General features: G+C 38.2%; 7 protein-coding genes, 1 long non-coding RNA gene and 1 pseudogene across 9 annotated transcripts in view; 3 read left to right on the top strand and 6 right to left on the bottom strand.

The window, feature by feature from the left end:
* Window positions 1-3523, bottom strand: part of LOC112202102 — a 3973-nt gene extending 450 nt beyond the window's left edge. The window contains exons 1-3 of the mRNA XM_024343013.2: window positions 3161-3523; window positions 893-1088; window positions 130-807 (exon numbers count right to left, since the gene is read on the bottom strand). Of these exons, the coding sequence (XP_024198781.1) occupies window positions 130-807; window positions 893-1088; window positions 3161-3318 (1032 nt within the window). The 5' untranslated portion in view covers window positions 3319-3523. The remainder of the gene's footprint in view (window positions 1-129; window positions 808-892; window positions 1089-3160) is intronic.
* A 14442-nt stretch (window positions 3524-17965) lies between these two features.
* LOC112163701 lies at window positions 17966-25811 on the top strand (annotated as a pseudogene).
* Window positions 25812-26633: 822 nt separating this feature from the next.
* On the top strand, window positions 26634-29047 carry LOC112168167 (peroxidase A2). The gene is made up of 5 exons (XM_024305290.2): window positions 26634-26683; window positions 27631-27793; window positions 27914-28114; window positions 28289-28454; window positions 28541-29047. The coding sequence occupies exons 1-5, from the start codon at window positions 26634-26636 to the stop codon at window positions 28993-28995; spliced, it is 1035 nt and encodes a 344-aa protein (XP_024161058.2). The 3' UTR covers window positions 28996-29047.
* Window positions 29048-29234: 187 nt separating this feature from the next.
* LOC112168168 lies at window positions 29235-30842 on the bottom strand. The gene is made up of 6 exons (XR_002924120.2): window positions 30740-30842; window positions 30569-30650; window positions 30354-30482; window positions 30053-30162; window positions 29687-29772; window positions 29235-29612 (listed from the first exon to the last, which is right to left on the bottom strand). It is a non-coding gene; the product is annotated as an uncharacterized LOC112168168 (long non-coding RNA).
* Window positions 30843-39427: 8585 nt separating this feature from the next.
* LOC112168166 (disease resistance protein LAZ5) lies at window positions 39428-45186 on the bottom strand. Its single transcript, XM_024305289.2, has 6 exons — window positions 44606-45186; window positions 43310-44393; window positions 42700-42981; window positions 42390-42449; window positions 40303-41725; window positions 39428-40207 (listed from the first exon to the last, which is right to left on the bottom strand). The coding sequence occupies exons 1-5, from the start codon at window positions 45136-45138 to the stop codon at window positions 40439-40441; spliced, it is 3246 nt and encodes a 1081-aa protein (XP_024161057.1). The 5' UTR covers window positions 45139-45186; the 3' UTR covers window positions 39428-40207; window positions 40303-40438.
* Window positions 45187-45758: 572 nt separating this feature from the next.
* LOC112167217 lies at window positions 45759-47756 on the bottom strand. 2 transcript variants are annotated; one of them, XM_040507013.1, is made up of 4 exons: window positions 47090-47756; window positions 46769-47007; window positions 46197-46686; window positions 45759-45942 (listed from the first exon to the last, which is right to left on the bottom strand). In XM_040507013.1, exons 2-4 carry the CDS (start codon window positions 46817-46819, stop codon window positions 45914-45916), a joined length of 570 nt encoding a protein of 189 aa, XP_040362947.1. In that variant the 5' UTR covers window positions 46820-47007; window positions 47090-47756; the 3' UTR covers window positions 45759-45913. The 2 variants fall into 2 exon arrangements, with proteins under 2 accessions (XP_040362947.1, XP_024159963.2); XM_024304195.2 differs by having other exon boundaries at window positions 46769-47756.
* A 1395-nt stretch (window positions 47757-49151) lies between these two features.
* LOC112202025 (protein ALP1-like) lies at window positions 49152-50488 on the bottom strand. Its single transcript, XM_024342930.2, has 3 exons — window positions 50249-50488; window positions 49713-49938; window positions 49152-49627 (listed from the first exon to the last, which is right to left on the bottom strand). Exons 1-3 carry the CDS (start codon window positions 50486-50488, stop codon window positions 49152-49154), a joined length of 942 nt encoding a protein of 313 aa, XP_024198698.2.
* A 1372-nt stretch (window positions 50489-51860) lies between these two features.
* LOC112168421 lies at window positions 51861-55204 on the top strand. Its single transcript, XM_024305546.2, has 6 exons — window positions 51861-52276; window positions 52730-53072; window positions 54044-54128; window positions 54304-54390; window positions 54506-54748; window positions 54846-55204. The coding sequence occupies exons 1-6, from the start codon at window positions 52116-52118 to the stop codon at window positions 54920-54922; spliced, it is 996 nt and encodes a 331-aa protein (XP_024161314.1). The 5' UTR covers window positions 51861-52115; the 3' UTR covers window positions 54923-55204.
* A 209-nt stretch (window positions 55205-55413) lies between these two features.
* Window positions 55414-56613, bottom strand: LOC112167158 (zinc transporter 11). Its single transcript, XM_024304129.2, has 3 exons — window positions 56511-56613; window positions 56408-56427; window positions 55414-56000 (listed from the first exon to the last, which is right to left on the bottom strand). The coding sequence occupies exons 1-3, from the start codon at window positions 56611-56613 to the stop codon at window positions 55497-55499; spliced, it is 627 nt and encodes a 208-aa protein (XP_024159897.2). The 3' UTR covers window positions 55414-55496.
* Window positions 56614-70193: the final 13580 nt, after the last annotated feature.

Genomic DNA, 70193 nt, shown 5'->3' with positions numbered 1-70193 from the left:
TTTCAGAAATATAATGCATTACATAAAAAGTGTATCCAAAAGGAAGTAAAACCCTTGCAAATGAACTTCATATAAATTGAGGTCCACTATAGTAGCTATAAGGAGTCAGCTAGGAGTAGATACACTTACCGGATTTAACAAAGTGCATGTTCCACACTGCCACATAGCAGATTCTCCAAGATTATGTGTTCCATCATTATTAGGTTCAGACCCAGAGGTTGAAATACCCAACAAATCCACAAAACTAGATTCTAGATGACAATTGGATAGAGGGAATGAACTGGTTTCTGATTCACGACTTCTTTTCTGAGATCTCATGGCAGAACCAGATACAGAGTCGTCGTTGGATAGATCTACAAACTCAGATCCTAAATGGACTTTGGATGATCGAGAAGAAGTGTTCTTATTAGGTATGCGACTTCTTTTTTGTGGTAATGTATCTGAGGATTGTCCACTTGCACCTATGTTTTCACAGTCCTCTGATGTACCAGAGTTGCATTCTCCATCCTCAGAAGCTCCAGCAAATGCTGAACCACACCAGATATCATCCTGCAATCTTCTCTCGGCAGCCATTGCAGCGGCTTGCACCGGACTAAGTGCAGCCATCATAGAGCTATCACCACCAAGACGCCTAGGTCCAGATGGCATCAAAGATCCCAAAACCGCTCTCTTTTCTGCAGCAGCAAGTGCAGTTTTGCGGAGAGATGAAAGAGGGGGTTGACGTGTAACACTTCCCAAACGCCTCCCTGGAAGATCAAACCCCTCCGCAGTGCCAGTTACACCCTTAGTCATCAGCTCCTCGCATTCCTGTTAACAGAAAAGTTTAATAAATCCAACACTCCAATGTAAACACTAAACACAAGCTAATGAAGAGTAGTGAACTCAAAAACACCTTCCTAAGTTCATCCCATAGCTTGTAGAATTTGGCATCGTGAGGACCGTGAACATTGTGGCAAAGCTCGTGAAGCATTGTATCAAGAACTTGATCAAAGGGATAGAAATCCAAATCCCTATTCGGCCTACGCAGCCTCAGCTTCACATGCACACCGCGGTTCACATTCAACCCGAGAAGAGAAGGATTGGTTGGGCTGCAATATCATCAATGGGTTTCATCTCTTATAGCCAAAGCAAAGAAGACAACATTCCCAAAAATAAAAGACACTATTGGTGAAAGATTCATACAAAGTTAACTTAATGGTCCATATCATTATCTGGCAAATCAACACATTGCATACAAGGAATAATATTCTGAAGATGGCACAAGAGCAGCAGAAGTTAACATTTCAACGGGAAAAAGACATTACTAGCATAAGATTCTGATGACTGATCAAATTAAACACAGCTATAAGTAACTACATACAGATTAAGCTATTAAACCAACAACCTCAAAATAAATTGGACCAAATTAAGACCAATGTGGGCAATTGACATAGTCGATTGTATTCCATCATTTCAATCATGTTAAGAATACCACAAATCCAAGTCCAAGAAGAGAAAGGATTGCTTGGACTGCAATATGAACAAACAATTTCCAGCCTTAGAAGCCAAAAAGAAAGAACACTACCAAAAACAGAATACATTATTGACGACACATTCATATACAGTTTCATATCATTCTCTCCAAAATAAAAAAATAAAAAAATTGCAGTAACCTAGAAGGACTTGTTTGATGACAATACTGTTGCTGCAATTACTAAAATCCCTGCTGGTATGGCTGGTAGTGGGAGTAATCAGCTATCTGGGTCGGTACCGCTAATGGGAGGTTCTCAGTGTCTTCTGCTTAACCAATGTTATTCAATTTCAAGATTTTTCCACGGTTGCTTGGAAATTCATATTGAAGTTGCCTATCCCTCCGAATAAAAAACTTTATTTTTTTTGGGCTTTTATATAATGGGGAGATTCTTATGATATACAGAGAGAGTGAAATGCAGGCTCTCCAGTGATGATTTTTGCCCTGTTTGCAGGCAACATCAGGAACCTACATTGCATCTACTAAGAGGTTGTCCCAGAGCCTTGCTTATTTGGAAGCAAGTATTAGCTCCAACTCCAATCTTACGTTCCTTACTCTTAATTGGGCTGGTTAGACAAATGCCAAAGCTCACTGCATGGAGAGCTGTTATGGAGGCTTAAAGTGGAGTTCCATCATCGTATTCACATGTTGGTACTCATGGAAATGGAGGAATAATACTGTTTTTGATGATAGCCTTCAGTTCCCTTTCAGCCTGTCAAAATGATCATTGATAATCCAACTGCTTGGCATGTTGCTCAGAGTTCTAGAAAGAATGAAATAGGGTTCTAAGCCTGATGTGGCGTGGTTCAAGCTATATGTCAATGGGATCAGGAATTAGCAAAATGGCAGAATCGGAGCCAGTGGATTGGTCAGAGACTATTCTGGTGTGTGGATTGAGGGATTCTCTAACTACATGGGCATTGGGGGAAATGGTTGAAGCTGAAGACCGGGGTCTTCTATTGGGTTTTAAAATGGCTGCTAAACTTAAAATTCATAGGTTGGCTATTGAATGTGATTCTGATTATGGTCAATATTCTTAAGCAGGGTCTTGATGAGTTTCACCCCTCGAAGTCCATTATGAGTTCTTAAGCTTCCTTCTCTGCGTGCAGCGGTGTGCGTGTATACAGAAAGATGCAATCTTGATGGTGATTTGGGTATGCGGCTAACCGCCTCCCAACATATTACTCAACCCTTCCCGATACTCCTAGTTATAGGAAGGATTATAAGATGTAATTCTTGTTTGTTGTGTTGAGCTTTTTAATCCCTCATCCATCCAAAAAAAAATTAAAAAATTAAAAAACTCTCAAGACAGCAGAGAAGAAAAGGAGCAGCAAAATTTAACATTTCCACTGGAAAAGAAAGGCATGAGATTCTTCAACAGAAAAAGGTTACTGGCATTAAGGCCTCTCTATGACTGATCAAATTAACGCGAAAATAAAGCAACTACACCTCAAGATTAAGCTACTATGTAAACAAACAAACAAACAAGCAAGCAAACCCAAGAGGAATTGGATTAAATTGAGACCAATGTGAGCAATGGACATACTTGATTGATTTTAAGTGTGGTATTCAACTCCAAAATCCGATACGAAAAAACAGATGACATGGGCAACCAAAGAGAGCAAGAAAACAAAGAGAAGATGAAAGTACCACATCTCAGAGAGAAGCTTGACACGCCATTTGTGTTTGCGCATAATGGGCTGGACCTGTTTGGCGATTTTGTCTAGCATCTTGCTGGCTTCTTCTTGCCGATCCTTTCTTTTCAGCGCTCTGATCTCCCACACCTTGTTCAAGTCGCCCAAATTCATTGTTGGTTTTCTATGCAACAATGAAAACTGGACTCGACGGTCCCCTCTGGTAATCGAATCCCTAATTTTAGTTTTCCAAGTTTGGGAATTTGAATTTGAAGAAAGATTAGGAAAGGGCTTTGGGTTTGGATTCTGTCATGTTGGAGGTTGGCGGGCTTTCGCACGTGTGGGGCTTGTGCTCTGGTCGATCAGTCATCGGTACTTCTCCTTTGAGATTTGAAGAACCCGCTTTTTGAAACCCTATGTGATTAACGAATTATTACTTCTTCTTTTTTTTTTCTGAAAAATATGAATAATATCTAGATTGGATAATTACATCAGAAATAAGTACACTGGAAAACGCATTTTTAGTTAAAGTATGGGTTGCCTGATTACATCTTCTAGAGCTATATGTACATATAGCTTTGCACTTCCTTAACTAAAGCATCTTCAACCGACCAATTTATATCTGCTGCATTCAAATCATTAATCACTCCTAAAGCATCCATTTCTAGAATCATTTGTGTCGATTGAAAACCTGCTTGGATAATAGTCTGAATGCCTAATATTGCTGCATATAGTTCTGTAGCTTTTACAGAAAAACCACCCTTCATCCCTTTTGAAACCGCAATCATTAAATCACCATTTTCATTATGGAGGATTGCTCATAATCCTCTTAAACCAAGTAAATCATTTACAGCACCATCTGCATTCAGTTTCAAGAAAAAAAAAAGAAGGACGTGTCCATCTAACCTAAGCTGTAGGTCTATTAGCAGGGTAGCCAGATTGTACGTAGCTATTTCTCCAGAAAATCATGCTGCAAATGAAGAGCTTGAGCATAAAGAAAGTAAGGGCTGACTGCTAGTTTGTGGTTGAAAATTGCATCATTGCGAGCCTGCCAAATCTTTTACATATTAGAATCGTCAAACCCAATTCATTCAAAGTAAGAACTGATGTTGTAAATCTGAACAGGTCTGTAAAAGTCCCAAAATGTCCGCTGCCCATTATACTCTTGAAAGAAGTAAGCTTCCAAACCTCCTTAGCCTTTGGACAAGACCAAAAGGCATGTAGAATAGTCTCTCCTCTCCTTGGCACCTAGAACAAACTGAAGAAACAAGAAGATGCCTATGGTGTAGCAACAAAGCTGTTGGCAAGATTTCATGAATCACTCTCCAAAGAAAAACTTTTGCTCCCTCTGGAATTTTTAATTTCCACATAACCTGCCTAACCAAATCTACATGATTAGAAGAGCTTCCCTCTTGTCCTTCACCTTGACCCTCAAAGTTTGAGCAAGCTAGTAACCACTCTTCACAGTATAAGTTCCTTCTCTTGTATAGTGCCAGATTAGTTTATCTGAACAAGGTGTAATAGGCAATGGAATGGAACAGATAGCGGCCACCTTTGACTCCCAAAAAGACGCTGAAATTAGTCCTAAGTGCCAAGAACCATTTGAAATTAAATCAGAGACATGGCAATTAAAAAGCAGATTTGGAGGAGACATGATTTTGAAAAAGTATGGGATTGGCACCTATGCATCATAGTTTATCATAAGAGAAGTACCATCACCGACCCTCCACATCAAGCCAGAAAACAACAATTATCTCCCCCATAGTAGTGACTCCATATCAATGAACAAGAAGATTGGGGATAATATCTGCACTTATAAATCTGAGAAACCAGTAAATCCGGTGAATAAAGCAATCTCCAGCATTGCTTGGCAAGCAAAGCCTGACTAAACTCCATAAAGTCACAAAAACCCAGACCTCCATTCTTTTTATTTTGGCAAAGAGAACTCCACTTCAACCAGTGCATACCCTTTTTACCTCTCTTGCGGTCCCACCAACACCGAGCTGACAATCCTGATAGATCATGACATAAATACAATGGCAGTCTGAATACACTCATAGAGAAATAGTTTGGATAAAAATAAATAGATAGTATTGAGTGCACTGACGTGCAGTTACACCAACATAATTGGGCCGTTGAATAAACATTAAGTATATTTTTTTGTTATTAAAAAAAAGTTGCATGTAAATATCAATGACTGAGATTTGCTGGTTCATTTGCACCGCCAGTGCATAGAAGAATTTTTCAAAAATCAAACATAATGACTCACCCTCCAAAAGTGTGACAGAAATAGAAATAGTAATTTTTTTTTTAACCAAATACTTTTATTGAAACTTAACGAGTACGTACACTCGTTTAAAATGGCATCCTTTATAAACTCGAGAGCAATTATGAGCCATGTTTGGCTATCACTATTACCAAAGAATGGCTGGCTATTCTATGTGCCATCATGTTAGCATCTCTAGGAACAAAGCTGATCATGTAATGCACATGTCCTCTCAATAATTCTTTCACTTCCTCAAGCATGAAGCCCAAGTTTGAACAATCTGTAGCTTATTGTTTCAAGGTATGCACAAGTAGTAGGCAATCTGTTTCGAATTCTACCTTATCATATTGCAAAGCTTGAGCCAGCTTCACACCTTCATATAAAGCTATAAGTTCAGCATGGAAAGGGGAAACCACTTGATCAAGTTGCTTCATGGTAGCTGCCTTGAACGTACCAGCATGGTCACGAATCACGGCTCCCACGCCGCCTCTATTAGCAACAGCAAGAAAAGAACCATCGCTATTACACTTCAGCCAACCATTCTTTGGAGCCTCCCATACCCTTTGCTGCACCCGTGAAGACTGGTCAACTGTATTTGCTTTAGCAAATTCATTAAACCAACACATAGCTACCATAGAAGCTTCACTTGGGTGTTGTCTACTCCCTTCCCATAGCTGTGCATTCCTATTTTTCCAAATAGCGCACATAATCATTAAGGCCTTGTTAAACTGCTCCTTACTGAGAAAATTAACTAACATTAATAGCCAATCTTTCAAGTCCGATACTGCCACCGTAGATATTGGCAGCGCAGCTGCTACCCAAGCTTCTAATGCATAACAGCACTGAGTAAATAAATGAACACCATTCTCTAATCCATTGTTACATAGCAAACAACTATTGTCACCCAAATAGCCCTTTGAACTAAGGCAAGTTCGATTAGGCAGGATATTCACACACGATCTCCAAGCATGGAGAGCAACTTTTGGTGGCACTTTAGCATGCCAAATGGGTGTCCATAACTTTCTATAGGGGTCAATCATGCAGGAGGAGCCAACATGAGCCCTAAAGCAATATCACCAGCAACAAAATATGCACTATTTGTGGTAAAAATACCCTTCTTATGAAAGTGCCAGACTAACCTGTCATTTGAAGCTTGACGACTAAGAGGAATACTCAAAATCAAATCCCTATCCGCCGGTGTGAACCACTGATTAAGTATGCCAACATCCCACTTTCTTGTAGATTGATCGATCAACTCCGCTACATACTTTGGAGCATCCCTCGGAGGAGGAGAAGAAGGACATCTAGGAAAAGAATCAAGAAGCCAACAATCACGCCAAATATCAACAGACTCCCTATTACCAATTTGCCATCTAATGCCAAGTAGTAGAACATTTCGAGCTTCGCAGATACTACGAAAAGGAAAAGAAGGCCTCCCAGCTCTGCAGTACTAAAATCACCTTAAGGGTAGTAGACAGCCTTGTATAATCTAGCTATAAGTGATTCTGGATTTTTTAAAATTCTCCAGCCTTACTTTGCAAGCATGGCAAGATTGAACCAGTGGAGGTTCTTAAAACCCATACCACCCTCCATTTTAGGGACACATAATCTATCCCATGAATGCCAATGAATTTTTTGCTTTTCTCCTGAATCTCCCCACCAGAAGCCGGCACATAATCATCACACAAACCCACCGGTAGCATATAACAATTCATAGCATAATTTGGGATTGTTTGAGCAACCGCCTTTATTAGAATCTCTTTCCCTGCACCACTAAGTAGCTTTGCACGCCAACTCACAACCTTTTTTGTAAGCCGCTCCTTTAAGTAACTGAAAGCAACAGTTTTCAATCTTTCCACAAAAGTAGGCAACCCTAGGTACCTTTCATGCTTGTCTACTCGCTCAACTCCAAGCAAGTTAGCTAAGAAGAGTTGCCTCTCCATGCTCACATTTTTGCTAAAAGCCACATTACTCTTCTGTAAATTCACACGCTGTCCAGAAGCTATTTCATAAGTATGCAAAACATCACGATACTGCTGACATTCCTCATCAGTTGCTGCTCCAAATAAGAAGCTATCATCAGCAAACAACAAGTGGTGAATTCTTGGAGCAGTAGGGGCTATAACTATCCCTTGAATCCACTGTTGTTGAACAAAATATTCAATCAGAGAAGATAGACCCTCTGCACATAAAATAAAGAGATATGGCGATAGTGGATCCCCCTGTTTGATCCCTCTAGAGGGTCTAACATATCCACGTACCTCTCCATTCACAAGAAAAGAATAGCTAACAGTATTAATACTAGCCATAATTAACTCTACCCACTTAGCATCAAAACCAAGTTTCAGTAACATAGCTTGAATAAAAGGCGACTCCAATCTGTCATGTGCCTTACTGATGTCCAATTTTAAAGAAAAATGACCATCACCTCCCCCACGATTTGTATGCAAATAATGAGCCAGTTCAGTTGCCACAAGTGTATTATCTGCAATCAACCGGCCCGGGACAAATGCACTATGCAAAGGTGAAATGACATCTCCCAGTATTTTCTTCAACCTATTGGCAAGAACCTTAAAGCAAATTCTGTACAACACGTTGCATAAAGCAATGGGCCGTAGATCAGTCATATGCTTAGGATCCTTAACCTTAGGTATCAATGTCACATGAGTGTAATTAATCTCTTTCAGTCTTACCCCCGATGAAAGAAAATGCCTTACTGCTGTACAAACATCCAGTCCAACCTTAGTCCAATACTTTTGAAAAAGAAAGAAGACAAACCGTTCGGACCGGGAGATTTAGAAGGATGCATTTGAAAAATAGCTACGCACATCTCCTCATCAGAGTAAGGAGACATCAATTCCTGGTTCATTACCATAGACACCTTAGGCTGCACGGTATTAAGAATCAGCTCTCTAACCATTGGGTTTGAACCCTCAGTGCGAAACAAATTTTGATAATAAGTAGTAACTACCCTCTCAATCTCTTGGGGCTCATTAACCCAACAACCTGTATCATCAAAGAGTCCCAAGATTTGGTTACGCTACCTCCTGTTAGAGGAATGACGATGAAAATAAGCAGTATTACGGTCTCCACTCTTTAACCATAGAGCCCTAGCACTACTACAAAAATTGAATCAGACGACGCCTCTCAGACGACGCATTACAGTTTTCCGTCGTCTGATTGATTTTTATTTTTTTAGACGTCGTTTTTATAAAATCCGTCATCTGATATGGAATTATGAATTAGTTCAGAAGACGTTTAATGACAGAACCATTGTATGATCCTAAAAAATTTGAACAGAAAGTTTCCCACCATGTAAGTGGTGCCAAACCGCATCTCATACCCCAAATTTCCCCCCACGTAGCAGTTGTTCATACGACAAAAAATAACAAAACTGTGGTCTGATCAATATGTTTGACAAAAAGGAGGGAGATTTCCCACCACCAGTTTTCTCCAACTCCCCTAATAGAGAAGTCAAATTGATAGGAGACAAAAATGGCTGCATTCAGACCACATTTTTATGAAATTCTGTTGTGTGAGTCCTTGTCCGAATTGATAGGATGTATCCAAATTAATATAGGCTGGGCTTGAAACATTAACGCTTGAGGAAAAAACATAACAAAAAACCCAAAGTTCCTCACTCTCTCGACAGCGCCTCACTCTCTCTCTACACAGATCCAAAACCAAAACCAAAAACCCAAACTCTCTCACACACAGACATACACACACACACACACACACACACTCTCTCTCTCTCTCTCTCTCTCTATCTCTCTGCGTCCTCCAAAACCAGAACCTACAACCAGGACCGCCCCGCTTCAACCACATATCTCTGTTCTCCATCAGATCCCAAACCTGGACCTCTCTCCTCTCTCCCTCTATCTTCTACACCTATTCCCCAAATCCATCATATTGAAACCCTAGACCTCTCTCTAACAACCAAACCAGTTTCCACATCTGCAAGGAGCTTCTCCGGCCCCAAAGATTACTCTCTTGGCTCAAATTGAGCCTTCACTTTCCAGCATCGATGGGTAAACAGTTTATCCAATTTCTCTTCCTTTCGATTTTGACCTAACTTTTTGATCTTCTGAATTTTGGGGATTTTGATTTCTGATGCGATTGTTTTCTTTGTTGTAGTAAGGGGACCAAGAGGGATTTCAGCACTACAAGCACTCCACAAACACGCCGGAGCAACCCCTCTCCTCCCTCCATCCTCCTTCTTCGAAATCCCGTGTCATCTCAATCGAAAGGGCTCGATCTACGGCGGACAAATTCAAAGACTAATTGTTAGGGTTTTTGGAGGTCTGTCAAGGCTGGCGGTATTGGGGCCAAGTAAATGGCGGTATCCGCCTCAGAGTTGTTTGTGAATTCGACGATGTTCCGAAGTCAGCCCCTCTTGATGGCCACTTCCTAAGATACAAGTGGTGAGTGAGATTTTTAGAATCAATTTGAGTCTATTTCTTTATTGGTTTGTACGCTTTTCGATTTGGGTGTTTGTGGGTGGTTTGATTTCAGGGTTTTGAGCTTGGTTTCTGTTTGTCAATGATTTTGGAATTGTTGTTGTTACATACATTTTGGTGTTGGAAGGACTGTGTATAAGAGCATTAGCAACTCTTTGTCATCATGTCTGTTACATTTGTTTCTTTTTGTTTATTGTTTGTGTAGAGCTCCAGGGAGAAGCCTTTTCTGTATGAAATTGTGGCAAATGGGTGTAATGGTATGGAAGCCTTTTCATCATCAGTATTGCTCATCTGAACTCTAGTTTATTGTTTGGCTAATATGATTAACTGAAATGGGAATTGAATTGAAGTTTTGTAATATGGTAGTTTCCTTTCCTTTGGATTTGATGTAAGGTTTTTAATTTTGATGGTAGATCGTTGAGGTAGAGAAAGAAGACGAGAGATTGAAGAATTTGGTTGAACAGGTTGCTGGGTTTTCAAAGAGGTACTATCCCTACAAGGTCAAATTTGCACAATTGGTACTACCCACTATTGATTCATTAATCCCTACTTTGGCTTTTCAATTCATTGTCTATATTTTGTATTCTTCCATTTTAATTGTCTATCTTCTTTGTTCATCGCTTAATGTATCCTAACAGTGAATACATAATAGTACCAGTATGCCATTAAAAATCCATTCTTTGTTCATCACTTCATGTATTTTAACAGCAAATACATAATAGTAGCTACTTTTGCCATTCTTAATGAATAATTGCAGAATCTGCTGGCAGTTGATTCTTTAATCCAAATGTATCAAAGCATATTGATTGTTGATTTTCTTGCAATCCAACCTGCTAACATCATAGTGTTGCATAAGATTAACAATAATCTCTATTAAATTTTATTATAATCTAACTTACCTCTAAATTGACCAGACTAATTCTTTTACATAGTGAGAGGAGTATCTGATTTAGCTTTTTGTTGCATGGAAATTTCACTTTCAGATTATGCAATTAGTTGTTTACAGTTTCTATCCCATTGAGAGAGATTTAGATTTGAGATTGTAGATTATATGTGCACTAACCCCTAATAAAAAAGATTAGTGATCTTTGGGGAGAATAAAGGCAAAGATCTTATCTTTTAAAATAGTTGATCAAATGAATTGGAATGTAGGCCAATGGATAGCTACATAGGTACTGCAAATGATAACATGTTTAGTTTACATAATTAAAATGATTTTACTTATTATTTTCATTTGATATGATAATTCAAATGATTATTCATGATTAGTCCATGTTGAATTTCTGTGTGACTTTGAAGGTCAAAATTTTCTCAACTCTAAATATTTAGTGTTCAAAAAGATAGAATTTGGTTTTATTGTTTTGGACTTTCGTTTGTTTTTTTTTTCAGTTTAGGTTACTTAAAAAAGGAAGATATTTCTGTAATTTTGGTTATAGTTTGAGTTTAGTTTGTATGTTTTGAACTTGCATCTAATTATAAATTTTTACATCCTCATCTCTGATGTAATATAGTTACTAAATTGTTTGTCTCCTTATTGGTATGTACATGATTTTAGGCGTGGCACTAGCATAAGTATATATATAATTATCATTGTTGTAAACTCAGTCCTTTTGGTGTTTATTGATGATACCTGCAAATTGTGATTATTATTATCAGGGATAAATATCTAAAATTTAAACTAGATTATATATTTGAATGCATGGATAAATGACTTTCACACTACAGTTCACACAAAAAGTCTACAATATTTGCCTCATTACATTTTCTCAATTCAGCTTCCACGAATTATACAAATATATACTGCAAATTTTCATCATATGCATCTGATCTTTACAACTGACCGCTTCTATCAAATATTTACAGGTCTTCATTACATGTTTACTGTCCTCCATTGGAGCTGCACTGCCTTCAATTTTTGTGCAACCAAACCAAACCATCTATACCGTACATTACAACACCAATAATATTGTCATCATGTACGAAAACAATCACAATAGCAAATCCCGCAGCAAGGCGCGGGCAAATCTTCCTAGTTGGTTCTATAGCATGGTGGTATTGCCTTCTGTTTATAGGTTGTTGGTGACTTCCTAATAGATTAAAGTTTCAGGACTCTTGGGCACTCAATAATATATGTTACTAGATTGCATTTTACTCCTTTCTCACTTGGTATATTTGTGCTCTTAGGTATGATCATGTTCTGTTTGTTTGGCTTGAAATAGCATATTATGTTTTGAACATATGAAGGCACAAATCTTACCTTAGAAGGAAGAACATAAAATAGCAGTTATCATCATTACAGTACTAGAACCTCTTTTGTTTGGTTGGCAGGTGGTAGTCAATGTTAGCTGTGGCATAGGAATTTTTTCTATCTTTTGTGTTCAAGCTGTTGCAAAATGTGTAAGCACTTTACTTGATCATTATCTTTTGCATTCATGATATTCAACAAGTTTATGTCTTGTTATGTTCTCTATCCTATACTAAGAGATAACATTTCGCCACCATAGTTTCCTATTTCTTTTATGTCTTGTTATGTTCTCTATCCTATACTAAGAGATAACATTTCACCACCATAGTTTCCTCTTTCTTTTATCTGATACTTGATGATTATGATTGGTTCTATTTTATCTAAATATTCTTTCTATATAGGCTTCTTAGATAAAACAATTGGTGAACTTCCTGATCTATCACCAGCGTTCAAAACTGACTGAAATTTTGTTTACTACGGTTTATAGGAAAGAAAGCTGCCTATGCCTTGAACGAGGGTCTGGGAGTAATTGAAGAGAGGTCATGTACAACGACTTATTGTATTCTTGTAAGTACTTTGCTTTCCCTTGCACCGACTTATTAATCTGACTTACACATGTATAAGCCTCGAGCAGGACATACGGTTATTGTGATTGCTGAGGGAGCAGGACATGATCTTCTTTTAGAGAGCTTGTAATCCATGAACCAGCAAGATATATGCTTCAAGAAACAAGCAACTTAAAGACGTTGGGTTATGGATATCTCAGAGGATCAGGGTATTACTCGCAATCCTAAAGAGTTAGTGCTTGGAAACTTCCAAAGCTAGACTCCAATGAGGCCATGAGAGCAGCAAAGCTAGACACAAGTAAATTTCTGGATGTATTTTGCTAGGAGAGTACTATTAGATGTACTCCTTTTGGGGATAAAAGATTAACTTTGCACAATCCATTTTGGTGCATGATGTGAATTATAACAATTTCTTCTATATATATATATATATATAGTGATCAGTTAATTTGGCCTTTTTTGATTCCACATCCAGCAAATATAATGCATTGAATCATTGTATTATGACAACAATAAACACAAAAAACTGTCGTATGTGCACAATAGTCACAATGACCCAAAAATAAAAACTGTCGTCTTAATGTAAAATAGATAATGGATACTTTGAAAAACTATCGTCTGAATGAAAGTCACACAACAGGCATAAAATAAAGTGACCTCTGAATTGCCTTCACACGACAGTTTCTAAAGTCGCCCGTCGTCTGAAGAATAGTCACGCAACAGTTAATTCTGTCGACAGGCTGGCGGCATGCTGCCCGACATGCTGCGCGCCATGCTGCTGAGCCATTCACACGACGGTTCCCTACAATCGGTCTTCATCAGACGGTGCCTCGATAGACGATGTTTTGCCTCCATATCAGACGACGGTTTTTAGCCGTCGTCTGATTCAATTTTTGTAGTAGTGTAGACCTTTGTATCCACACGGTTTCTTCCTGTGTAAGCAACTCTTGGAACTTGATCTGAAGTGCTTGCTTTTCTGCAATGTCAGACGCATCAAAAGGTGTCTTCAACAACTCATCCAATCGAGCTCTGATTGCCCGTAACTCTACCTGCCGAAACTTGAAAGTATGCCTCTGCCATTTGTACAACTCCTGCCTAGTTCGTTTAATACGCTAACACACACTGCTCATAGGATCACCAGCAGTAACTGTTTTCCAGCCTCTCTGAATCACCTCCTCACATTCTCGGTGAGTAGCCCAAAATTGCTCAAATCAGAACCTAGCTTTCTTTCTCCCAAAGTGAGGGACGGGGGCATCACTGACCTCAACAAGGAGAGGACTATGATCTGAAACGCTGGGAGGCATGTGTGTAGTACGGGAACAAGGGAAAAGATTGCGCAGTCCCACATTCCATAAACTCCGATCTAACTTCTCCTTAGTTTGGTGATCAGACCATGCGTACGAACTACCAAAATATCCCATATCAATCAAGTCACAATCTGCCATTGCTTGTTTGAAGGCTTGCATTTGTGGGAGCCTATGAGGCACACCTCCCGTTTTCTCAGTGTTATCTGCTATTTCATTAAAGTCCCCAACCATAATCCAAGGTAGACTCGACTGTGCAGCCAATTGTCTCATCAAAGTCCAAGTTGCCAAGAAATCAGCAGCCTGAGCAAAACCATAAATACCTGTCAGCCTCCACTCCGCCGCTGAGTCCCTATCTCCGATCGAAACATCCACATGACGAGCAGAGTAGTTTCGAATATGGACGGGTACGTCATTCATCCACAGAAACGCTATACCTTGTGAACCATCTCCCTTTGGCTCCCCCAAACAATTGTCAAACCCCACCTTGATCCTTAGGGTTTCAAGTTGTTGCATGTCGCATAAAGTTTCAGAGAGAAACAAGATCTTTGGTTTCTCTTGCCTGATAATATCAATCAGGGCCTGTCGTCTAGAGCTACCCACTATAGCTCTGCAATTCCACGCCAATAAGCGGAACGTCATACTATCACTGCCGCTGAAACAACTATACCACCGCTGGGACGAACGATACAGCCGTCGCGCTTTGCCGGAGATTTCTCTCCCTTAGGGTTTTCGGTAGCGACTGAAAAATTCTGGTCTGTGCTGCCTAGTCATCATTGTCTACTACTTCATTAGAAATAGAAATAGTAATGTGTAAGTTTGAATTTGTATAATACATAACTGAAGTCATAATGGAAACCTTATTCGAATCCAAAACTTACCTCTTTTAGGTTTGAGAAAATCCAAACCCTACTTGAATATTCAAATTCCCGAAAAAGATGTCAATATTTTTGAATTAATATTTTACGATATATCTTGAATTACAACAACTCCAAATAAGTAAAAAGATGAATTCTTCAATTTAAAGGCATAAATACATAGTCCAAAGTTCAATTGTTATCCTTGTATTTGTGATAAAGTTGTTCGGGTTGGATTTTGATTAGGGTGTGCGGCTCTGGTGTGCTGTATTTATACTTTATCCAACTTAGTATTCCTTTTTGGCATTTGAATTCATCTGATTGGTTCAACTATGAACAAGTATTATTATTGTCATCTCTTTTTTTTTTTTTTTTTGAAGGGGTTTGGAACCCAGCCAAACTGGGAGGCTCAGCCCCACGCATGACTTATTGTATTAAAATTCGACATATCATCAAGGGGGACGTAAAGCCCTAACTTCTAGCAATATCACAAGCATCCTCATAGAGTACATCCTGACAAAAAGAGTTATCACTTAAGTTATTTAACATTTTTATTTTGTTACAACTAGGCCCAGAGCTTAAAACAAAAGAAAACTAGTCTAGATGGTTAACTCTAGATCTTCAACTGAGCTTATTCCTCTGAGCTTATTCTTCAAATGCAGAAAAAATTATCTAGTTGGAAGGCTAATACTATTTCCAAAGGAGGTAAGCTAAGTTTATTAAAATCTAATCTTTTGTGTTTAGTACCTAACCATGTTCTTTCTTACTTTAAGTGTCCTGCTAAGAAGGTAACGTCTAGAATTGACACTGAATGCCGTAATTTTTTCTGGGGGTCCTCTGCCAATCATTACCCTATTGCTTGGAAACATGTTTACACTCCTAAAGATACTTTTGATTTTTTTTTCTTCTTAAGAGTATTAAGTCGAGCTCTTCTCCCACTCGTATCTAATAGAACATTCTACTTTTAATATGGCTGCCCTTACCAAGTTAGCTTGGAAACTTGTTAAACATAAATACTTAAGACGAGATAACTTTTTCAATGCTAAGGAAAAAGCTCACCATTCTCTTACTTGGAAAAGTATTCTGGATGCTCATCCTCTTCTTACTTAGGGTATGCATTGGTTGGTAGGCAGTGACCATTCTATAAATTTTTGGACCTTTAATTGGTGCTACCCTTTTCCCTTTATTTAATCTAGTCTCTGATCTTCTTAAACATCTTCTTGATTTATCTCTCACTATTAATAAGGTTAGTGTTAACGGTACTTGGAACTTAGCCTCAGTTCAAGCCTTCTTGGACGCTGAGGTGTTATCTTGCATCTCTTTAATTCCTATTCCTTTCTTTGATAATCCTGATGAGTTTGTTTAGAGGCCTCCTGGGAATGGCAAGTTTATGATTAAATTAGCTACTGATCTTCAATATTCTCATATTGCTGTTCATACTAGATCAAAGTTGCTCACTGCTATGTGGAAGTTAAAATTACCTCCTAAAGTTAAATTATTTAATTGGTTACTTATTTGTGACAGGTTAAAACTCGGGCTAGATTACATCAGTTTTCAATGGATATTCCTTCTACTTGTGTTTTTTGTAACCAGCATGAATAATCTTTAGATCGTCTTTTTATTACTTGTTTCTTTACTCAAAATGCTCGGTCTTTCTCTGGCCTCCCAACTAGGCCTCATGTTGATACTCCTAATTTTTGAATTGGCTTGATGCTCTCAAGTTACAACCTCATGCTATATATGGACTCTCTTGCTAAATGTTTAATGCTTGCTCAGTCCCTTTGGAGGACTCATAATCAGCTTATTTTCCAAAATCATCTATCCTCCACTGCTGAAGTTGTCGTCCGAGCGGTAAAAGCATATCAACTATATCTCAAGGCCAACCTCTAGATGTCTGCTCCTAGACCTTCTACCAATGATTCTATCAAATGGCAGTCACCTCCTTCATCAAGTTTGAAGCTTAACTTTAATGGCTATGTTTGCCCTGTTAATCGTGCTGCTGCTGGTTTTGTTGTCTGTAATTCAGTGGATATCCTTTGCTTGCTTTCAGCAAAAATCTTGGTAGCATGGACATCCCTGTGGCTGAAGCCATGGCCCTTTGTAAGATATTACTTCATCTATCTCAAATTTCTCTCAATCCATCATTGTTGAAGGGGACTCGAAGATTTTGATAGATGCCCTCAATTAAAGCAGCTCCCCCTTGGCATCTTAAATTTTTACTGCATGATATTAAGGAGCTCTCTCACCGTGTTGCTTATGTTTCCTTTTTTCATGTGTGGCGAAGCCAACTTCCTCGCTGATACACTGCAAATTGAGAAGCAAGACCTTAGGGGAAGTCATCTCCAGCAAAAACCCGACCTTCGACGGAATCGCCGGAAATTGGCAAAAATCGCAAACTGAAACCATTACCTTCCCGGCGCGAAATCAAGCTTCTCCGGCCAAATCTTCACAAAACACCACCGCCAATGTGTCAAGGGGGAGGAGACGAGCCTGGGGGTAGCCGGATTCCGTCGTGGGTCGGCCGGAGGAGGGAGAAATCGGAGGTAAACCAGTTCGGGCTTAGGGAAAAAAGATTATTCATGATCACTAATAATAATTCTTGATAATTAAGGTAATGGTAAAAATCATATCTAGCAAAATATACACATATATACTCAGCCTTGCTCATAATGAATTAATACACACTATTATATAAATAAGAGAGTAGAGGTGCGCTACTAACAGTAAACTTTGCCGAGGAAAGTGGAAGGAGGAATTTAAATGATAAGCATCTAACAGTAAACAGACTGAGATCGAGTTGATCAAACTGATTCAGCAAATAGAGTTGATCAGTCTGATTCAGCAAACAGACTGGTGCTCCCCTACTGCAATTATGGTTTAGCCTCCCATACTGACTTTCCTTGAGGACGACTGTCGGTGAATTGACTTGCTCTGCCTTTTTCTCTGCATCTCCACCGATTGCAGCAGCACCAGTTGGCGCGGCACGTACGCCTTCATCACGTTTTTTGCGCTTTTCGGGAAAAAGCTTAAGTTTTTGGCGCCTTGCTATGAAAACACAGGCGTTTTGATGGCAGAATTTCGCTTTCCACACCTGAAGGCGCCTGAGGCGCGCTTTTTAATACCATGTTATCAGGTATCTAACAACTATTCTAATGATTCATAGCAAATTGTATTATATGTTGTTTCTTTTTCTTTTTGACTATTGCTGAGAAAACGCGTTAGCTCTTCTTCTTATGTGTGCTCAACCTCCAATCAATTTCCTGCTTTTCTCAAAAGTGAAACCGATTCTTGCTTTTGCTCTTGTTGATTTGTATGTTTACTCAACTCTCATTCCTGTTGATTTGTATATTTACTCAACTCTCATTCCATTTGCAAAGGAGAAATAGGAACTTTGGAGTAAACGGAGCAACATAGATCGCAGGAAGCAGCACCAGTACGTGGCCGGGGAAGAAACCCCTGAGCCTTGGGGGTGCGCAGAACCTATCATGATTCAAATAAACAGGTTTGAATGGCTATAGACACTCCGATCAATTGGAAGGACGGTCTTAATCAAAACTCAGAGAAATTTAACTTAATTCTAAACAATAATTCAGCACCACTGTATATGTACGTTAAGTAGCACCCTTCAATTAATAGTCAGTTACAATATATAACTGGCTAGTGTTCAAAAATAATATAGAAATATTCGCGCCCTCCACTCGGAGCTTTGAAAATTCTTTTACTAGAATGAGCTTACGTAGAAAAGTTCTGATTCACATGCGTATAATATTCAAAGTAGAGTGATAGAAATAATAGTTAGGGAGGACTCAGATAAAAGGCTTGATATGCATTAGTCTCCAATCAAAACCAATCTCACCTCCAACGTTAGAGCAATTCCTAGCAAATATATAGCTTCTCCTCGTCAAGTTTCATTTTCCTCATCATAATCATCATGTCTACATTTTCATTGTTGCAGCAGCAATTGTTCTCTTTACCATTGTGTTGGGCAACTCCAATGCTCAGCTCAGCTCCACTTTTTACGACACAACGTGCCCTAATGTGTCGAGCGTGGTTCGTAATGTGGTGGAGCAAGCTCAACAGAATGATAGTCGTATTGGCGCCAAACTCATCCGGGTTCACTTCCACGACTGCTTCGTCAATGTAATGATACATTATAATCTCACATAAGTCATAACTTCACAACGGTTTCTGCATATTGCACACACATTTAATTGTTTTCTTACCAAGCAGTTTGACACCCTACAATGATGTGAATTAAACTATTTATGAGGTTGATTTTTACCTTAATGTGTGATAAATTCACAGTTTTTGTGAAGAGTCACTATTCGATCAGAAAAAATTATTTTGTGTATCCAATACACCAGTGCAGCGGTATATAAACTACATGATATTGATAGTATATATCAATGTTTTAAAACGCTAAGGCGTAGGCCGAGGCGTTTTTCTATGAGCCTCAAGAAGGCGTTCGCCTTGAGGCGTAAGGCGTAAGCCTTACGTATAAAAGACCAATAATGATGTATTTATTACTCTTATATGTACCACATTATAAGAGTAACCAAAAGAACATTATTAATTGTCATTCACTCATAATAAATAAAGTACTAGAACTATATGATTCAATAAAATCACCAAACTAAAATGAAATCAAAGATCTAAATTAAGTTGAAAGACCAAAGATGAAGCTTAATGGAGTTTCATTTTGCCACACAGATAAAGACACACCAAAGAACTAAAAAGAAGAGAATAACCAATGCAAGTGTGAACTGGGTAGACAATATTTTCAGAGTCATTGTAATTTCCTAATCAACCCATGAACATTGAGCAATAGGGTTTACAGACTACAATATAATCCAGATGAATTATTGCTATCTTTTGGGAAATAATGATAGGAAGAGTAAGATGGACAGTAAACTGAATCTGACTTCCATTTCCAATTAAAATTTCAGGGAAGCTATAACAATCTAGCTACTTTAGCTAAAGAAAGCAGGTAATCTAACTCCAATTCAGCTCATGAAACTTGATAAGGCTCAAGGATAAACAAGGTAAAGGTACCTTGCTAGAGCTGCTCTTTTATGCTGCAGCTGCTGCTCTGCTTCTTCTTCCTAACTATTTCAAGCTCTCATGCGATTCTCAATCTCAAAGAACCTCCCTTGTCACCAAATTTATGTGCTCAAAAACGGGATCCAAAATTGAATCCATTCTTTCCCTCCATATTTACGGTGAATGAATTCAGAACCAAGCACCAATCTTTAGGCCAAAAGCTTTTACTTTTTACGATGTCACAACCCCATTAACCTCCATAGACCAAGTCCTGGACGTCCGCGCTGTGGAAGTTGGCCTCTCCGAGGACCTCACCCTCCTACCCAAACGCTTAACTAGATTGGGGCATCATATATAAAGAATATGCAATTCATCACCTAACTGTAATTTCAAACACAGTGCCACTCCAGCATATCAATTACCACTCAATGACTAGTTCGGGCAGCATATCATGACTAGTTCATACAAAATCCCCAACTTCAAGTCCAGATTACATACAACTTACAAGTTCCTTACTTTAAAATCAACCCATCAACAAATGATGCCCAAAAGTGAGACACTTAGATACTCATTAAGAGCAGCCTAGAATCAATTGGAATCATACACATTTTTCAAACCCAGATAGATCAAACCCAGAAAAGGTGGACCGGAACAACTCAAACCCAGAAAAGCTTGACATTACCAAACATTCAAATATATTCTTGACATTACCCAGATAAATATAATCTGCTGCGAATCGAAATCGAAATGGCTTGCTGCGAATCGAAATCCAAAACCTTCAAATTGACTCCTGCGAATCCAAATCGAACTCCTAACTCAAACTCTGGGTTAGGGATCGAATTTGCTGCCTTTTGGAAGAGAGAAGATCTGAATTCGGCTCTTCCAACAAGAAATAACAGAACATCGCAACCCAGATAGGCTTTAAAACACAAACCTTTTCAAACGACGTCGTTCCTCCTTTGTTGCTGCGCCTGCGCCTGCGCCTTTGGCGCCTTGGGCATCGCCTTTCACGCCTTGTCTGACGCCTCAGTAGCCTCATCACCTACCGATCGAAACCCACTCAATTTTATGCCGAATTTCCGCCTTTTGAGCGAGGCGCGCTTTTTAATTCATTCGTATATATAGATTTCAGGTCTAGCTAGGGTTCATAATTTCAGAGTTTAGTGCTTATTTTTGTTATAAAATTTAAATGTGTACCTCACACTATTTGCTACTATGCACTAGCAAATGGTTGTATCTGGGAGGTATAATATACCAAGTCAGCCGTGTATGGAATTCAGTGCCAAATAATTACTGTTATGAATTGCATGTCAATGACTATGAGTATATACCATTATTACCATAAATGCATTTCAATGACTTTGAGCATATGTTAGCACTCAAAATATATAATTTTATGGGGTGATGCACATATGCAGGGCTGTGATGCATCACTTTTGCTTGACAACGCAGACGGCATAGAAAGCGAAAAAAATGCAGGTCCGAATCTATCCACAGCTGGATATCCATGTGATTGATGACATCAAAACTGCACTCGAGAATGTTTGCCCTGGTGTTGTCTCCTGTGCTGATATTGTAGCTCTTGCTTCTCAGATACTCGTTTCTGAGGTAACCTTTCTATCCTTTCTTCTAAGGTTCCAATAGTATGACTAAGTTAGCTACCTAGCTAGAAGGTCAAATAATGAACAGCTCAAGGATATGGTCGACTCCAAAAAAAATAGTAAAAAATAATTAATTAATAGAAATATACTAATTGGGTCAAGAATGTTATTTGATACTTTCTCTTCCTTTAATTAATACTAGTCTGCAATAAAATGCTCTTCATGTATAAGAAAAACCTTCATTGTGTAAACAGATAGTGGATAGTTATCTGCAAAGAAAATGAATTTAGAAGATAGTTATTCATGGGGTTGGTAGTTCTCCCACGTATTTATCTATTTCCCTATTTTTTTTCTTTTCTTATTTTTCGGTTTCTCTTGTAATTTGACTATATTATCTCTTTATATTTTATGAGTATGAAAGTTTATTAATATTTCACAGTTATTGTTTGGCTCCAGTTTTGTTGCAGCTGATCAACAGTCTCTTTTCTTGCGCGGGCGTGCCAGCACTGTTCGGGTGCAGTCGTCGGGGGTATCCCTTGACCTGACTTCTTTCAAGAGATTGTGGACGAGGAGAGTGTTTGGCTCCAGTTTTGTTGCAGCTGGTCAACAGTCTCTTTTCTTACGCGGGCGTGCCAGCACCGTTCGGGTGCGGTCGTCGGGGGTGTCCCTTGACCTGACTTCTTTCAAGAGATTGTGGACGAGGAGAGCACCAACCTCGTCGTGGGATTCTTTGTGCCTCATGGTGAGGACTTTGCTGTAGTTTCTTGAAAATCACAATCGATACTCGATGTTGTAGATCGAGCAGAGCGAGAACTACTGGGAAGTGAGGAGAACTTGCTAAAGCGTGACTTTAGCTTGGCTGGGTTGCTAGGGCGTTACCCTTGCTTGGCTGGTTCTGTAACCGTTGTGGTCGCAGCACTACCGTCGGCTCCCGAGGAGACTAGGACCGAAGTACGTTGACAGAGGGTTTGGTGGCACTGAAAGTCGGCTTCTGAGAAGACTAGGACTAAGAGTGTGATCACCGGTAAGAGAAAGAGAAGCAGAGGAGTTGCTCTTAGAGAGGTTGCTCTAGAGAGAACTTAGATCATCTTAGAGATGTTTGTTGTGAATGTGTTGGTGTCTTTGTTGTCTTGTTTTTGCCTCTATATATAGGCTTCCAAGCAACACTATTTTCCCTTTAAACAAATCATAATGGGTTAGGTTTGAGCACTTAAACACTTAATGGATTTGTTAGGTGAGAGCACTTAAACCCTTAATGGATTTGTTAGGTGAGAGAACTTTCTGCTCCTTGATTCCTTTAATTTTTATCTCCACGAAGAACTCAGATTTAGCCCTCGACTTATTCATATGAAATGATCCACCATGAGTGTAGATTACTGTGGTAAAATTTCAGAATTTATTTCCATATGGTTGGGCTGGAAATGCTGCTGGACCTCTTACAGGTCCAGTTTTCCAGTTTTGCTTCTGTAGAAAATTGGACTGATTGTTTGAAGGCTTTCCGCTCAAAACAAGCTCTTGTACTCTTCATAAGAAATGATTCTTAGGATGTCTAGAATGAATCTGGAAAGTTTCAACTCATTTGGAGTTCATTTGTTTAGTTTTCCGCCCCTCCTTCCTTGTTTAGCTCGGTTTCTCCTAGTCGAAGTAGGAAAATGTGCTAAACTTGACTTTTCATGCTTCCATAGTAGGCTTTATTTAGCCTCTAAATATATATTTTGAACTTGTCGACAATATATAGCTTGAGCCACTGATATTGGCTCAATTTCTCCAAGACACGCCTTGTCAGGCCAAAATGCTCATTTTGGGTCCAAACAGAGAGCACCAACCTCGTCGTGGGATTCTTTGTGCCTCGTGGTGAGGACTTTTGCTGAGCTTCTTGAAAATCACAATCGATACTCGATGTTGTAGATTGAGCAGAGCGAGAACCACTGGGAAGTGAGGAGAACTTGCTAAAGCGTGACTTTAGCTTGGCTGGTTTGCGAGGGCGTTACCCTTGCTTGGCTGGTTCCGTAACTGTTGTGGTCGTGGTACTACAATCGGCTCCCAAGGAGACTAGGACCGAAGCACGTTGACAGAGGGTTTGGTGGCACTGAAAGTCGGCTTCTGAGAAGACTAGCACTAGGAGTGTGATCACCGGTAAGAGAAAGAGAAGGAGAGGAGTTTCTCTTAGAGAGGTTGCTCTAGAGAGAACTTAGATCATCTTCGAGATGTTTTGATGAATGAATTGGTGTTGATTATTGTGTTGTTGTGGTCGCGGCACTACCGTCGGCTCCCGAGGAGACTAGGACCGAAGTACGTTGACAGAGGGTTTGGTGGCACTGAAAGTCGGCTTCTGAGAAGACTAGGACTAGGAGTGTGATCACCGGTAAGAGAAAAAGAAGGAGAGGAGTTGCTCTTAGAGAGGTTGCTCTAGAGAGACTTAGATCATCTTAGAGATGTTGTTGTTGTGAATGTGTTGGTGTTGTTCTTCATTGTAACCTCTATTTATAGGCTACTATGCCAAAGTGGTTGGCCTTAAACAAATGATAGTGGAGCACTAATTGGAGATAGTGGAGCACTAATGGAGATAATGGAGGTGGAGGTGGAGCACTAAATGGAGATAATGGAGCACTAAATGGAGATAGAAATGATGAATTTTGGAGTGATTTTGAATCACTTTCGGCTCCTTTATTCCTTCAATCATATCTCTATCAAGAGTTCCGAATGGGCCTTCGACTTATTTATAACAAATGTTCCACTATGAGTGTAGATCATCTTGGTAAAATTTCAGAGCTTTTGATATAGTGGTTGGACCGAAAACGCTGCTGGACCTCTTACAGGTCCAGTTTTCCAGTTTTGCTTCTGCAGAAAATTGGACTGATTGTTTGAAGGCCTTCCACTCAAAAATAGCTCTGGAACTCTTCATAAGAAATGATCCTTGGGATTTCTATATTTATTCTAGAAAGTTTCAGCTCATTTGGATTTCGTTTGGTTAGTCTTCCGCCCCTCCTTCCTTGTTTAGCTCGGTTTCTCCTGGCCGAAGTAGGAAAATGTGCTAAAGTTGACTTTTCATGCTTCCATACTTTCATAGTAGGCTTTACTTAGCCTCTAAATATATATATTTCGAACTTGTCGACAATATATAGCTTGAGCCACTGACATTGGCTCAATTTCTCCAAGACGTGCCTTGTCAGGCCAAAATGCTCATTTTGGGTCCAAACAGTTATTTTGGTACAATTTTTCAATTTTAACTAACAAAGTCTCTTCTCTTAATAATAGTATAGATTAATAAGTGCATTTTTTTTTAGAGAAATTAATAAGTGCATTTATATTGCAGAATGGAGGACCAACTTGGGAAGTTCAATTGGGAAGAAGAGACAGTAGGACAGCCAACCGGGCTGGTACTACTGCCATTCCAGGTCCTAGAGAAACCCTTGCGCAAATTACCAAAAGTTTCACTAATGCAGGACTTGATTCTACAGATCTCGTTGCTTTGTCAGGTACATACATTCTTTGCTTAAAATCTAGGATTTCAAGTTTAATCACATTGTTATTAGAGTTTGACGTAGTAAAAGAATTGCTCTAATTAAAAATTCGAAATACTTCATTCGATTATTTCAGTTAACATATGGCTAGCTGTCTTCTTTTTCAGGTGCTCATACATTTGGCCGGGCACTGTGTTCAACTTTCGTCCACCGCCTATACAATTTCAGTGGTACCGGGAACCCAGACCCAAGCCTGGACACAACTTACTTGGAAACCCTATGCCAAACATGCCCCGAAGGCGGCGATGGAGGTACATTGGCCAACCTTGAGCCTTCTATGCCCAATGGCTTCGACAACAACTACTTCACAAACCTTCAGAACAAGCAGGGGCTTCTCCAGACGGATCAGGAGCTGTTTTCGACCAGTGGAGCCGACACTGTTTCCATTGTGGACCGGTTTGCTAATAGCCAAAGAGACTTCTTTGACACTTTTGCTAAGTCCATGATCAATATGGGAAATATAAAACCTTTGATGGGCAGTGATGGAGAGATTAGGTCTCTGATTGTAAAAGAGTTAACTAATGGCACGTTTACTTACTTGGAATGGAAAATAATCATGAATCGGAGACAAGTGGAATGGGAGAAAAAAGGAATCGGTATTGATTCCAGAGGAATGATTCCTAAACTCATCTCCCCCCTTCGTAATCGAATTCCTGAGTATTCAGGAATCGATTCCTGATAAATAGGTGAGACCTACACCAATTCCGATTCCTTCATGTGTTAGTAAACACAAGAATTCTTTTACCTGGAATCATTCTGATTCCTTTATGTGTTAGTAAACACAGGAGTGTTTTTATTCCGTAATCATTCCATTCCATTCCAAGTAAGTAAACATGCTCTAAGTGATCATTCTCAATTAATAGTGTTTATTTTTTTTTTTTTGAAAAGAATTAATAATTTTACTAAGCATGGAGTAAATTGGCTACTTATTTTTTCGATCACAAGTAAATTATGGGTCACGTTCGCTGGTGAGCTATAGTCCGTTAAATATTTGGCTCACGGATTTAATTTACGAACATAATGGGTGGGGACGTGGGGTGGATTGGGTACGGTTGGGATAAAAGAAAAGGAAAAAGAAAATGTAAATGAGGCTTTACCTTGAGGAAAGCTAATTATCTGAAGCAGCCAATGAGCCTCGAATGACATGACTCACTGCGCAATTTCAGCTTGTAAGAGCAACCCCAACAGCTTCCCCATATTTTAATTTTTCTCTACTTTAGGGAAAAATGAGCCTCTTTTGCTCCAACAGATTCCCTATAATTATCTCTATTTTAGAGAAAGTGAGGAAAGAGAAAACCAAATTCTCTATATTTACAGCAATCTCTAAAATTTAAGGAAGAATATGGAGATTTTTGAGATTGCTATAAAATAGAGAATCTGTTGGAGTTGGAGAAGAAAGAGATGCTAAAGCTTTGACTTTTGCTTCCCTATTATACAGAAATTATAGAGAAGCTGTTGGAGTTGCTCTAATCCAACTAAATGATTAATTGTTATTAATGACTTTATTATGGTGCCGAAGAGGAACTTAACAGAGTTGAAGCCAATCCTTAAGCCCACTCTTCTTTTTTCTGAACAATTTAAGCCCATTCTTCTTAAATTTGAGGGCCAGTTATTCAGTCAATTTTTATGGCCTCTATACTAGTGTGTATTTGTGCAATTGCTATTTCAATCTATATGTTTTGAATTTCAAAATCTTAGTCCATTTATTTTATAATCTATATAAGTCTGACATTTTCATTGTTTTGACGTTATAAAATGTTCGCTTTTATCATAAGTCTTAAATTTTGAGGTAAGATCAAATTTTCATTTATTTGTTTAAATTTTTTTTTTTTTTTTTTTTTTTTTGGAAACTAGACTTGATATCAAGGGCAGGCTCAGAAAACAATTCCCGGGAAAAGATCCCAAACCAATATAGCGAATGCAGTACAGGGGGGTGAAATCGATGCTGAAGGTGAAAAACAATTGTTCATATTCCCAAATCATTTCAAAGTTCAAAATGATGAAGTGACCAAAATTAAAAAAATAAAAGAAATAGAAAAATATAAAATAATTGTGGAACACGAGGATGAAAACACACAACTAAAATTACAATTTGACAAAAGCACGAAACCAAAATTGCAAATATTCTTCAATTTAATCGTGAAAATACAATTGATCGAATACAAGTTTCAGTTTCAAAAAAAATGATGATGAAGGTTTTCAACTTTGGTCTTTATATAAAAGACTGAGGTTAAAAGTTAAAAGTTGATAATATATACACCTTACCGACATTTTATCCTTGCACCGACTCTACGCTTTATTGGTACATTTGTAGGGCCGCATTTTTTTTTTTAGGGACGTGAAGTCGGGCCGCATTCACTGCATAAGTCCAAGAGCATGTTTGTACTATGCAGTCTTCGTTTGCCAAATGTGTTCTTCATTTTTGATCTGTTTGGTTTCCAATTAACTGTTTGTCACTTTCTACATAAAAATCTCATATGCATTAATATATACCCCTACCGGCTCTAGCTCATTCAACTTGTTAAAAGAGACCTGAGGAGATGCCTTCTTCTCTATATCACTGTGCAATGGCAACTACTAGTACTGCAGTTTTCTTTGCATTGTTGATCTTATTGTGTGCAAGAGGATATGGTGAGGCTCAGCTGACCCCGACGTTCTACAATGAAGCATGCCCCGATGTGAATCTCACTAGCATTGTCCGTGGAGTCATTCAGGAAGCTTTGCAGACGGATCCACGCATCGCTGCAAGCCTCATTAGGCTTCACTTCCATGATTGCTTTGTCAATGTAACTAACTAGCTAGCTAGCTAAGCACAAAAGTACTTTTAGAACTAGCTGCTTCTCTGTTATGACTTCTGAAATTTAATTCAGCACTAAAGGACTTGTTAATTAAATCTGGTTCTGCAGGGTTGTGATGCATCAATTTTGCTGGACAACAGTAGCAGTGTCGATGGCATAGACAGTGAGAAAGCAGCCTTTCCGAATGTTAATTCAGCGAGAGGATTTGATGTTGTGGACAAGATTAAGACTGCATTGGAGAATGCTTGTCCCAGCACGGTTTCTTGTGCTGATATTCTTGCCATTGCAGCAGAAGAGTCTGTTTCTTTGGTATATGTATTTCACTTCGCCAACACAATTTTGTACTCTTTGTGACATGGCCTAAAATAAAAACAATTTCATTAATAGGGATTGTAAATTTGTAAGTTTGTAGCTTATCCCACAAATAGGCACACCAGGGATGAACTAAGAAAGTAAGAATCATTAACTAATTTATGGTTGCAGTCTGGAGGCCCCTCATGGACAGTACTGCTAGGAAGAAGGGACGGAACAACAGCAAACCGAACCGCTGCTAATGAAGCCCTTCCAGCTCCCACTTCAAACCTTGATGTACTCAAGTCCAAGTTCTCAGCTGTAGGCCTAAACACCACCGATCTGGTTGCACTATCCGGTAAGAAAAGAAAGCAAAGCAAATATAAAGGTTACATAGTACTTTTTTAGTACTGGACAACATTGATCGGATTTGCATATTCACAGGTGCTCACACATTTGGACGCGCCCAGTGTCAGTTTTTCACTGATCGATTATACAACTTCAACAACACAGGGAGTCCTGACCAAACCTTAAACTCGACCTACATAGAAACCTTGAGTGACATATGCCCACAAAATGGGAATGGGAGTGTCCTGGCCAATTTTGATCCCTCAACACCTGATAGTTTCGACAGCAACTATTTCTCTAATCTTCAAGTTCATAAAGGTCTACTGCAAAGCGACCAAGAGCTGTTTTCGACTAGCGGGGCTGATACCATTGACATAGTTAACAACTTCAGCGTTAATCAGACCACATTCTTTGAGAGCTTTGTGGAATCGATGATTAAAATGGGGAATATAAGCCCCTTGACAGGAACTGATGGAGAGATTCGATTGAACTGCAGTAGGGTTAACGAAGATTCATTTGGATCATCTGCTGCTTTGCTAGCTGAGTACTAAACTACTCATAAGAAGCTAAGGCTACCTAGTTACACTAGCTAGTTGAGCTTTATGTATGATATGATGATGATAACTGCTATGAGTTTAGAATAAAGCTATGACTGCTAGGATTCACAATTATCGACCACATCATTTTAGAATTCTCATTTCAAAACTTTCTAGCATGTCATACATACAGTTTACAACCTTAAGGTTACATGAACACGCACTAAATTAGATTGTGTGATGACCACAGAAGAATACATAAAATATTTTCTCCAAAACATTTTTAGGAGTGAATCTATCCAAAGAGCACAGCTCCAGTTTCAGGCAAACCAGAGTTGCAGCAGTGACTGCGATCGGTTTTTCTCAAAGTCTCAAAGGTTCTCCTCAGTGATTCTGCTTTCCTAAATTAAAGGGATGACCGTCCAGCCACAAACCAGTCATTCCGTGATGTTACATGGAACAATATTGGAGTCTTCATTCCCCTGATTAGAGAGCTAGAGAGATTTGATTGTCTGTATGAACCTCACATTGTATTGTACCTCAATCATAAGATGTAGTTCAAAGGCAGCAGCTTCACAATGTCAAACAAATGTTGTCCAACCTTCAATCATGCTCAGAGATACAAATTTCTCCTGAGAATACAAAAGAAGTCCACTGTCAATGCTAATTCACTAACCAAAAGTAGAGCTCTAGAAGAAACAATTACCTGTCTGGAGCAATATATATCGTGACCATCAAGTTTAATCAAATTCTCAGCTCTCCTTCAGACCAACAAAGCATCAGGTTTAGTACCTAGTAAACAAAAAACAAAAGTTACAAAGATAGGCGCAAAAAGATAAGACTTTAACTAAACCGTTATACATGCATCTAGATTGGTAGTATATAGTATATGATTAAAGTGTTTCTTTGCAGCCATAGAACTGGAAAGGAATATATACACATAGGACCTCTCAAAACTACCCTCCATAGTTTTTCACACTTGCATGACAAGCTTGTTAATTAGAATCCATCTTACAGAGTGTATATATAGAATAAATGGCAAGTTCAAAACAAAGACCTATAGAATCTATACCCCATATTAGTGTCAGCACCAGATCCCTTCCTCCACAGGAGCATATCATATCAGCCCACATTTTCTTTGTTTTGGCAACGTAAAATTTCCAGGGCCTAATCTGTAGCATCCTACATGAAGGTAAGAAAATTGCCATAATCAGACAATATCAACTCAAGTACTCAACCATCTCAAATCATTAATGCCAACCAATTAAGTAACTTTAAGTGTCAAGAGGACCGGAAAACCTCTATACCATTAAAAGCAAAGTGGAACTCAAGATCTTACAAGACAGAGAATAATGGTGTACATAACTACATACCGAGAACTGACTTAAGCGACATATGGATGTATCCATTGCAGCAAAACTACGAAGAATGCAAAAGTCCTCTTTGAAAGTAGCTGTCCACTTTTGTACATGCTTGTCAATTCAGTAGATAATCCTCTTGCCCTGAGATAGTAATTGCGCTGAGAATACAAAAATGTCCAAATCCCTCAATCAACCAACCTATAGAGAGTTCAGTAAGGAGCAGTTACCTGTCAATCTGTCAGCAATATCTGTACCATCTAGTTTCATCTCAACTCTTGTTAAGGCCAGTATTAGCATAAGGGTATTTACCTAGTAAAAAAAATCCAACAGCTGCAATGATAAGTTAAGAGTAGGCACAATCATTGAATTTAACATCAAGCTATTAGTGTCAACTTTACCAAGTCTAACCGGCCATGTAGACGGCCTAAATCCTTATCTACTCCATGATGTCCATGTGGATAGCATTCCAAGACCCCATCAATTCAAACTCATTGACAAAATATGCAAAGGAAAAAAGTTCAGATACACGTAGATTTCCACTTCAAGGCACGTTTATTTACTTGTTTATAGAAACCACCATAATGTTATGAAACCAAATTCCCTCCTCACCTTAGCTCACATCTTCTTTGAATCTCAATGTTTGGCTTCCTGGCCCTTTAAATGAAGATAACGACGTATCCATGGTTAGATAATATCAATTCAACTTCATCTCTAATGGTTAACACCAACTAAAACAGCAAATAAGTAACCATGAAAATACCAAATGGAACGATATTGTGTTATAACTCAAAGAACAATTTAACAACAAGAGTACTTTATCAATAGGGACACAGAATTTGCTAATGCAGTGTAAACCTCTCCACTGAGGAAACTTTACTGCGTGGCTTTTAACGTAGCCAACACGAAAGATCAATCCATTTAGAATCCAATGAGTTTACAGTACAAAAGTTGTGTTGTTCATAACATACACAATCTCTTAGCAACAAATGCTAACTTGATTTACAACTGATCTAACGTATACTTGATTTTCAATCTATCAACTCTAATCAAATCACTGATCTTTCTCGTTCTCAATGTCTCACTGATCTTTGAGAATAATCTATGGAAGTACTGGACGACACAAGATAAAGTATGAAACAAATAAAGAGAGTTTTTCAGAAAAATGGTTTTTGACCGAAAACCATAGTTCAAGAATGAACCAACGTTTTTATGCAGCCGATGAAAAAAACCCTACACATGTATTAGTTTCGAAGCCTTTTATACAAGAGGAAAAACTCCCCCTCAAACAAATCTTTTCTTTAAACACCAAATGATAGATATAGAAAGATATCAAAATTTATTTGTTTTGCATGCAAGAAGTCTTTAATGCAAAGTACACCAAATCAATTTAATAGACAAGTAAATCAATTAAATATGTGCAGCATGATTTGGAAATTTAAACTCAAGATCAGTGACTCAATTTTGCTTGAACATATCTTCCTCTTTGTTTCCTTGAAGCTCCGGTTTCCTTGTGCCAATGGGAAATCATGTATTGAATGGTGATTGCCCAATATACTTACAATCTCCCCCTTTGGGCATTCCCATTCAACACATGATTTTTCATCTTTTAGTCCTGCATGTTAGTTTTTCATAAATCACTAACAAAGAGGACTACTTGGATTAAGGAATCAGTTTCCATCCTTTTCCACATCCAAGTAACTCATGCAATTATCACATAATAGTAATAATAATCCAAAAATAAGCATCCCAAGTAGTTTGTGCTTATGCACTTACAAATTCAAAACCAAAAATAAATATTGTTCATGAAAAATTTAAAAGCAGAAACAGAAAAGAAGAAGATGAAAAGATGGAAAATTAATTCTCCCCCTTTGAATGGGAAGGCACATCAAACTCCTCCAGCATTTTGGTCACGGTGTCCTCAAAGTCCTCGGTGTCCATGGACCCTTTGCTGTCTTCTTGATCATCGTCCTCTGGTACCGGTATGGACGGACCAGGTGCGTCAAACCCGGGAGGGAGGCGCTGCATGTTGCGGATTTCCGTGAGGACTTCCCTGAGAGTATGGTTGGTGCGAACGAGGAGAGAGTGCATGTCATCCATGTCGGTGGTGAGACTTGCAACCCGCCAGTCAGTGACCAGAATGAGGTCACGAAGACTCTCAAGAGAAACAACAGAAGGTGCACTAGAAGGAGATGGACGAAGAGGAGGACTTCTGCTTCGTTCACGGTGCATGCCAGGATGAAGAATACCGGCTCGGGCTGCGGCCTGGCACCCCTCCTCTGGAGGAGGAAGGCGCCGATGGCCTCCGCGGCGAGGAGTGATCTTAGTGCGAACCATGATGAGAGAAAAAGAAAGTGAGAGAGTCTGCACACTAAGACAAGGTAGAGTGAAATCCGAGAGAGATATAGATATATAGCGAACCAGTAGGTTAGGGAAAATCAAGAGACGCATCGGTCAGTGATAGCGTCCAAAAGAAGGAAAATTTATTGCAAGGTATAATTCCGAGAATCACGCATGCAAGTAAAATCTCCCCCTCACGTTATGCTTAACCAGTAAGGAAAGGGAATACAAACAGATGGCAATCCAGAATAGATATCGAGAAAACCATGGATTCCCACAATCTTCAATTATAGCACACAATATATCCGTCTGTATAGTATCCAAGTAATTAATGCAATTGTCATAATGAGAAGAGAAAATATAGCATAGTTGAAGCACAGAGAGCACAAATCATGTAGTGAACAGAACATAGGTCAGAACAGCATGCATGATGTATTCTATCAACAAATGAATGAGTACTCATAGTCAGACCTTAGGAAGAAAACTTGTGATTAAAGTGAGTGTAACCAGTATATGGGGCTTAGAAACAAGTTTAGTGAAGGAGAGAATTAGTGAAGTAAGAGAACTAAACATGTGAACTGAGCTCAGTAAATCTCCTTAGAAGGAGTGGAAAACATTGTTCCCAAGCACGTAATGGATTGGAATCATAGACCCTTTTTATTTTGTGACACTTAGAACTCAGGTAACAAGACTCGTCTCAGCAACTCCCAGAACAGATGTTCTTAGGGTACTAAACATAACAAGGATGCTCCATGGAGAGAGTCTCGAGTAGTTTTCTGCTTTATTTTATTTTTCGTGCACAGATCACTCACCAACTCGTTTCTTGCAAACCTTAGAAAGTTCACCACAACCAAGGCCTAATTACTAGGAGAGATGGGATAGAATTATCCATTCTCGTTTCTTACAAATCCTAGAAAGTTCACCACAACTAGGACCTGATTACTTTGAGAAGATAAAATTAATCATTTGATCAGTTTTAATTAGTTCGCCTATTTCACTGAATCTCTTAGACAATAAACAAGGAACATGCCACCACATGGGTTATAAGTGAAAGTGCATATGAAAATTAACTGACTAAGATACAAACCACGAGTACACAATATTTGTTCAGAATAAGGCATGACAGTAGTGTCCAGAGAAAATGTACAAGTCACTAATAACAGTGGTCAAAGCACACTAAGATCACAATGTTCTCTCTCAACATTGGACTCACATTAGACTTCCTTAATACTTAGAACATATCCCTAACGCATTTCTTAACATTTCAAACCTAGCAGTGTTAAGAGGCTTAGTGAACAAATCAGCAAGTTGATTCTCAGTGGGCACAAAGCTTAACTCAAGTATATTTTGCTCAACCAAATCTCGAATAAAGTGATAGCGCAGATCAATGTGTTTTGTTCGAGAGTGTTGAACATGATTTTTGGTAATATTGATAGCACTGGTATTATCACAAAAAATAGACAACTTACCTTGATTTATGCCATAATCATGAAGCATTTGCTTCATCCAAAGCATTTGTGTGCAGCAACTTCCAACTGCGACATATTCAGCTTCAGCAGTAGACAGAGAAATGCAGTTTTGTTTCTTGCTGTGCCAAGTAACAAGATTATTCCCAATGAAGAAACAACCTCCAGAAGTGCTTTTTCTATCTTTGAGGTTTCCACCCCAATCAGCATCAAAATAGCCTGCAATTTCTACGTTAGTGTCAAAGGTATAGAAAATGCCGCAGTTAATTGTACCTGAGATATATCGGATGATCCTTTTGACAGCTTCCAAATGTGATTCTTTGGGATTTGCTTGAAATCGAGCACACACTCCCACACTGTATGAAATATCAGGTCGACTGGCAGTTAGATACAGTAAGTTGCCAATCATGCTTCTATAGAGAGTGGAGTCGATTGATCTTCCATTCAGATCCTCGCTCAGTTTTGTAGTGGTGCTCATGGGATTTGTAACCACTTTCTTGGATTCAAGTCCAAACTTCTTGACGAGATTCTCAGCATATTTGGTTTGAGTGAGAAAGATACCTGCATCAAGTTGCTTCACTTGCAGTCCAAGGAAAAAGGTTAGCTCACCACACATGCTCATTTCAAATTAACTTTCCATGACCGATTGAAATTCACTGACAAGATATTTAGACGTAGAGCCAAAAATAATGTCATCAACATACACCTGAGCTATGATAAGATCATTTTTCACATGTTTTATAAAGAATGTTTTATCAATTGATCCTCTCGTGTACCCTTTTTCCACCAGATGGGTGGAGAGTCTTTCATACCAAGCTCGTGGAGCCTGCTTTAAACCATAAAGGGCTTTCTTGAGTCTATAAACATGATTTAGATTATGTGGATCTTTGAAACCTTGAGGTTGTTCCACATAGACTTCTTCCTGCAACACACCATTCAGAAAAGCAGTTTTGACATCCATTTGAAACAGTTTGATTCTTAGGTGACAAGCAACAGACAAGAGCAATCTCACTGATTCTAATCTTGCAACAGGGGCAAAAGTTTCATCAAAGTCGAGACCTTCAATCTGTGAATAACCTTGTGCTACTAGTCTAGCTTTGTTTCTGATTACATTGCCTTTCTCATCACTTTTATTTTTGAAAATCCACTTAGTGCCTATTACATTACAGTCTCTAGGTCTTGGTACTAAGTACCACACATCATTCCTAGTGAATTGATTTAATTCTTCCTGCATGGCACTAATCCAATCATCATCTAGTAGGGCTTCCTTAATATTCTTTGGTTCAATTAGGGAAACAAACTCACACAGAGATATGACATTCATAGCTATTTGATTTTCTATAATGAAACAAAGTAAAGCATTACCTCGACTTACCTCATCTATACTTACCTGTGGAGCAGTTTGGCTTCTGGTTTTGAGACCATCTGAGATTTGTCCAAGAATGTCTTGACGTGAATGATCCTTTTGGACTTGCTTGAATCCTCTTTTTGCTTGAGGAACTGGCTCGAAGATGTTGTCAGCATTCTCTCTCTGTTCATCAGTATTTGATGTGTCTTCTGGTTCTGGTCTGCGAGTGGGTGATGTTTCTGCAAAGGTTTCCTCCTGTCTAATGTAGGAATCATCAATAGACACATTAATAGTTTCCATGACAATCCTGGTTCTTTTGTTATAGACTCTATATGCCCGACTGTTAGTGGAATATCCGAGGAAGATACCATCATCGCTTCGAGCATCAAATTTTCCGAGTTGTTCTCGATCTCTTAATATGTAGCAGGGGCTTCCAAACACACGAAGGTGGTTTATGTTTGGTTTCTTACCTTTCCACAACTCATAAGCTGTTTGGTCAGTTCCAGGTCTCAAGAAAACTCTATTGATGGTGTAACATGCAGTACTAATAGCCTCAGCCCAAAAGTTCGGGCTTAGACTAGCAGAATGCAGCATTACCCTTGCCATGTCTAATAGCACTCTATTTTTACGCTCAACGATTCCATTTTGTTGTGGAGTGATCAGGGCTGAAAACTCATGGGAAACACCTAACTCATGAAAGTAGTTAGCAAAAGCAGTATTTTAAACTCAGTTCCATTATCTGACCTTACTCTTACTAAGCACATGTTCGTGGACTGTTTTTCAATTTTTATTCATTGGCTTAATCCCTTGAATGATTCAAAGGTTTCAGCTTTGTCTCTTAGGAAATTAACCCAAGTGTACCTGGATAAGTCATCAACGATCACAAGTATGTATTTCTTACCTCCAATGCTTTCTGTTTGAGCTGGTCCCATAAGATCCATATGCAACAGTTCCAAAACTCTTGTGGTAGTGGCAGCGTTTATTGTTTTATGAGGAGATCTGGCTTGCTTACCTATTTTGCATTCTCCACATATCTTGTCGGTCCTACCACTTAGTGCTGGTAGACCTCTGACACACTGCTTAGTGGATAATTTGAGTAGATCCTGATAGTTTACATGCCCCAGTCTTCTGTGCCATATTTCAAAGGTTTCTTCAGCAGATATCACAGTCAAGCACTCTTGTATATTTAGAGATTCATTAGATTGAATGTGGTAACAGTTATCTGAAGATCTCTTACCTCTCATAATATTTTCTCCCTTGTTATCGAGAATCACACATCTTTGCTTATTGAACCACACATCCTCATAATCATCAGCCAAGTGACTGACACTTATTAGATTGGCAGTTAAACCCTCTACATACAAGACATTTTTTAGATTAGGAATTCCAGGAGTATTGACTGTTCCTCGAGCAAGTATTTTTGCCTTTCTCCCATCACCAAAGGTAACTGAACCTGTAGTGCTTTCATCTTCGAATGAGATAAACCAAGCTTTATCTCCAGTCATGTGTCTGGAGCAACCACTGTCCACATACCAAAAATCTTTTCACTTGTCTGCCAAGGCCGTGAGTGCTACCAGGCAAGTTGCTTCAATGTATGCTGAGGAATTATCTGTACTTACACTTGTCATGAGACAGACATCATTAATAGAGTCAGTAGAATCAGAGTGATTAGAATGATGTTTATTTAAGTCCTTTCTAATCCAGACAGGTTTACTTCTATTTTGCATATTTGCTTTAGTAATCAGACTAGCCAATTTGTTGATAAGCTCTTTCTGCTCTTTAAGCTCACAATGTAAAGATTTTATAGATAGCTTTTCCTCACCAGATGGAATTGACTTAAGTCTCTCATTGCATCTTGGTCTAATATGTCTTAACTTACCACAGTAATGACATGTAGGAATAAAAGATTTAAAAGTCGCATACTTGTTATGACTAGTAGGAGGCATCTGATTCAACCTTACCTGAGTGACATTCTGAGACGATCTTGGTTCCTTGTCAGCCCTTGTAACAGTGTCTTTGATGACCTGAGTGATGGGATCATCTTTCTCCAATTTCGAATTTGATTCTCTCACAAAGTGTGTGCCTTTGGAGCTTTCTCCAGAATATCCAAGTCCGAATGTATCATGGTGGGTTTTTCCGGAGTTGAATAACTTAGATGCTGTTGCAGAACTTATCTCAAACTTTGTGAACTTCTCTTGAGTGGACTTCAGCTCTTTCTGCAATGATTCATTTTCAGTTAGTAGGTTTGAGTTTAGAGCATGTTGTCCTTTTACCTCAAGTTCAAGCATCTTGATTTTGTTTTTCAATTCAGCTCATTTTATCTTCCAGGTCTAAGAGCTTTCGTCGCTTTGTGAGTTCTGCAGTTCTTCTATAAGTTTGTTTCTTTCTTGTTCCCACGTGTTCTGAGAGGTCCTCCATGCAAGTTCCAACTTCTCATTTTTAGCTTTTAGCAGCACAATTTCATCCTCCAAACCTGCATTTTTGATTAATGTGGCTTTTGACGCTTTATAGAGTTGTTTGCAGCGGACATTGGTCTCATCATCTGAGAATTCTTCATCACTTTCAGATTCAAGTGAAAGAGATGACACGAAAGCAACATTTTCGATCTCCTGAGGTTCATCATCACTCCATGTCGAGAGGAGGGATTTATTGTTGCTATTTCCATGCTTCCTGTTACCACAATCAGTAGAAATATGGCCATAGCCACCACATTCATAGCATTTTACTTTTCCAGATTTGTTTGCTCTAAAATTCCCTCTAATGTTGTTATCATTGTTAACAAAATTTTTCTTGGGAACATTTAAGCTTTGAGAGGAGGATTTATTTCTAAGAAACTTTTTGAACTCTTTGGTCAGAAGAGCAAGATCAAGTGATTCATCTTCCTCTTCTTTCCCTTTCACAGCCTTGAAAGCTACACCTTTGGATCTCTTTTCAGGTTTTAGTCTTAGCTCATAAGTCTTTAGATTTCCAATGAGTTCATCCAAGGGGTATTCATCAATGTCAAAGGAGTCCTCAATACTAGTGACTTTAGAGTGAAACTTTTCTGGTAAGGCTCTAAGTATTTTCTTGACTACCTTATCTTTATCAAAGGGGGCACCTAGACTACGACATTGACCAGTGATCTTTAGAATTCTACCATGAAAGTCATCCACGGTTTCATCATCTCCCATGGTCATAGTTTCAAATTCATAAATCAGACCTTGCAGTTTTTGAGCACGTACCTTTTTGTTTCCTTCATGTGTAGTCTGCAGCAGATCCCAAGCTTGTTTTGCAGTGTCGCAGTGACTAATTCTCAGTTTTTCACGTTCAGAGAGAGCAGTGAAAATGCTATTTTTTGCTTTGAAGTCGGCTTGAAGATCACGTACTTCTACGTCAGTCCAGTCCTTCTGTGGCTTGGGAATAGAGATTGATGAGCCCTTGCCTTTAGCTGGAATTATTGGTGTCTTCCAACCATTTTCCACAATGTTCCATACATGTTCATCTTGCGCATACAAGTATGACTTCATGTATATCTTCCATTGAGTGTACTTTTCACATCCTCCATCAAACCATGGAGGACTATTAACAGATCCACCAGCAGCCCTATCTCGATGTTGTTCCATCGTCCCTACGATCTACTAGAATAATCTAGAACCCGCTCTGATGCCAAATGAAAATACCAAATGGAACGATATTGTGTTATAACTCAAAGAACAATTTAACAACAAGAGTACTTTATCAATAGGGACACAGAATTTGCTAACGCAGTGTAAACCTCTCCACTGAGGAAACTTCACTGCGTGGCTTTTAACGTAGCCAACACGAAAGATCAATCCATTTAGAATCCAATGAGTTTACAGTACACAAGTTGTGTTGTTCATAACATACACAATCTCTTAGCAACAAATGCTAACTTGATTTACAACTGATCTAACGTATACTTGATTTTCAATCTATCAACTCTAATCAAATCACTGATCTTTCTCGTTCTCAATGTCTCACTGATCTTTGAGAATAATCTATGGAAGTACTGGACGACACAAGATAAAGTATGAAACAAATAAAGAGAGTTTTTCAGAAAAATGGTTTTTGACCGAAAACCATAGTTCAAGAATGAACCAACGTTTTTATGCAGCCGATGAAAAAAACCCTACACATGTATTAGTTTCGAAGCCTTTTATACAAGAGGAAAAACTCCCCCTCAAACAAATCTTTTCTTTAAACACCAAATGATAGATATAGAAAGATATCAAAATTTATTTGTTTTGCATGCAAGAAGTCTTTAATGCAAAGTACACCAAATCAATTTAATAGACAAGTAAATCAATTAAATATGTGCAGCATGATTTGGAAATTTAAACTCAAGATCAGTGACTCAATTTTGCTTGAACATATCTTCCTCTTTGTTTCCTTGAAGCTCCGGTTTCCTTGTGACAATGGGAAATCATGTATTGAATGGTGATTGCCCAATATACTTACACCTTAGTATTCTATTGCTTCATACAACAACATATATAAAATAAGCAAATAGAAAAAGTTCAGATGGTTAGATAATATCAATTCTCACCATATGGAAAGTTCAATAGAATACATCGATGATATGTCAGTACCAAATTCCTTTCTTTGTTGGAGCATGTCGCACATCTGCTCTGTTTTCACAGCGTTTAGATGGCAGTCGTTCTTCAGTGATAAGTGTGGCGAAATTCGTATGTGGTGGAGGTATGGCTTGCCTTGTTCTGAATTTCACAAAGAAAATAATAAGGTAAACAACTAATTTTATTCACAGGTTTTAAAGATCACGCACATTCTAAAGGCACTGAAATTAACTTACCGACTGAAGTGGTCGTTGAAGAGGGATTCAAACAGTCGAGTCTCTTGACGATCATGATCGAAGTTAGTTCAAAACAGTGTCCACCACTCAAACTAGGAGAGTCGAAGAAACCAATATCCCTCTGAAGGACTTACTATCAAACAGTTAGTCGATCTTCAGCGTCGTAGTAGGAGTCAATCTCTTCAGCATCGTAGTAGGAGTCAGTCTCTTCAGCATCGATCTTCAGCTCTCTTATGGAAAACGGTGGACAGGAGTCCGCAGTTTTGCAATCATTTACAACGTGGACTCCGCAGCTTTGCATCGGGGGCCCTTCGTCCGTAATCTCGTTAGACCACACATTGCCGGTGTTAAATTCAATTTCGAACTTAACCAGACACACGGAAGGTGGTGGTGACCCACTCTTACTCAGCCGTTCTATTATAGTATCGAATGGCAAGTATCCCCACACGGACTCTCTCATCATGATTAGGTCTGTTTTAATGATGCATACACCGTTAATGTAGATTGTGACTATTCTGAAACATGATCTCAGAGCCCAGCGTTGGTGATCGTGATAAACAGTTTGAGCACAGAAAGCCAATCCTTTGTCATCCCATTTGAAATTTCCAGGAAAATCAATTCTAAATTCACATCCTTGAAGTCCTTCCATATCGAAATCCCTGCGCCAAGTGAACCACTCCGGAATCCCAAATTTGTAAATCGGGCCGTCAAAGAAAACCTTACACCCAAATTGCCGACATGAGAAAATAAGAGACGACAGTCCATAGCAATCAGGCGAGAAACGGGGTAAATTCGGTATATACTTTTTCAACATTGCCCAGACACGAGCCAGATCGCCGGACGGTTCATAGCAATTACGGAAGTCCATAAAAGGGGTCAATTTTGACTCTTTACCTTCCAAAATGTTTGACAATTCTGAAATTTTTTGCAATCGGTAGCAGCCTTTCACACGTAGGCCATATATTTCTTGCGGAATTTCTGCAATTTCTACGAGATGCTCGCAATTGTCCAAATTGACGGATAATAGAGCATAGTGCTTGTCCTGTAAACTGGTCGATCCCGTTGAAAACTCTGACTTTGTTGGAAATGTTACCAGCTTTTTACAATAAGAGAGATCCAAACGCCGTAGATGTTGCAACTCAAAAATGCTGCACGGCACATGTTTAAGTTTATGGCAACATGATAAAGTTAACTGTTCCAGATTAATGAGACATCTGATTGTTGATGAAGGCAATTCTCTGATTGCAGTACGGCTTAGATTCAACCTTTTCAAGGATTTCATCTCTTCCACAATTTCAAATTTTTTGACTTTTTTACTGTCTCTTATTTTCAACTCCTCTAAGTTTGGCAATCTAGAGAAGTTGGAAAACGTTGTTGCACCATTGCAATTTCCCAAATCGACTGATTTCAAATTGTACATATTCTGTAGGCAATATATATATATATAGTTAATAACACTGTTTTATAAGTAATAAAAAACATAATTAATTGTAATTATAAAAAAATGTGAAAAAGAGAGAATATGTCTTCATGTCTTGGGTGAGGAATTTTTTTTTTTTTTTTGAGTAAATATGATATTTCAGTAGAAACTCAAACTAGAATTGCACATATAACTATCCTAAAATTTGGCACCATTTACTTATACATCAAAGTTCAATTATTAAATGAGCCAACAGTTTACAACTATCACCTTGGACAAAGATAATTTAGATTGAATCTCGCTTCACTAATATGCTCAATTGTGGTGTTTCAGAAATTCATTAAACTAGCTAGGTGTGAAAAATTATCCTGTAGTATGTAGGCAAGACACCCTTAATAGTAGGCAGTCACCAAATCAACGGAAAAAATTACTCACCCAAGGTCCCCCCTCCCCCTCCCAAAAAAAAAAAATGAATTCTATGGTTTTATTAATGGTTAAGGCTTAGGGCAGCCGTATTTGGCCCCTCCTAAAAAAAATAGACATTTCTAATATAATCCCCAATTAGCTTTTTACTACAAAACCCCAAATCCTCTTCATATTAACAATATTGAACTCTTGCCAAAAAAAAAAGAAGAAGAAGAAAACAGTAATCATTACGTTAAATTACCTGTAGTCTCTTTCCCAATGGTGATGTGCAAATCCGAGGCATTTGACATAGAAAACCTCCCTTTGAAAAAAAAAAAATGTATTCAATTGAATTATGTTAGCATGCGACGATAAAATTGTGAATAAATTTACACCATAGCTTCAAAATTAAACTATCAAAACTAAACTATGAATAAAAATCTCCAGTATAGCTCCAATATTAAAATAGTAATGAATTATTATCTAAAAAAACAAAATTAGTAAATAATTTACAGCTAGTCTATAGCGTACGTACTCATAAATTTGTTATTTGTAAATTTGTTAAACTATACCTTAAGTACACTCCATGGTGATGATATCTCACTGAAAACCATCTTGAGTGCAGCAAGTTTCCTAGGATAAAAATCTGATGGAAAATATTGTAACGGACAACCCTTCCAGTTTAAGAGTCTCAAATCATTGGGAAGGTAATCCACATGATCTCCATAGAATACATCACCACAAATTATAAGAATTTGAAGACCGCTTAACTTTAAGAAGCTTTTCTTATTCAAGGGTATTTGTTGATCTGATATGTCTTTCAGAACCATGATCCCTTTAACTTTGCTTGTTCCCTGGTATGGAAAACATACAATAAGATTACCAAAGAAATTTTTCCTCAATAAGAAATTTCAAATGTAAAATTTTTAAATTTCTTTTGGGTCTTAATATGTATGGAAAAACTTTTAGCTTTATTTTATTTTGTGATGATTTTGGCACTTCACTTAGCCATATATTTTACCACTTGCATTTTGCTTTGTGTAGTTCAAAATGAAGTGCAAATAATAAAGTGAAGTGGCAGAATCCTTTTTCTATTTTTTTTATGTTTGAGTATAAATTAATATGTACATGATGTGTTGCTCTTGAATAAATAACACTTATCTATCTATATATTTGACTTACAGTGTTGTGCACAAAAACGTGATAAACATCTTCGTACAACCACAATCTGCTACGTTCTCCTGGCTCTGACGACTCTTGACAAACTATTTCTTTGCCCATTTCTTCTAGCACATCATGCATCCAAACACCATTTTCTTCAGTAATGCTTATGAGGGCCTTTTCTATGAGTACTTCAATGCTATGTTTAGGTCGTAGGTCACATCCTTCTAATATGTCCATCACATAGTTCTTATTTTTACCTTTAAAGAAACATGCGATGTGAAGAAAAACTTCCTTCATCGAAGGTTCAAGTGCATCATAACTTAATTTGAGCACTTGAAATTTAGGATCTCTTTTGCAAGACTCTAATGCATCTTTCCATGTGTATGTACTTCTACCACGTAGATATGAACCCATAACTTCCACAACTAGAGGAAGCCCTTCAGCATAGCATATTACTTTATCTATGAGTTCAACGTAATCACCCATCTGTCCTTTTCCTTTGAATGCATTAAAGTTGAAGAGCTCCAAAGCTTCACTATGACTTAACTTCTCCACTTGGTATATGTGATTAACATCATGTAGCAAGTGCTTATCTCGTGTTGTTATGATTATTCTACTACCAGAACCAAACCAATTAGACTTTCCAACTAAACTTTTTAACTGGTCCAAATCATTCACATCATCAAGAACTAAGAAAACTCTCCTATGGCTTAACCTTTCTTTTATCATGATGCTTCCTTCATCAAGACTATTTACCTCTAAGTCTCTCAATCCTAGAGTCTTAGAAAGAAGGAACTTCTGTAGTTTTTTTAGGCCTCCATATTTCAACGATCTATCTCTGACATTTTCCAAAAAACAACTGCCTTCAAATTTATGGGAAAATTTATTATAAACACTCTTCGCAATTGTTGTTTTGCCTAATCCACCAATGCCCCATATCCCTATCATTCGTACGTCACTTTCTCCAACACATAAAAGCTCTTCCATATGTTTTAAACGAGACTCTATTCCAACTAAGTATTTGTCCCCATTCAAATATGTAAACTTTAAAACTTGTTGTGAGATCTCTTCAACAATTTTATCAATGAATTCAGATTCATGCCTGTCAATTGCAAATTATAGAAAATATTAAATGCAATAATATCATATATTTGTGGTGGAAAAAGAAAGAAGATTATTATAAACATGAAAAACAAACTAAACAAGAAGACATCTACACCCTCCCTAGTAGAGACAAAACCACAACTATTTATGCAAAATAAAAGCTTGAAGAAGAATATCACAGTTACTATGAAAGTATAGTAGAAGACTTACCCTCCGTGTGAGAAATGCCACCCAGTAAGATTTCCTGCTTTTGTAAGAGCTGTCTTCCATCCTGCCACCTTCTCCAAGTTATCATGATGAGCAAGTGCCTGACCAAAACTACCCTTTTGGTTTCGTACATCTGATGGATCTACCTTGTAAAAAATAGGGCATACAATTTGTTGCTTCGATTCATTACAATGCATGATCTTCACAAGTTCTTCTAAACACCATTTTGAGGAAGCATAATTTTCAGAGAATACAATGACAGAAATTTTTGACTCGTCAATTGCTTTAAAAAGTGCAGTTGATATTTCTTCTCCTCTTGTAAGGCCATCATCTATGAAGGTTTTAATTCCCTTCTGAACCAAATTTTTGTGCAAATGGCCTGTAAAAGAGTTGCGCGTATCCTCTCCTCTAAAACTCAAAAAGATATGGTACGTCCATGACTGAATGGTAGCAGAAGAGGAAGAGAAAGAGGGCTGAATGGTACCAGAAGAGGAAGAGAGAGAGGAAGAAGAAGAGGCCCCAAATTGAGTGGTCATTATTGTAGGATAACTAGATCCACATAATGATCGAGGCTCCAAAGAGAGGGTTCATCAGAACTATATCTCCCTGTTATATATTAGGACTTGGCGTGGGCACCACCCAATTTTCTTCTTTTCTTTAGGACTTGTGGGCACCACACCATGTGTGCTAAGAAGTTTCCTTCTACTTTCGATGCAAGTTGGAACTTGACTTAGACTGCAACTCTAATTCATTGAACTGCCCTAGAGGGGAAGATTGAACCGCCCACTTCTTTTGAATAACCACTTTGAGAATCTTTTCTTTATTTCCGGAGCGTGCAACTGATGTAATTTAAGGCCCCGTTTGGAAATGGAATTTGGATTTGGATTTGGATTTCAAATCTTATGTATTTCAAATCTGAGTTATTGAAATCCTAAGATTTCAAATTCGTCTGTTTGGGTAATTATTGAATTATGAGGATTTGAATTTAAGAATTCAAAACTAATGAAGAAAGCTACTTATATAAATGCTAATCTAATGAAGGAAGATTTTTTTTTAGCATTTAATCTCTAGAAAGGTAATTGTCATGCTGCATAATTCCAAAAGCGTTTTATCTCATATTCTTAATAACAATAACAATAACAATAAACAATAATAATAATAATAATAATATGTGTTTCATCAGTATAATTCCGTCTCATATCCTCAATTATACACATCCGAAGTGTTTCATCTTATATTCTCAAAAAAATATAATAATAATAATAATAACTTTTTCATCTCCGTAGTTCCATCCCATGAAACTCCAAATTGTCATGCTCCACCCTCAATTCTTGGTTGCCCTGAAAACAATCAACAAAGAAAAGGGCTTTTATCAGCATTTAATTACAAAAGAAAACGTTAAATAGAAAAGAATAGGACCATGAGTACATCAGTGCACACATCAAATGCAAATAAAATTGAGAACGTGTTCCCTTGAATTATTGATTTATAACCAAACTCATACTAAACATAGTGAAACACATACTCACTTTCAACTAACCACCTAAAGTATATTCAACAGCTGAAACATGAGACAAAGTGGGAACAAGTATACCTTCAGATTGCCATATGAGCATTCTTATCCACTCACTCTTTTCAGCATCATTAAGAGACTTCAGTAGAGAAAATTCTTCGGGGTTACCACTCATCAATATGCGTACAGCTTTGAAGACTTGCAATTTGCTGAGGTTTGCTACTTTAGAAACCACTTCATGTACATCCTCTCCTTTGAGTTGTGGGGAGACTTGAGCTGCCATAAACTCTTTCAAGGTGTTGGCCACATCACCAATTGCTTGTGCTAGTGGATCCTTTTTCTTTTTCTTATTTGGAGGATGTGATTCACAAGTCGAAGTTGCTGCATGTGTGGCATGTGAATTGGGAGTCACATCACTTTCATCTTCTTCTGCTTCAAATTCCATAGTTTCTTCAGCATCTCCAACATCTTCTGCTCCTTCACCAGTAGCTCTATTCCTCCCACATAGCATAGCGATATCATCCCAATTTTCTATTGACTTGTTTTGATATCCTTTAGCATTAGGATGTGACTACAAAAATATAACAATGAATCATGCTTAAGAAACATATACAACAATAAGTTATTTAATCATGCTTAACAATGAATCATACCTCAACATAAGCATTCCAAATTTCCAGGTTTTCTGCAGTGATTGGAACCATCTTTTTCTCTTCATCCCAAACAAGCCCGCTTTGACTTTTGATGTCGGTGATAATAGCATAATGTCTCTTCCAAGCCTTGAGTCTATTCTTGACATTAAGTTTTGTGAGACCAAGTTGCCATGTAGCATTCAACTTATCTACTACTGCTTGATAAGCTTGAGGTTTCCAGTCTCCATCAGCCTTGTGTCCTGCAATTATGATAATACTTTCTTTATAACCTGCATCAGTTTTTTATTGACATACATGCACTAGGCATCTAAAGGAATATACCATTTCCAATTTGATCAACAATAAGATTTCCACATTCTTAAGCAGGAACATACGCTGAAGGAATACAAGCCATAATAAATTGTGTTAATACAAGCCACAACCAAACTCATATTAGTTCATAGCAATTAGGCCTGGGCACGGGCCGAGCCCGGTAGGTAATTTGCAAGGCCCGGGACCGAGCCCTAATTTTTCGGGTCGGGCTCAAATTTTGTTTTTAAGTTTTAGGGACCGGAAAGGCCTGGACCGAAAAAAAAAGGGCCGGTCCTCCGGTTTTTTCGGGCCCAAAAGCTAAAAAAAAAAACAGATCTGTTTGATCTGAGAACACTTGCTCCAAACCATTCCTCCGCCCTCCAAAGCCACCATCTTCCACCATTGAGAGTCTGGGTTTATGGAATCAAGCTCAAACTTCGATCCTCTTGCTCAGGCTCGAACTTCGTTATCAAATCAAGCTCAGAGCCTCAGACTATGTTATCCAATCAAACTACCAGACCTTGCACAACTCAGATTCGTCCTCCGATCAGCATAGCTACAGTGGAGGCGTTTGGGGAGAAGAAGAAGAAAGAAGGAAAAAAGGGAAAAAAAGAGGGGAGGGAAGAACAAGAAGGGACGGGAAAAGAAAGAGGAAAGAAGAAAGAAGAAAGAGAAAAGAGAGAAGAAGAGAGAGTCCAGAAAGAAGAAGAAGAGAGAAGAATGAAAGAAGAAAGAAGAAAGAGAAAAGAGAGAAGAAGAGAGAGTCCAGAAAGAAGAAAGAGAAAAGAGAATAAAAAACTAAAAGAATGAAAGAAGAAAGAGAGAAGAAGAATAAAAAACTAAAAGAATGAAAGAAGAAAGAGAAAAGAGAAAAGAGAGAAGACGAGAGACTGACAGAGAGTCAGAAAGAAAAAGAGAGAAGAATAAAAAACTATAAAAGTATGAGTAATTATACATAGGTTCGGGCCTTCGGGCTTTTTTTTTTTTGACTTTTAAGGACCGGGCCCGGACCGTTTATATTGCTTTCGGGCCGGGCCTTGTAAAAATTATAAAATTATTTTTAAAGCCCGGACCGTTTGGGCCGGTCCCGGGCCGGTTCCGGGCCTATTTTCGGGTTTTCGGGCTAAATGCCCAGCCCTAATAGCAATTGATACGAACTTCTTTTCTTTCACGTCTTCTCTCTCTCTGAGCTAAGCTCTCAATTTGTTAGAGTTAATTTGTTAGAGTTAATGCATTTCTTGACTAAAAGGAAAACAAGGAATATTCCAAAATTCCAACTATCAAAGAAACCAAATATATAAAAAAACTTCTATTATAAATATATAAGAACATAGCAGGTCCTGACTAAAAGAAATCCCTGATCATTGTATTTGAAAAGCTACGCAACCAAGTGCTCTAGCTATACAAAACTCAAGTTGGACAGTAAGTCTAAAGATAAGAGACAAGAGTTGGTCTGATATGTAATCTCAGACAAGAAGGTTGAGGGCAAGGTTAGCTAACTTTGCTATGAAGGTTGGACATTCCATGTCTTGGAAGGCTGTAAATCATGTTTAATAATGTGAATCACAACTTGATGGGTTGTTTATTGTTCTATTATTGACCAATTCTAATAACTTACAGTTGAAAGCAAAAACTGATGGTTTGGTAGAGGAAACAAACATAGCAGACCAGAAAGATAAATTACAGTATAGTGAAAGTGATAAATTGTACCTGCGTTCATTTGATCATAAAGTACTTTAGCAAGTACATCATCCATTTCTTTGTTCCAAGAGAGATATGCCCTAGATGTGCCTGTTCCTTTGCCCTTGCCCTTTAAGTTAAAATTGGACACAGGTACAAGACTTTGAGATTTTTCCGTGCCCTTACTCTTCATACCTACATATAGGAAATCATATAAAACATTGAAACAAAGTAGGAAGGCAGGAACTTATGCTGCATAAAATTGATTGATATTCTGAACAAAAATGAAAACAAAATCATATATTCTAATTAAGTGTAATTCTCATTCACTAAATATAAAACTCAATACAAATCATAGTATAATCATTACAAATGTATGATTCATATTCTGCACACAAAACATAATAAAACTTCAAGAATCTTGAGCTCTTCTAATAGCTTGATATTTTGCAAACATTTCCATAGCTAAAGCATCTCTAAATGTTGTCCACTCTCGAGTTACTTTGACTACTCTAATGTTCTCATCATCCACATCTTCATCTTCCACCTCAGGTGTATTTTCTAAGTCTCGGTCCACATCATCCAATAGTTGATCATTGGGCATTTCATCGCGAAGATAATTATGAATGATGCAGCAAGCATTAATAATCCTAACTTGTGTTTTCACATCAAAAAAACTAGCTGTGCGTAGTATTGCCCATCGCTTCTTCAATAATCCAAATGCTCTTTCAATTGTATTTCTTGCCGATGAATGCCGAAGATTGAATAGCTCCTTGTGATCCCTTGGGGTGTTTCCTCTCCACAAATTAAGATGATACCTAGTTCCACGATAAGGAGCTAGAAACCCTGGTCCATTTGTGTATCCAGCATCCACAAGATAGTATTTATCTACAACAAAAATGTATTAACTATATAAAATCATACATTAGACAAAAATACAACTAAAAGACTAAATTAGTGATTGAATGCCTACTTGATTGGATTTTTAACCCATTGCGCCTAGTCAAAGCATCACGTAAAACTCTAGAATCTGCTGCAGATCCTTCCCAACCAGGTGATACATAGATGAACTTCATATTAGCATCACAAACACCTAAAACATTTGTACTAATGTCACCCTTCCTATTTCGATATCTTGGTTTATCTTCGATAGGAACCGTTAGATCAATAAATGTCCCATCAAGTGCTCCAAGTGCGCCCTAACATGCATAATAAATATCATTAAACTTGTACTCTGAACTCTGATTTTGTCAGTAAAACATATATCATCAGATTATAATACCTAAAACCATCTCCACTTCTCAGAGTCTCATTGAGAACTAACTCATGTTGCTTCAAGTATAACTTCCCAAGCTTGACTACTGATCGCAAAACATGATGAAATTGCCTACTTATAGTTTCTCCTGAACGGGCATAGATAGCTTTGATAGTACTTATTTTCAGATTATGTCCTAGCATATGCAAAAATAAAGCCACAACTTCTTTGATTGTGACATTCCTTGTAACCACCAATCCCCCTCTATCCCGTAAGAGTGCACAAAACTTCTCAAATGCAGCAGGTTTCATGCGTAACTGTTCAAAACAAGTAGACTCATGTTCTAAGACTCTCATCCAAAGCATCCTTCTATAATTCTTTTCATCAACTTCACTTCTTGAAGGCTGTTTTCTCATAAACCTTCTACGTCGCCTTTGAGCACCCATGACCAACATCAGGAATCCAATAACCAATACAACTGTTACACCCCACATCTGATATACCTTTTTACTGAGTTACATGAAATTCTTTATGGTTACCGTTCGCGGTTATAATTTTAACGTTTAGGGGGGTGGTTAAAAATTGACTTTTTATGAGTTATTAATTTGAGAAAATTTCCTTCATGAAAGTTGTAGAGGACGTTAAACCAAGCGCGTGCATATGTGGTACGTAAAAATCGGAGTTCGTATGTGGAAGTTATAGCTTAAAATGTGAAAGTTACTATTCATGGTAACAAAAATTGCTTCTCTAGGGCACTCATTTCCTTCCCTCTCTCATTTGTTTGGGATTCTCAGTTGCCTCTGTCCTCTAGCGCCGCCTTCCATTTTGATCTCTTTTGAGCGGTTGTTATCAGGGATTGCGGACTTCTTCGCCCAACGCGAGATACTTATTAAAGTAGGATCTACGGTTGGGTTACGACCATTCTTTGTAATTTTGTTTTTGTATCGGGGGGGGGGGGGGGGGGTTATCAAAAATAATTAACCAAGGTTCGTGAGAAAAGCTGCTCTTAGCCATTGTATCTGCTGTCATGTTACACTCCTTGAACACATAACTAATCTTTAATTACAACTATTGAAAATATTTTCCGAAGGATGAGATCTATCACAACCATCCACAATGAGCTTAATGAGGGCATTGAAAACAGATTCCTCCTCGATGTTCTTAATATGTAAGTTAGTAGCGAGTCTTAGGCAAGAGAGTAAACTCCAAGCTCCAGCTATTATAAGTTATTTAACATTTCACTACCGCAACACATCTTACAAACCCTTGAACTGGAAAAGAAAAAGAAAAACTAAGTTTCCACTACTTTCTATGTTGCTTCAGCTTTTCATAAAAGATGAGCTAAAATTAATATCATATCTCCCCTCGACTAGGATTAAGATTAAATGATTTGTAGTGCCTTAGAAAGCTTAGAGATTACTAATCCTGAATCTAAGTGTCTAACTCGAATTTTTTTTTTACTCATACTCGGGTTAGCTCGGCCAACCAAGAAAATTCATAGTGTTATACCGTTCGGTATATGAAATAGGATTTCCTAGTTGTCCTAAATTTTAGTGATTAGCCATCAAAACTAACACTTTTGGTGGGGAGTTACTGAACTTTTTTGTAACTTTTCGTGGAAACTAAAATATCTATTCGTCGAATGCGCTCGGTTAATACTCACTAAGGTGACACAGAGATGGAAAAAATTGAGAATTTGATGACTACAAATATCAAAAATAGTTTACTTCCTAAATTAGGATTTAGGAGCCTTCCTAGTTTATTACTGTATCTTCACAAAGTTTATTTCAAGAAAAAGTCAATAAATACCAAAAGGCCAAGTAAAAGTAAATCTGTATAAAGAGTGTTTCAAGCTCTATTAGCACATTGATATTGCACTGATTGGCTGGGGCGTAGGAATACGAACAACACCAAAGGAGGCTCTTCATCTTCTTTCTCCTATCATATATTCTGCCAAAATCCAATCTTTTTTCTTTTGGTGCCAATAAAATCCAATCTTTTCGATTTCTCAAATCTCATTCTTAACAAATATTCGACCAAACAAGGAGTCGGGAGTAGCAAAGACCTTTTGGTCGGAGGGTTTTTTGTGGGTGTTTGGATTAGTTTTGTGGTTTAGTAACAATGGCGGGAATAGCTATAGTCTTAGATCTGCTGAGAAAAAACCCAAGTCTTACAACCCAAAGCCTTCACGCTTCTGGGTTCTTCTCGGCCAAAGCAGCTGCTTCCGCCGCCGCCGCTTCCGTCGCCGCCGGAGCTCCTTACGTTTACAAGTCCTTGTTCAGGTAAACTCTATTGCTTTCCGGTTATCTCTGCTGAGATTAGCAGCTGGATGCGACTATTTGCTACTTTTTCGATTGCCCATTACAGAAAAGTTGTGGAATCTAGGCTTGTTTGATTTGTTTGTGGGGTACGATGGATTATTGGGTTTTGTTAGGTTGAACATGAAGAAGTATATTATGTAGGACTATTGCTGTTTCTGATATAGGCAGTAATACAATGCTAAGTTTATTTTGGGTTTATTGAGTTTCATGTCCCTACTGTTTAGCTTGCTTTTATTCTTTGCTGAACTCATTGCATAAACTTTGAATCAACAGCATGTCTATAATGAGTTTACAATTTCAGGACGACATGTATTTTCTGTCGCTTGAAATTGCATGACTTTGTCTGTCTTTTTTTTTTTTGAAGCTTGAAGATTATTGTTTGGCCCCGACTAACTTTTTAGTACTGTGAAACAGTAATTTTAGGGGACCAGTTGCCTATTGTGATGCTGGAGCAACATTGTCTGAAGATTACATCTCTAATTTACGAAGTGCATCCTTAAAAATATTTCAGAATGAATCTGTGAATTACGGTACCAAGGAATACACAATCGAGTTAAAGCCACTCTTCTCAGCTTTCGAATTGAGAGCTCTAACTTTGACGACTGTGAGGTCATTTTTACTGTACTTTTTACCTCTTCTGGAGCCTCGTGCAAACTTGGAAGAGGACGATGATGACTTCCTGCAGGACACTGAAGAAGAACAACGTATAGATTATGTTGTTCCATTAAAAAAATCATTAAAGCAGATTGCTCGTGAGGTAAGTTGTTTTTCCTGCTGTTATTTCTGTCTCTATATTGGATTTGGTTAACCAAATTTCATCATACATGATGTCCTTTATTTCATTTAATTAGTTAGTTTCAATGTTTCATGGCATCTCTGGACTGTTTCTTTTGGGGGGAAGTGGAAAACTGTTTTTATCTCCATTTACACTTGGTTGTCCTCAAATTTGACCTGAGGTTTTCTCTGCCAATGACTAAAAAAAGAGTTCGCATATCTCTTAGGAATCTTGACTAATCAGTGTGATCATATGCACTGCTTGTCTGAAGATTGAACTTTGGATGGTGATTAGCCACAGCAAATACTTGAAATCTATGGATGTGTAAGAATTACACATTGAAAGAACTTTATGTGCTTGGGTACTCAGCACTTTTTTCCTCTTGTTTGTGGATGCTTATAACTTTGCTGGTTTAGATGAGATGGGCACCAAACAAGCCATATTTATTGCTGAACAAATTTGATCACCGAACAATAGTGTGTGTGTGTATTTTTCTTTTCTTGGGAAAGTGATGGGCATGTCCTTTAGTTGTTGACTTAGCACCCAGAAGATTTGCCACTCTATACTGACCTCTGATTGTTTTTACCCTTCTGTATTTAGCTTTTGGCAGATAATTACTGCCTGTTACAAAATAAAAACATCTGGAATTTTAGTCGCACAAATGAACCATAATGATAAGTAAATAGCTAGAGCATCTCCAATGGAAAGTGGCATGCCCAAAGTCAATTTGTGGCTCTGCTAGAGTGAAATCTTTTCAATTCAAGCTGTATTTATTAGCTGCCAAAGTTCTGGTTGGCATCTAAACTGCCATTTACTGCTTAATTTGGGGTTTGGCATTTTGAGGGCACACATTGATAGGATTCTCAGTTGGATATGTTACCTATCTAGTATATAAGTCAGCTGGTAACTACTGCCAACAAGTTTGACAAGTTATGTTTTGCTTTTTATTGCAGACTACTGTCACAACCACTAGACGGATTCTAGAAAGAATTTCTGTTTATTATGTGTCACAGAGAATGGCATGGAAACTTCTGAAAGGTAATTTATTTCCAGAATCCATTCAAATATAGTTTCATATGAGAAGTATAAGTCAATAAAACTCCTAAGGATCATAGAGATTAAGTTATTTGTAATCAAAAAGATAAGTTATAGATGGACTCCCTGTTTTTCTTTTTCCAAATATCTTACAAGCGACACATTTTAACTCGTACAGATCTCCCAAAGTCTGCCATGAGGAAAGCTGGAAGAAGAATGCCAACTTATGTTTTCTTCTTCAGTGTTGGCAAAACGACTATGAGAGGTGAAATTTTAATTCACGTATCCTGAGAAAATATTAAATTAAAGATAATGTTGGTTTATTGTTGTTGGTTGCTTGAGATTCAATCTCACTGTGCTGTGCATGCTTGATTGTGCAGGACACTTTCTAGGTGTTGCAGCATCTTGGATCATCTCAGTTGGCATTGATATCTACCGAACTTTTAAAGGAATGATAAACTCTAAAGAAGAGGTTGATGAAATCGATACACCACAAAAGCTTAAACTTCTTGGGAATAAGGTTTGGGGCACTACTATCAGGTGTGGCGCATCACTGATTTTTGCTTCAATTGGGGCGGGTATTGGTGCCACTCTTTTTCGCCCTTCAACTGGCCAGTGGATTGGTAAGCTCATTACCTGAGTGGTCTTTTTTTGTTGCTTCTTTTGATGTTTCTTACATGTGTATGACCCTGCTGCAATGTGCATGCTTCTTTTTTGCAGGTTGTGTTCTGGGAGATGTGGCAGGGCCTATTATTGTCTCATATTGCCTTGAGAGATCTTTCCATATAGAACTTTAGGCACTGGGAATAGTTTATCTGACATTTATTCTTTGCACTTGCTTCAATTTTGACTGCTGTACAATATAGGAAATTTCTAAATTTGTGATAGTGTTCTTAATTAATTGGAGTTTTGCCTTTTCTTGAATCATGTTAGTGCTTTTGTTTATGATGAAATTTTGAATAAATTGGGCTTCTTTATGATCATGTTTGTGTCATGTGGGAGGAATGCACCCCGGATCGACGTGCACTGATTATTTGTGGTTTTTCTGTGGATAGAATGCAAGGTGTCGGTTTGTTGAACTTGGTATTTATGAATCAAAGGTTTTCTGCATTCTTTTAATCTTTTAATCTTGGTATTAATAAAATGATGCTTGCAACGATGTTGAGGAATTTAAGATCTCTGAGTTTTAAGTTCAACAAATTTATCCGTTTGGTTTGCATTTTTGTGACATTTGTTGATGTGATATTCATATCGTCAAGGATTCGCTGACTTAATAATAAAAGGCCATTTTCCAATAGATCTACATCATTGCACAAAACTAATTACAATGAAGAACAGAGAGAGAGTTGATTCTGGTGGGGGAATGTGAACTTAGTCCCAGATCATGGCAACAGAGATCATCCCAACACCAAAAACAACAGCCAAAAACTTGTAGTGGGGTTTATCAACAGAGACTGCATTTTGAGCTGTGTAACCTTTCGAAAGCAAATGATTTATCGACACATAGATGAACACTCCACAAGCCAAAGCCGTAGAAATAGCAAACATCCAATCTGCTGTGGCACCTTGGGTTTTGGCGTCTATTATGATCCCAACTCCTACACCAACTGGACTGGAAATGGCAAATACAAAAGCATATGCCATGCATGATATGAATGGCCGATTTGGAATCATGCGTAGAAGGGCAATGCTCATGGCAATAGCTGCAATGATTTTGTGCACACACACTGTCCACAAGGCTTTCCAAGCATCCAGTTTTGTCTTGGCAATCCCAATTGCAATCCCCTCAAAGAAAGAGTGGAAGCACAAGGCTACGATCAACAGAATTGTGTCCCTGAATGAACCAACCGCCGCAATGTGGTGAGTATCATGGCCCTGCAGTGAAAGCATACATACAAGTAAACTGTTAAAGTTGGTTATGTACTATTAAATTGAAGTGGCTCTATTTCTAAAGCATATGCTTCTGTGTTACAAGATGAGGCTCATGGGTTGCGTTATACTGTTATAGTTTATCTTGGGATATGGTGCTTAGGCTAGATCACTTGCAGGTAGAAGGCGACTGATCAAAGTTGCTTATCAAGACGGTGAATAACCAGTATTGACTTGGCGAATCAATAACAAAGGATAGTCATTTCTGTTGTCACAAGTGTTTTTTAAGCATATATTTCTTGAAGCTAATATGACAGTTGATCAATTTATAGGCTAGAACCCTCATCAAAATTGTTTAAATGTTCCTAGGGGATCTTCCTCGTAATAAAAATAGAGTAAGAATCCAATCTCACCTTGTGAGCCTCTTCCTTTCCTGTAGAATAAGAAATTTGTGAAATCAGCACCATATCTAATCGTAAAGTTAAAAACCTCAATCAAGTCTGAATAATCACTAACCTAGAACTTCTGGGTCAGTAGTACTACCCTCCTGCTTACCATACACATAAGAAACAACACAATCAGCAAGCATAGTGATCAAGAACCCCATACATGCCAGCATATAGGCAAAAGGGTACTCCTTTTCAGTTAAGCCCTGAAAAGTCCTGTCTGAATCACTCAGGAAGTGCATGAGTGCTGTTCCCAAAAACACACCACCAGCAAACTGTGTGCCTAGAACCAAGAATGCCTCGTTCCACCTTAAGAAGTAAGGTGACATTCCTGCTGCAAAAGTCCCAACAAAGACCAACAGCAAGCACCATATCTTGACCAGGACTAGAGACTTGGACCGAAGGTTGTGAGCACCATTTCCATTTTTGGTTTCATTGTCGTTGTTGTTGCTGTAGGCTAAGGAAGAGAAGGTGAGGCAGAGGAAGAGAGAGAGGAAAATAAGATTATTACAGCAAGCCATTTTTCTCTGGAACTGCATGGAAAGGTTTGGGGGGTTTCAATATGTTATTATACGCTGGTGATTTTGGACTCTACGTTAATTGGAGAAGGGGAAAAAAAAACAATTGCAGCTTGGTCACTAATCTGGTATTTTATTACAAGGTATCAATTGCTTTTCATTTTCACATGGTTTTGTAAAATATTCATGGTCTGACCAAGTATCAGCACGCTCGATCAATTGAGTAAGCCAATTGTTTAAGCAGATCTTTATTATTAAAAGAACGAATGCAGTCATCACCATTTATCACCATGAAATAAAATTTCAGAAGTGAAAGCTACCTTGGTATAAATCTAAGAAACAGTAATCAGATTCTGGTTACAATGACATACATGTCCGAATAAAACAGTAATCTGATTCAGATTACAATGACATACGTCTCCAAATAAAACAATAATCAGATTCCTATCTGGGGAGATAGTTTACTGGAGTTGGATTCTACTATAGAACAAATTTTTTGTATCTAAGATACTTGTTAATGAATCTTTTTAGTTGTTGACCAAGACATGTTCACCCATTGCCAACTGAGCTGTGCATGATAAGGATTTGGAGTTCGTAGAGCATTTATCCCAAAATTCAACTCTCCCCCTCCCTCCCCAGAGCTTTAGGCCTCCATTGTACACTGTGTCGACACTACTATTATGTAACTCAACACAGATAACAATTTGTTTCTTCCTTTCTTGCTTATACACATGACCAATATATATCAAATGTTATATATCCAATCATATGACAATATCTAGTTTACATGAGTTGGATGCAAATACGTACCTAACCGACACTTACTAACAGTGCCTGAACTCGAGCAATTGCAATACTTTGGTACTTCATATTTAACAAAACCATAAGATAGTCTCATAGTCTAACAGACAATTTAGTACATCCGTAAATTTTCCATTAGTATTTGAGGACTTTGAGTCACTGCTGTTAAGCTGATTGATTAGGCCATGCATAACCTGCCAAAGCTTTGGTGCGCATCTAAATAGCCATTTTATGCCTTTATATTGGTTTTAGCAAACTTCTGGAATCCCTGGATTTTATTTTGTAAAGTCTCCAGGCGGCACCAAACAAATTGACAGGAAACATCATAAATAATTACTCAGATAAAAAAAATATACCAAACTTTTCATTTCCTCAGACTTGAAACTTACTATTGCATGCTGCAAATGCACCAAACTTCTGCATCTTCTATTATTTCTGATTTGTATGTGTTATCTATCGTCAATGTAACTACTAGAACCAGAGAAAGTTCAGTTAGTTATGTCTTGTAATCCATTGCACATTACTGAGTCTTTGTCAATGTTCACAACAACAGCAATGGCTTGGCTGTGATCAGCCGATTGTTGGATTCGAGATAAGGGTGCAACTCAACTACTCACCATATAACTGGTGAGATTATCACCGCTGCTCGATGCTACACCAGTTGAAACAGATGCCAAGAATCCCAAGATAACCACTGGTACTTGGGGAGCGCTAGAATACATGTCCTGCTTGTTTCTCTGATAGTGTGATAATATAGCACAGCATCCATTTGCAAAAGTTCATAGTAATGTACCCCTGCCCAGGCCTCCTTCGAAGGATACAGATACTATGCCATTTGTGTTGGTGACTATAGACCTAACAGTAGAGTTTGCATGGTTGTATCCTCTTTCAAACAAGTCTCAAGTGATTGCTATCTTTACTGAGTCTTACGGTATTTGGCTCCACATGTTATCCTTTCCTTGAACCATATATACTCTTGTTTTTTATGAAATCCAATGGTTGCTGAATCTAATTTCCATTGTTGCTAAAGAACTAAACTGCTATGAAATCAAAATTATCAGAAGAGAGAGGATGCTGAAAATGAAGTCAGAGTTGCCTTTTACTATTGATGGACTACAGACAATTACACCAGATCAAACACAAGAGATACGGTGAACAATACTCGATGTGAATCACTATACAACTATTCTAAGTTTTCGAGCAACTGTGTCAAATACTTGCAGCTGTATATCTAAACCTACTTTCTTATGCATTTAAGAATCTTTGTATTAATCAAACATGTAAAATGGAAGCAGACAATCTCTTGAATACATTAGTCTTCTGCACTTTTGAGTATGTCTTCTTCCCTTGCTTCTAGACTCCTAATTCAAGTATGTCTTCTTCCTTACTTCCAGAACTCGAAGGAAGTGTTCGAGTCCTACGCCTTTTTGTCCTGCAAATAAAGCAAACAATTAATTGCAACATTAATATTTCCATGAAAACGAAGCAAAACTTAGATAAGACAATGAAATGTGCATACCCTCACCGAGGAGCAGTAATATTCAACGGCTTCATGTGCATACCCTCACCAAGGAGCAGTAATATTCAACCGCTTCTTTCATTTCTGCGCCATACAGGAACCATTTTTTCAACACATTATGCTAATGCATCCCAGGTTCCCATATCTGAAAGGTATAAAAATTTTAGTATCCATGCTCAGAAGACTAAAACTCCACATTACACACACTATGTTTACAACTGTAAAACAACCCTTGAAGCAGCACATCATCTCCATCATCATAGCCTTTCAATTTGACCGTCAGCACTAGCATCGAACAGATAATAAGCTGTTTGAAAAGCCTCTGGTCGTTGCATCCCTGTAAAGTGACAATTAGCAAAGTGAAACCAAACATTTTATGATTAAGAAACCAAAAAAGCATTTCCTCTATGCTTAAAAATTGTAAGAACTGAAAGATACTAGAATAGGGAACATACATAGGGAATATTTTCTATAATTCAACTTTTCATCGATTCTATGATTTTCACACTCTTGAATATTTTTGTTGAGTCATATGAGTCGCTCATAAAGTTTATAGATCCTAAGTCTAATAGATAACTCTATCATCTCAAATCCATTAGGAGGGGGTGAACTATTTCCTATTGATTCGGTTTCTTTCTTCTTTTTTTGAAAAAAATTGATTCGGTTTCTTTGCTGCGACTGAATTGAAAATTTTGGTTTCATTATGTTCAAAACCTCCTCCAACATTTACTTTTTTTGACTAATTGAGCTGACGACACTTCTGGCCAAAGCCAAAGTAGATCCGGCCTAATTTCAGCCAACATAAGCCTCAAGATCTGACTAATAAGCCTATATTTGGCCAGATCTTGCTAATTTGCTAATTCCGACCAAACCAAGCCTAAAGCTTGATGTTAAGAAAAAAAAATTCTAAATTCAAACAATAATATAAATAAATTTGAGTTGTAACACTTCGAAATGCAAATAAATATAAGTTAAGAGTGAAATAAACACCTAATCTAGGGTTCTTGACACAAAGCACCAAAGTCAGTTAAAAGTGTCTTACTTACCCCAACAATAAATTTTTATTCTCACTTACCCAATTTCAAGCAAAATAACAATTTTACCCTTAACCAAATTGTTTATTCCCTCATCTCTCTCCTCTTTCAGATCGCGCTCTCTCCTCTCTCTCATCTCTCTCCAATTTCATATATATATATATATATATATATATATATCTCCTCCCCCCCCCCCCCCCCCCCGATTTCAGATCGCTCTCTCTCTTCTATCTCTCTGCAAACACCACGTCCGGTTCCTCAAATTCCTATCCGGCGCCCCCCCCCCCATTTCAGATCGCTCTCTCTCTTCTATCTCTCTGCAAACACCACGTCCGGTTCCTCAAATTCCTATCCTCGCCGGAGCGAGTCGTTTAGAGACCTGAAGCTCCGGCGACGCAGCAGCATGTCGGAGACTGGAGTTTCGAAGGGACAATTGCAGGTGCCCGTCGTCATAGAGCAGCAACATCTTCATGAAAGCCTTACTGGAGCCTCTCCTTCCTCGAAACCTTAATCTAACATCAGCGAAGCTCACCTCGCCGCCGACGCTAACCGGCCGTTTCTGGAATCTCAGATGCTCATTCCGATTACAGCGAGAAATATGGTGATGTTTTGGTGGTGGAATTGATGCCTAAGGTGATTTGGTTGCTGAATGAGAGGAGCAACGAGAGTTCGATTGATAAAACAACGGATGGGGATGATAGATCTCGGCAACGTCAGCCATAGTGCTCGTGGGGTTTGCCGTTGTGGCTTCTTATCAGTTTAGGTGGTTTGTTACACAGGTGGGGATTTTTTTGGGATGGTGATTTGGAATTTGGTTGTGGATGTGAAATTGAGATTTTGGCTTTCTGGGTTGGTTCTTGCTTGCTTTGGTTTGGTTAAGCTCTTTCTGCTTCTACTTTTTCATTGGTAATTGGTTGAATTCTTGAGAGTTCATTAGTAATGGGTAATTTCATTTGCCACTGCTTCTCTATTGGTGAATGAGATTTTTTTTTTTTGGTAAATGGTTCTACTTCGGTCGCAGAATAGAAGGCCTAGAAGGAAAGAAAAAAATGTTTTATTGTCTCCCAATAGATATCTATTGGGGTGTAATAGATGGCTATTGGGGGCAATATATGTTTTGAATTGATGTAATCTCCTAGTATTTTTTTTTTTTTTTTTTTTTTTTTTTTTTTTTCTGTAGTCAAAGTTTTATTTGTCTAAATTTAGGGAGATTAATTCCTATTCTGGTGACTGAAAGTCCTATTGGGGAGCAATAGATGTCTATTGGGGGGCAATACATGGCTGATAGTCATCTATTCGGGGACAATGGACGTCTATTGGGAGGCAATAGACTATTGGGGCAATAGACCTCTATTGCCCCTCTATTAGGGGGCAATAGATGTCTATTGGGGTCAAAAAAACCTTTCCGGTGAGATTTTCCGCAAATTCTGGTGGGCGGCATCCTGTGACGGGAATCCGGCGAAAGTTGGCCGGACTCCAGCGGCCGGTGACAGGGCTCCGGTGAAGTCTTCTATGGTTTCTCTCTCTTCTATTTTTTTTCCTCTCTCTCTAAGTAACAAAGGGGTGAGAGGGTAAAATGGTATTAAAAAAAATTAAAAAACAAAAAAAAAATCTTAATGGAGTATTAGGGAACACCTCCTTAGAGTGTTTTGGGTAAGAGGGAATAAAAAAAACTTAATAGGGTAAGTGGAAAAAAAAAATCTAAAAATGGGGTAAATGGCCAAAATTATTATTATTATTATTATTATTATTTTTTTTTTATGGCTGGAGATTAAAAGCTTCCTGCATCCGATCGATAGAGATTGACAAATCAAGGAACGAAAAGAAAATGGACAAGTTCAAAAGGTGAAAACTAACATGATTAGAACTGGAAGATCACGGCAGGTAGAAGAATGAGGCAGCGAGACAACATTAAATAGTAAAATACGATTGGGCATTTAGGGTTAGAAGGGTATAAATATAATTGTATTTAGAGATGTGTCAAAATATCGTGGAAGCATATCGCCATTGCAACTTCCATGGTAATTAAATATCGTGCACCTTGAAACCGCTTGTCAGGTCAACTAAGTATCGTAAGTAAATTGCTCCCGGTTATTCAATCATTTGATAACCAGAGTCATTCTTTGATAAATGATCACTATGAGTTTTGCATCCCCGCCATGATCGAATGAGAATGGATAAGAGGCTCGTCGGATTGGCGTGAGGGGGTAGGGATGGCTATATTTCTGGGAGCGAACTCCAGGCGAATATGAAGCGCATGGATACAAGTTATGCCTACTTTACTAATATAATAGTAAGGCTCTTCCGTTGAGCGAAGACGTAGAGGAACCACACCAATCCATCCCGAACTTGGTGGTTAAACTCTACTGCGGTGATGATACTGTAGTCTGTAGGGGAGGAGACCGGAGCATCTTAGCGAGAGAATCCCATTCCATTTTCGGAATCTTTTGGCAAACTCCCAAATTAGTTTTGTAAAGGTTAAAATGGTAATTAAATTTCCTATAATAATTAATAAAATTGGTTAATTACATTTTATTTCTAATGACATGAATCATTATTAGGCTAACCTTAATTAGGTCATGTGATTAGATTTTTCCCATAATTATGGAGAGATTCTTACGTACGGCAAACGTACCACGTGGCAGTAGGGCAACCTAATCAAAATCCAGAAAATTTTAAGTGTGTTCCGAAACTATCCTTACTTATTAAAATGAAATATCTAAAATACCCCCTTGCATGTTCACTGATTGGATTGCCCTACCAGCCACATGGTACATTTGCCCTACGTAAGAATCTCTCTTATGTATATAATGATGGCTCGAAACATTATCAATAACTTGTAGGTGACAATAATAAGTATTCGAAGGAATAAATTCATTCTTGTACAAACCCGATGCTGCAAAAGTTCATATCCTATTGTTTGAACCTAAATTTGGCAAGGCCCATGTGACATTAAGCCGAGACCCATTTGAGGTAGGCCTGGGTCATGGGAGGCCGTGACAAGACAAATGTTTAGCTAAGGTCCGACTAACCTTAATCAAGGCCTGGTTCACCATAGCCGAGGTCCGGCCTTAGCTGAGGCCCGACTCACCATAGTCGAGGTCTGACTCACCTCATTGTAGCTGACATCTGGGTCACCTTAGCCGAGGTCCCGTTCACCTCACCGTCATTGAGGTCTGGCTCACCTTAGTCGAGGTCTAGCTCACCATAGTTGGAGTTCCGTTCACCTCATCGTAGCTGAGGCCCGGCTAGTCTTAGCAGAGACTAACTTTAATTAAGGCCAACCATGGCTGAACAAGCCCTAGCCAGGGCTAGGTTTGGTTAGTTGAGGTCGCTGATGGATAGTTTGGCTGGACATTATGAGCAAATAAAAGCCACTAAATATCAAATCAAACTTTTAGAGAAATTACAGCACCAAGTGTGGCCATTACCCAAATGTGCATCGAAAAGTCTTAATATTCAATCATTAGTTTCTACACAACAAAGGAACTATATCTTTAAATTTTAATTTGTAATCAATACGGTCTCAACATTTAATACTAAGATTGTATTTGATTCAGTATCCTAACCCTTTGTACTATAAAAAGGGCCATGCATAGACAAATTTGTTAGGGGTCTACGACCAACAGCACAACAACTCAATACAAATTCAACATTCCCAAATTCTCTATCGCAGTTCTACACACTATCAATCTACATTATCTCTCGTGAATTATTTTTCTTACTGGTATTGTTTCTGTTTTCATGCACTTTACATTCTTGCAATTTATCTTCTTGTTCTATATTTCTATTGCTCGTTACTCTACTTGCATTTAATTTTTTTGCATCTACTTTCCTGCACTTACTTTTTCAGAAATCATAGTAAGAGAATCATAAAAACTTTCACATGGGCGTCTGGATCCTATAAACAAGTTTTTAGGGTTCATGCATTTCTTCATCTGTACCAGTATTGAATCAAGGCATTAGGATAACACCTTATACTTTGATTTCGTTTTTACTGTGACTTGTGAATATTTGCAATTTTGCATCCCATAAATTTATCTATAGCCACTCACACTTTCACATTCACTCACCAAGTTAAATAGCACAAACATTCCGGCTAGTAAAGCCGACTCGTGTATAGTCCTTACATATTCAAGGCAGATTGGGTGAAAGCCTTGATATATATACTTAATTGGTAGCTCATTACGTACGGATATAGATCATATCGTCGACTTATGCAAAGTAAGAGAGACTAACAGTGTTGATCGAATGTTATCTTTTCTGTTCCAGTTATACTTGAAGAACATCAGACGATACTTCAAACAGTTCAGAGGAGATTAATTTATGAGACATGAGAGAGACAAGAAGTTGCTGATGATCGATACGAGCTTAGAGCTCATCGATCAGGAGCTGACCAAAGCTTATTCTTTTATAGAATGCTATCAGAAGGGAGAACACATTAGCTCTAATATATATGTATGAAGTGCTTACGATTATTTTGCAATTGGTATTTCTGGAATGTTATTGCAATGACTCTACATGACAACGTGGTTCAACATACTAAATGGTAATATATATGGAATCACTATTAGTTTATACGCATGAATCAAGACTTTTCATCACGAAGTCACGACAAAGCTTGATCACTTAAAGAAATCAAAAAATTAAAAACAAACATTAGCATCTCATTTAGTCAAGCCATATATATATATATATATATATATATATATATCGAAAATGGGTGTTTTGTTGAGCCTGTTATCAATTGATAAATATTTAACTAGTCAAATGTTGAACCAATTAATGTTTCTGCCCACGAATGTCATTGATGATTGTGTCACGTTAACAATTGACATTACGCCGTAAAACGAGGAAGTTAAATGAATTGAACCAAGAAAAATTACCCTACCAACGAGTCTCAAGCCCCGTTTGGGGTTACTTCGCTTTAAAAAAAATCAGCTTTTGTTCAAAATTTTAGATTTTATTGTGTTTGGTAAATAAATAAAAAGCAACTTTAATTAAAAGTTATAAGTCACTAGCAGCAAATTTTAGAAGCAGCCCAGAGGTTGCTTTTAGAAGTTGTTGTGGATCAAAACACGCTCTGCAGTTGTTTTATGTACTTACAGCACTTTAAAAAATATTATTTACCAAACACGAAACTGTTTTAATTCACAGCTGATTATTCTCACAACACAGCAGCAACAGTTTTTTTTTTTTAACTCACAGCAATCTCAAACTAGCCCTAACCCACCTAGGTCTAAGACCTTATAAGTAGGCTAAAAAAAAAAAAACGCAAAAGCTAGGTTACTTTCTCTTTAACTCATATTCCTTGGACCTTGTTCAGTCAAATATTAAATATATGCAATGAACAATAAACTTGCCGTTAATAATAATTTCATCAAAATGATTGTTTTAGGACACAACTCCTTCACCATTGTTGAGGAATTGGTCATTTCTCGACCTATGCAATTCCATATGCTATTGTTTTTCGGATTTGATTCAAGCCAAGTTCTGAGGTACATTATCCCTCTGGACTCCATTTTATGCTTTCTAGAGAGTGATTTGATATGAAAATGATGTTTATGTCTTTGGCTCGTTTCAATTCTGATTTTCTTGAAGTGTTATTTGTGACTTATTTGCCTTTGATTAGCCCTCAAGGTATTGAAAGTGTGGTGAGCAACACAGTGTGAGGACTCTAGTACCATGCTTAACGAAAAGACTATTTGGGGTGTTATAGGCTAGAGGAATCGAAGAGTTACCTGACCAAATGTTGAGATATTTATATTTATTCCTAGGGTTAAAAGTTTGAGGGTAGGGTTGTTGAGTTTAGGGATAAGTTACGGAAGTATGCTATAGAGATCAGATTTACCTATGAGTTTGTGAGAAACGATAAGATTCGTGTTATTGCTTAGTGCTCTAAGAAACTGTCTCAAGGCTGTGATTGGTGTGTGAAGGCTCATTTATGTAGGCATAATGGTTTCTTTTACATTAAAAGTCTGGTTAATGTTCACAAATGCCATGGTGTGATTATTTTGCAGAAAAGTAAGATGATGCGGTGTAAGGTTGTCAAGTCTATTATTCTTGATAAGATTTGTGGCAATCCAAACAAAGGGCCATTGATATATCCCATGAGATCAAGAGTGATTATGGTTTGGATGTTGCTTATCGGACGGTTTGGTATGTAAGGAGTTGGCAAAAATGTACTTGGTGATGGAGCTGATTGTGACGGTCGTCTACTTTGGTTCAGTGAGTCCATTATGAAGTTAAACAACGATTCTAGGATACTGATCAAGTGTCATTCAGAAAGACACAAGTTTCAGCGGATGTTTGTGAGCTACAGTGGATGGATGAAGGGTTTTCAGTTTTGTAGACCTATTCTTTTCATTGATGCTACATATGTCACCAGCAAGTACAAATGGTAGATTCTTGCTGCATCGGCAAAGGACGCAAATCAAGGTAGAATCCCTTTCATTATTTCCAGTTTTTGATTTTTCTTGTTTCTTTATTTTTTGCCATGATCTATTTCTTGTTATGTCAGTGACATGGCCAGTAACATAGCTAGTGACATAGTCAGTAACATGTTTATTGGCTGTGACATGGCTAGTGACTTAACTGTCCTGTGACTTCAATGGCATGTCACTATCAACTACTGTCAAGATATGTCAGTGACATGGCCAGTTTATAAGGGTATGTAATTGTCACACCCCAAACCTGGGTCAATTTTTTAAATAATATTTTCCCGAAATCCGAGGTGTGAGTAAAAATAAAAATAAAAAAATAGAAAATAAAATCGACACTTTGTTAATAAAATTGACTTCTCATTTCGATATAAGGATAAATCCAACTCAAGATCACTAAGAATACTCACTTCTGAAATAATGATCTTACATATGCAAAACTCAGACTAACTCTAATTTCTTTTGATCACTAATCTTCATAGTTCTTGTGTTTAATAACCTACACGACTGTTAAGGGGTGAGCTCAATCTGTGGCTCATTAGGGAGCTATTCCTCTTCTAACAAACGATAACCACACAAGCATCATATGGTATGCATGAATGCATGTTCTATTCTTGTTAATTCACATAGCAGAATAAACTGAGCGTACATGTCTCATACCATGTATTTTACCACGAGGGTGATCACTCAGAATACTCAACTATATGAACTAACCCCCACCCAAAATCAATCGCCCTAGCCCTATTTTGCTAGTCATCTAGTCCATGTCCCTTTCGCCAGTGCCGAATTATCCTTTCAATTCTATATGGGCATACCTGGGATCCGGTACTTGCTGAGTGTATGGACTTGTTTGCCTCAATATCGTCTCGGCCGAAATGAGAGCCGAGGGACTTGTGGTTGAATCGTCCTTCCCAAATTGCGCGGGGGTGCCAACTCGCGGCCGAATGGCCAAGCGAGGTTTCTGATTTGAATGGTGCGTGATCTGACTTCTTTCAAATGATTGTAGGTCGAGGAAGGAACCCTCTCGGCCTTTAGGTTCTGATGCCTCTGGTGCAAGGACTTTGGTTAGGCGTCAATCCTGACCGGGATCTTCTATCACGTTCACTTCTTGGGTAAACTCAAAGGTTCGGGTGACAAGCAAGAGGTCTACCGGGTGAAGGTGAAATGGATTCGGTTGTAATAACGTTGTGAGATAATGTGTGTGTGAACAACAAATCGCATCGATCCAATCTGGATTGGCTGAAAGAGATCAATGGACAATCATTCTACGTTATGAACTACTCCTAAGTGCGAAAAGTAAAGTGCATATAAATAAATGAAACAAGAAAGTAAGGTGCTTGAATGTAAAGTACTGAATTGAAATAGAAAACTAGAAATGAAAACAAGTTATAAAAGTTGAATAGAAGGCAAAGTACCTCTGAGATAGCAATAGAAAATTTTGTGAGTAAAAGTTGTATATTGATTCGTTTGTGTGGTGCAGGACCTTTTACAATGAGTTACATGGTGCTATATATACAAATCAAACTAGCTAACTTGTTCTCCAAGATGTGGAATTTAAGTAGGATTCCCCTTCCTTTTAGGGTTTATTCTTTCGTAAAACTCTGACTTGGCTGATATCTGAAATCTTCACAATTAAAATCACAGATGGACTTGAACTCTTTCCTTGTGAGGACTCTTCATTCGACATTATTGCCTAAACTTGGCCGAACATTAATTTTCATTTCGGCCGACATGAGTAACCACCCTTTTGAAGCTAGATTAAACCGAACATATGGTCGCATGGTCCAACTTGTTGATTTTTGGGTCATCCGTTACTAAAACCTCAAACCAAATTGGGTGACCAACCGACACTTTTTCCTCGGTTTTATGACTTCACCAACTATTTGTCTTGAATGGGTGTCAATTCATCCTCATTTCTTCTCAACATGGTTGTACACGTGAGTGGCTAAATTTAGGTCCAAACATTGCCCCCGCAGTCTCATAAGCTTTGGCTGTCAAACCAAGTGGTTATGAGACTTGAGTAGAATACCTTAGATAGCTCGGTTGAACTGACTTGAAAGAAGTTTCGATGGGTGACCCAGACTCGTAACTCTCAAACAAGACATTAAAACTTGCGGACTCGGCCGAGTTGGCATGCTACCTTGGGCTTAACTTGCTTGTCCAAACTGGATCGTGATGTATTACTCAGCCGCAGTATCATGCTTGGCCACAAGCCTCCCCGAACTTAAATTCTTCCCCATGAGCTTAACCGCACTACACCATTGATTGGAGCACTTAAGCTTGGTTGAGTAATTTAAATGTTAAAACAGTCAGTCATGTTGGCCAAGATAAAAAAGCTCAACCAATACTTTAGACTTGGTTGAGTCATCTTGAACGAAAAGCTCGGCTAAGGTGAACCAACTTGAGGCAAAACTGGTAGTCAATGCCGAGGTTTGTGATTTCAAACGTGTTAGCTGGGGTGTAGTCTCCAAAAACTTTGCATGATTCTAGATATGACCAAGTTGACCACACCCAAAGAGTGTTGCTAGGCCGGGCAATATGATTATATATACCAAACCCATAACTTTGACCAAGGCTTCGGAAGACATGTGCATGACTCTTCAATATGATTATATATATGCCATCAAACAATCATAAATATGTAATCACGTGCTTCGGCCGACTGCATGCAATTATAATTATATAACATAATTATATAATATAACATATGTTATACTATAATTATAATTATATAATATATTATATAATTATTGCATCTGAATGTGTGCAATTGTATAACCTGACTCGTGCATCTGTGAGCAAACAAACCCAGAAACACTACTCATCTCCATCGCGTTCATTTGCTCATTTCTTTTTAATTTCAAGTTCTTTCAAAATCAATTGTAGGTGTCCAAATTTTCTTCTTCGTGTGCGTATGATTCTTTCTCAAAAAGTGATTGACCACAACTGAGCATTGCAACATTAATCGAATTGATCTGGGCACCAAAACCAGATCTACTTTTGATGTTGTCGGCAGGGATTTCTTCATCTGGGCGTCGCGGTTTAATTTGACGCCAGTAAGCCTCCAGGTGGGTCGCCGTTTTGGGTATGGCGTCGGTGAACTGAAATAGACAAGCCAGTGGCAGAGGAGAAACCTAGATCGAACGGAGTAATCCGAATCCTTGAAACTCGGCCTTGACATGTAAAATTTGAAAGACTTGGCCAATATATCCTAGGTTTGAAACTTGGTCAGGTTGCCTGGGATAACAAAAATTACTCTGCCATGACATACTGCTCAGTTCATGCTTGCTACTCGGCCAAGACTAATTACTCGGTCATGTTCTACGGTACTCTGAACTTTGGCTGAGGCGTCGTAAATTTAACAATGTGGGGCTCAACCATGCACATGCATCAAGCCGTCCGCAACTTGTGAGCTTGGCCAAGAAAACAACGTTGAAACTT

Source organism: Rosa chinensis, chromosome 5 (assembly GCF_002994745.2).
Source record: "Rosa chinensis cultivar Old Blush chromosome 5, RchiOBHm-V2, whole genome shotgun sequence".
Classification (NCBI taxonomy): Eukaryota; Viridiplantae; Streptophyta; class Magnoliopsida; order Rosales; family Rosaceae; genus Rosa; species Rosa chinensis.
The sequence above is the reverse complement of the archived record's forward strand: the minus strand, read 5'-3'. Positions and strand labels throughout refer to the sequence as shown.

Bases quoted from the DNA above. Each gene is read 5' to 3' on its own strand.
- LOC112167217 (XM_024304195.2), bottom strand. From the start codon at position 46,819: ATGGTTCCAATCACTGCAGAAAACCTGGAAATTTGGAATGCTTATGTT. The intron at 46,687-46,768 runs GTATGATTCATT...ATATTTTTGTAG, and splicing joins TTTGGAATGCTTATGTTGAG to TCACATCCTAATGCTAAAGG. The intron at 45,943-46,196 runs GTATACTTGTTC...GATTGTTTTCAG, and splicing joins GCTCATATGGCAATCTGAAG to GGCAACCAAGAATTGAGGGT.
- LOC112168167 (XM_024305290.2), top strand. From the start codon at position 26,634: ATGGCCTCTATACTAGTGTGTATTTGTGCAATTGCTATTTCAATCTAT. The intron at 26,684-27,630 runs GTTTTGAATTTC...ATTGTGTGCAAG, and splicing joins ATTGCTATTTCAATCTATAT to AGGATATGGTGAGGCTCAGC. The intron at 28,115-28,288 runs GTATATGTATTT...TTATGGTTGCAG, and splicing joins CAGAAGAGTCTGTTTCTTTG to TCTGGAGGCCCCTCATGGAC.
- LOC112202025 (XM_024342930.2), bottom strand. From the start codon at position 50,488: ATGTGGGGTGTAACAGTTGTATTGGTTATTGGATTCCTGATGTTGGTC. The intron at 49,939-50,248 runs GTGGTTACAAGG...TATGCATGTTAG, and splicing joins TACGGGATAGAGGGGGATTG to GGCGCACTTGGAGCACTTGA. The intron at 49,628-49,712 runs GTAGGCATTCAA...TTTTTGTTGTAG, and splicing joins TGGGTTAAAAATCCAATCAA to ATAAATACTATCTTGTGGAT.
- LOC112167158 (XM_024304129.2), bottom strand. From the start codon at position 56,613: ATGCTGGCATGTATGGGGTTCTTGATCACTATGCTTGCTGATTGTGTT. The intron at 56,428-56,510 runs GTTAGTGATTAT...CTTATTCTACAG, and splicing joins TACTGACCCAGAAGTTCTAG to GAAAGGAAGAGGCTCACAAG. The intron at 56,001-56,407 runs GTGAGATTGGAT...CTTTCACTGCAG, and splicing joins GAAAGGAAGAGGCTCACAAG to GGCCATGATACTCACCACAT.
- LOC112168166 (XM_024305289.2), bottom strand. From the start codon at position 45,138: ATGACCACTCAATTTGGGGCCTCTTCTTCTTCCTCTCTCTCTTCCTCT. The intron at 44,394-44,605 runs GTAAGTCTTCTA...TGCAATTGACAG, and splicing joins TGGCATTTCTCACACGGAGG to GCATGAATCTGAATTCATTG. The intron at 42,982-43,309 runs GTAAGTCAAATA...TTTCCATACCAG, and splicing joins ACGTTTTTGTGCACAACACT to GGAACAAGCAAAGTTAAAGG.
- LOC112168421 (XM_024305546.2), top strand. From the start codon at position 52,116: ATGGCGGGAATAGCTATAGTCTTAGATCTGCTGAGAAAAAACCCAAGT. The intron at 54,391-54,505 runs GTGAAATTTTAA...TTGATTGTGCAG, and splicing joins TGGCAAAACGACTATGAGAG to GACACTTTCTAGGTGTTGCA. The intron at 54,749-54,845 runs GTAAGCTCATTA...TCTTTTTTGCAG, and splicing joins TTCAACTGGCCAGTGGATTG to GTTGTGTTCTGGGAGATGTG.